The 72,089-nt window shown below is 40.7% G+C and overlaps 1 long non-coding RNA gene across 1 annotated transcript; it reads left to right on the forward strand.

Moving 5' to 3' along the window:
• The first annotated feature begins 6,135 nt into the window (after nucleotides 1-6,135).
• LOC117359638 lies at nucleotides 6,136-58,482 on the forward strand. Its single transcript, XR_004539284.1, has 3 exons — nucleotides 6,136-6,218; nucleotides 18,336-18,429; nucleotides 57,635-58,482. It is a non-coding gene; the product is annotated as an uncharacterized LOC117359638 (long non-coding RNA).
• The last annotated feature ends 13,607 nt before the right edge of the window (nucleotides 58,483-72,089 follow it).

Below are 72,089 nucleotides of genomic sequence, written 5' to 3' on the forward strand. Positions count from 1 at the left end.
AATCTGCCTTCAGCAATGAGACCCATGCCACATGATGACAGTCTTCCAGTTCCGAAACCACCAGAGGATTGGACCTTAGACGAACCAGATGAAGAAACTGCAGTGCAGGGTTCTAACAGTGACATTGACCCGGATTTTGAACCATCCTCATCAGGCGATCCACATCTGATAACACAGTCCGAATTGAACGATTTGGTCAGAGATTTGGGTCTGTCAAAAGCAAAAGCTGAGCTGCTAGGTTCGAGACTGCAGGAATGGTGTTTGCTATCACCAGGTACGAAAATTTCTGTGTTTCGAGACCGGCATCATGATATAACCAAATTTTTTGCACAAGTCGACAGTCTCTGTTTCTGTTGTGACATTGAAGGATTGTTCTCGGTCTTTGGTTGTGATCACAACCCGGAAGAGTGGCGTCTTTTCATTGATTCGTCAATGTTAAGCCTGAAAGCTGTTCTGTTGCACAATGGCAACGTTTATCCTTCAGTACCTGTTGGCTATGCAGCACATATGAAAGAAACATATGAGAATATGGAAATGTTACTAAAGTATGTCCAGTATACCAGGTATAACTGGAATATCTGTGGAGACCTCAAAGTCGTTGCTCTGTTACTAGGACTGCAGCTTGGCTATACAAAGTACTGCTGTTTCATCTGCGAATGGGACAGCCGAGACAGAGAGTCGCACTATTCTAGAAAGAACTGGCCACTCCGTAAAAAGTTAGTTCCAGGACAGAAAAATGTAGCACATGAATCGCTTGTTGACCCGACAAAGATATTTTTGCCTCCTCTTCACATTAAACTGGGACTCATGAAGAATTTTGTGAAAGCAATGAACAAGGAAGGGGAAGGTTTTCGTTATTTAAGACAGATGTTCCCAAGAATAACTGATGCCAAGATCAAAGAGGGTATTTTTGTTGGCCCCCAGATCAGACATGTTATGAGTGACAAGCGATTTGAAGATCTGTTAGTTGGGCCGGAAAAAATTGGCTGGAAAGCCTTGAAAGACGTTGTTGACAATTTTCTGGGCAATTACAGAGCCCCAAACTACATTCAGCTGGTAGACAAACTTCTCAAAGCATACAAGAGAATGAAGTGCAATATGTCACTCAAGATTCATTTCCTCCATTCACACTTGGACTTCTTCCCCGCAAATCTCGGTGCTGTGAGTGACGAGCACGGTGAAAGGTTTCATCAAGACATAGCTACGATGGAGAAACGATACCAGGGCAATTGGAATCCGTCAATGCTTGCCGACTATTGTTGGATGCTACAACGTGATGCACCAGACACTGAATATAAAAGAAACTCGGGAGCAAAACACTTTTAATTCTGTTTCATTTAGTCGCTTGTGCGAAACGTAAACTTGACTATATATTTTATTGTCAGTAAACATAAAAATGTCTATTTCTCATAGTTCTTACGTGATGCAGTAAAACCAAAACCATATTTGAGCATACCAAGTTGGTACCTGTCATAATCACCAAAAACTTTTCAGGAATCAAGACTTAACCAAAAAATTGTTGTGCAGTGATATTAGTCTATGGACACGTTAGCATTTAGCGCGTGCTAATTTGATTAAGTGATTGAACAATACAGGTCTTAATAAAGGAAATAAAACACTTTGTTCAAAGCACATTATCCTTACTGGCAGTTCTGAGCAATACGAATGATATCCATGACTATTAATTTAGCAAATATCTTGCTCATTTACCTGTGCAATCATGTAGTAACATAGTATCAGTACTTGTAGATAAGTTATTATTAGTGATAACGAGAATTTAACACAAACACCAATCAACGGTCTGATGAACAGAGAGAAAATATGGTTACAGCTGATAATTGAATTCTACAACACGGTTATAATATTATGATTGAATGAGCAGGAGTTGGAATTGCATGGATTAAATCTTTGGACCTTCTGCCCTATTTTTTTAAAAGACATATTAAATGAGTTTGCTTTAGAAGTATTGCAGAAGATTGGAACATAATTTGCATTATTATGTTGCATTGGTTCTTTCCCATGTGTTTTTTTTCCCCCTTGAAGCAATAAGAAAAAATATTCTTTAAAACTAAAGCTACATATAGAATACAGTACCCCCTCCGAATCCGCAGTTTAAGTACCTGCAGATTTGATTATTCACAATTTTTTTTAAAGAAACACTGCATCCTGGACCTTCCCCAGACTTTACCTGGTGGTCTAACGGCAAAGCGGGGCAGGATCGATCATCCTATGCTCTTGCCCCATGCAGAGCCATCATCAAAATGGCTGCCGCGAGTTCCCGTTTAGTACAGCGGGAACTCACGGCAGCCATTTTGATGACGTCTCTGCATGGGGCAGGAGTGTAGGACGATCGATCCTGCCCCACGTTGCTGCTAGACCACCAGGGAAGGTCTGGGACGCAGGAGGGAGGCGGGGGTGGGTCACAGCTGGCCTTGAAAGTTATCCGCACTATTTCAATATTTGCGGGCTGGCTCTGCCCCTAACCCCTGCGAATATTGAGGGTCTGCTGTATAGTCAGGCAAAACAATAACAGAAAGATAGCTTTGCTTATGGGGGAAAAAATGTGTTGCTTAGCATTTGAATATATTGAGGAAAACAATATGTAGAACTGCATCAGTATTAAATAGATAAAGAAACTTTGTACCTGGGAGAACAGCAACAAAATAACAATGGGATGGTGAAAAACGCTGAATCATAAAGAACAGTGGATTTATATATTAAAAGCAATGGCCCCACTCAGCCTCATTGCTGAAATTGAGTGAGTATTACTGATTTAGTCGAGGAGGTCTGTGATTGGGTGGCTTAGATCAGCTGGTTAACATGGAACATAAACTGTTGAATAAATGCTGCCACCATCTTGGTCCAGAAAAGAGCTGATGATTAATGACATGCTTGGTAAAGTAAAGTAAAGTAAAGTGAGATCGATTTTATATAGTACTAGTTGATGCCCCGGCGTTGCACGGGTATTTAATTATAGCAATAACACTGCAAATGGATTCAAATAAAGATACTTTATAGTGGTGAATGAAATTATTTTTTTACTGCTTAATAAAAAGTACAATATTCAAATTATAATGTGAAATATTTGACAAAATGAATACAATACAACTAACACAAAACTTGATTATAAACAACATTTTTAGTTTCACCTCCTGGAGCAAGAACATATAAATTCTTGGGTGAACCCACCCTTGAGCAAGCAACATAGAGTTGTGGGCCGTGAGACCCCCAGAACATATCACCCCAGGTAGTGAGGGATCTGCATACCAAGTTTCGTTCAAATCGGTCCCACAGCTTTTTACATTTTTTCCATTGACTTGAATGGGTGAAATCTGATTTTCTGTTTGTAGCTCCGCCCACGTTTGCAGGTGGGCCGCGAGACCCCCAGAACATATCACCCCAGGTAGTGAGGGATCTGCATACCAAGTTTCGTTCAAATCGGTCCCACAGCTTTTTACATTTTTTCCATTGACTTGAATGGGTGAAATCTGATTTTCTGTTTGTAGCTCCGCCCACGTGTGCTGGTGGGCAACGAGACCCCCAGAACATATCACCCCAGGTAGTGAGGGATCTGCATACCAATTTGCGTTCAAATCGGTCCCACAGCTTTTTACATTTTTTCCATTGACTTGAATGGGTGAAATCAGATTTTCTGTTTGTAGCTCCGCCCACGTATGCAGGTGGGCCGCGAGACCCACAGAACATATCACCCCAGGTAGTGAGGGATCAGCATAGCAAGTTTCGTTCAAATCGGGCAAGCCGTTTTTGCGTTGGCAGCTTTTTACATTTTTTCCATTGACATGAATGGGTGAAATCTGATTTTCTTTTTGTAGCTCCGCCCACGTGTGCAGGTGGGCCGCGAGACCCCCAGAACATATCACCCCAGGTAGTGAGGGATCTGCATACCAAGTTTCGTTCAAATCGGGCAAGCTGTTTTTGCGTGATCGTGGCACATACACACATACACACACACATACACACATACATACCTCCGATTTTATATATATATAGATTATAAATTATTTCAGAGTTTTTTTTAATCACACTATTCACCCCCCCCCCTTTTTTTTTTTTTAATAAGCCCTGGTAGATGTTTCTACCGCAGCCCGGAGCACTAAATGTTCCGATGCTCATGAGTGTCGGAGCATTTAGTGCTCTGGGGCATGGAATTAATGTGACCATATGGCTCCAGAAAAAGGGACGGATTGAGACATCCGGGTTTTACTTCCATTGAAAGCAATGGAAGTAAGGAGAACAGATTGAGACATCTTGGTTGCTTTCAACGGAAGTAAAACCCGGATGTCTCAATCCGTCCCCTTTTTTCTGGAGCCATATGGTCACACTAGGCATGGTAGACACTGCTACCATGGCTTAGTGAAAGAGAGCCTATAATATTGTGTGTTGTTGTAAGAGAATATCCTTGAAAAAGCTGTTGGGCGAAACATATTACATGTTGGATGCAGACTCCCCTGGCCGATTAGACAATTGCTATTAAGTGAAAGTGTTACTAAATACATGATAAATATAAATGGACTTGTGATAAAATTATTCCTGTTGGACTTTTATGTATTTAGAATCCTGATACAGGCATTGTAGCTGAAAGAATTTGTTTTGAGTCGAGTTATTGTACTCACAATAAAGGTTACAGAAGGATCACCACCAATTGTTCTGTGTTTCCGTCAGCCCTGCTGTTGTCTCATAGTTCATGAAATTAACTCATGCATGAAAGCTGGTTAGGTGCATCCCAAGGACTGGATTGAGAATCCTTGGGTTAAGATGATAAAGAGATGGGAACAGAAACCAAAAAGGATATGGTGTAAAGTAAGCATATGAGAATTATTGTGGTATACAAACATGATGGAAGATAAAGGCCAAATGGCCCATCCAAAGCATCCACTCTCTCCTCCTCTCCCTATTGGCTAAAGCTCTTTACACCTGCATTGTGATGTTATAGAACTTTATGGTTATAGAAACATTGTAACATGATAGCAAATAAAGGCCAAATGGCCCATCCAGTCTGTCCTTATGCAGTAATCATTATCTCTTCTTTTCTCTAAGATATCCCATGTGCCTATCCCAGGCTTTCTTGAATTCAGACACAGTCTCTGTTTCCACCACCTCTTCCAGGAGACTGTTCCACTCATCTGCAACCTTTTCTGTAAAAAAATATTTCCTTAGATTACTCCTGAGCCTATCACCTCTTAACTTCATCCTATGCCCTCTCATTCTAGAGCTTCCTTTCAAATGAAAGGGACTCGACTCATGTGTACAGTATTTACATCACATAGGTATTTAAAGGTCCCTATCATATCTCCCCTCTCCCGCCTTTCCTTCAAAGTATACAGATTGAGATCTTTAAGTCTGTCCCCATAAGCCTTATGATGAAGACCACGCACCATTTTAGTAACCTTCCTCTAGACCAACTCCATCCTGTTTATATCTTTTTGAAGGTGTGGTATCCAAAATTGTACACAATATTCTAAATGAGGTCTCACCAAAGTCTTATACAGGGGCATCAAGACCTCCTTTTTCCTACTAGCCATACCTCTCCCTATGAATTGGGAAGCTCAAAAAAACATAACCCAACAATTTTAAAAGCTAGGAAGGGTTATCTTTCCCCAATTATTGCAGAAAGTTCTGTATAGGTCATAACAAATTTTGAATATTACAATTGATTTGATTAGTCTCAAGAGGTGATTCAAAGATAATTACTCCACAGATGGATAGATGGTGATATATTAACTAGTTTTTTTATGAAAGAAAAAAGTTTGAATTTGTAGTTAATTGAAGACAGAAAAAAAAACCACTAAAGAAGTTATTTGTTGGGGAGAGAATAAGATGTAAAATTGTGATGAGGTCTACATCCTGTCACTAAGAGGTCAGCGGATAAGGTAGAAATGAGGACTAGAAATCCAGAATTAGCTGTAGCCTCCCCAGGAAGTGATGTAAATAAAAAGCCCCAGGTGAACTGCAGAATCAATCCCTGGGAGTATGTGCAGTAAAGGGAAACCACTCAAACAAAAAGCAGGCTCCCTAACTCCTCCAATCAAAGTAAGGGATCAGTATTTCTGTCCAATCCAGTAACAGGGTAAGGCCTGGAGGAGTTAACTGGACTACAAGAGACTTGAAAATGAGACAGAGATGAGTCTTTCTGGGGAGGGGGGGAGCAGTGGAAAGAACCTGGCCTAGAAGCCGAAGTCTGCACTTCAAGGAAGGAGGTACTGAACATTATTATTTTTTCTTGACGATTTATACTTGTTAAATTGTTTGATCCCTGCCAGTGTGCGGATGTAGCTTAGAGGAATAAGCTATGAATGTATTGGCAGGAGGGCAGGCTCTTGCGATAAGCCTGACCCAACATACATGTGCAAGATTATATTGGAACATTTTAAGAAGATTTTGGAATAAATGTTTTTGTTTATGCTGATCTTTTGATTTGGACTAAGGAAACAATAGAATTGGGATCGCCAGGCTTTCTGGGGAGAACCTGGCCCCACACAAGGTGTGTTAGATTAAGACTCAGGCCTAAATATGACATTTGCATGCAAAGTAACAGTATTCTTTAAATTGCACACAGAAATGTTAGCCCCATCTATGGCCTGTCAATGCTCCACTTATACAATAGCAGCACTCCTTCAATTGTGTAGAAAATGTGTTCTCTGCCAGATTTGACAGAAAGAGGAAGTTTGCCATTGGGTGAAAATTTTCAAGCTTAATAGAATCCAACAAAAGGTTCTTCAAAAGCTGTTGAACAGATACAATTTTCCAAGCCTGATGAACAATCCTTTGCCTTTAAGATTTATTTACTAAAAGCTGGAATAAACTAGGTGTAGCATCCTCCAAATCAGGCAACAAGGTAGAAAGGTGCAGATCAAAGTAAGAAAAGATGGAAACATAACTCCTCATTCCATAACATGTTAAATATATGCACCATGTGTGTTAATTTATTAGCTAAGTACTAAGCAAGTTGAAAGCATAGTTATAGAATACTGATTAGGTGTCATGCTGCTATTTATACATGTACACTTACCCAAAAGGGTATTCATAAAGCAGGGGTCTCAAAGTCCCTCCTTGAGGGTCGCAATCCAGTCGGGTTTTCAGGATTTCCCCAATGAATATGCATGAGATCTATGTGCATCCACTGCTTTCAGTGCATATTCATTGGGGAAATCCTGAAAACCCGACTGGATTGCAGCCCTTAAGAAGGGACTTTGAGATCCCTGTCATAAAGTATGCATACACTCATCTGGGGCCTACATAAGGGTATCAGGCCAGATTCCCCCCTCTACCCATGATTCCAATTCTCCATCTCCCCTATCTCCACCTCACTGGAAGAACATCTCTGCCTCCTATGCCAATCTGCCCTACCAACTCTGATCCCCCTCCCTCATTCCACCCTTAGAAAAGCATTGGACATTTCAACAACGATCACTCCCGTCCCTTCCAACTCTCTCGCTGAGCCTATCTTTACAATAACCGGTAGTCTAGTGGAGAAGTGATGCCCACTCAATCCTGCCATTATGGTTTCCATTTCAAAATGGCTACTGTGATCTCTTATCTGCAGCCTCACTGTGCTATCACAATACTATGAGACCACCACTAGAAGTCATGGTAACCATTTTAAAGCAGAAGCCATGATAGGCAGGAGCTGTCAGATATAGGACATAAACCATAGAAGTCCATCCAGTATTGGCTATACTTCCCCACTGCTGTAGTTTCAAGTTTTATTTTAATTTGATGAGTCGCTTAATTTAATTTTTACTAAGCAAGTTACAACAGTGAAAAAAAAACCATTTATTTTAACATAATGCTTAAACATTTTTAAAACAATAGTTAAGACCAACAGACATACAGACCAACCGAGACACTAGGAAAAAAGAAAAAGGGCAGAACTACAATTCAATATTTTTAGGGTACAGAACAGAACCATAAATGGAAAAAAGCATTAGAAGGGGGAAGGTGAAAACCTGGAAGGTAATGTAAAATTTTTGAACATAATTTATAGATTAAAGGCGTCTTTAAAAAGAAAGCTTTTTAAATTACTTTTAAAATGACTCAAATTATTTTTCTCTCTCAATTGCTGAGGTAAAGTGTTCCAAAGTTGTGGAGCCATCACCAAGAACATATCTTGTTGTCAAGTTCCAATAATTTTCAGGGAAGGAACCACTAAGAGTTTTTGGTTAGTTGCCATTGAATTCCACTCCAGCCCATCCTGATCTGTCTTGCCATATATGGGACACAGATCATATAAGTACATCCAACATTGGCTTTATTTCCTCACTGTTGGAGCTGCCATTTAAGTAGGGATCCTTGCTGGATAGCTCACTGTTTTTCCAGGGGTGTTGGAGGGATGGAATGGAATTAGATTTATGGGAGCCAGATGTTGTTCTGGAAAAGTGGGAGGGAGATGGATCATTTTGGGGGATGCCAGTGCTTTTCTGAGGCCAAGGAGGAAGATCAGAGTTGAAGAGCCAAATGCCCTTTTTTGTGTGGTGGGGGGGAGGGGGCAGGGGAAGAAAGGAAAAGGATCAGAGTTAGGAGGCTAGGTGTTCATCTGGGGGCAGAAGATTGGTAATATTTTTTTGAACAGGGGGATCAGGTGGCAAGAGACCAGAAAACTTCAGGCCGCTACTGGAAGTTATTTAGGCACATACTGATAAATGCTGGTACCCAGATGGCTAATCAGCCAATGGTAAGGTTGCTTTGATGCACTAGGACTAAATATCTCCGGTGCTCTGTGCAGACACCGCTCTAGACTCTGCCAAAACTGCCCTGATAGTGCAGAGAAATGTTGGTGGTGATACCCAGCGTTAAGCGTGGCTAAATATCGGAGGACAGCCAAGCAGGAGTAATTTTATCGGGCAGAAGCATCTTCTGCCCTATTAAATTGCTTTGACCACCGGGCCCTAAATAATTCTGTGTCAGTCCTAAGAATCCATTTGAGTCTGTGCAGAGATGTGTAAGGTTTCAAGACCCTTTTGTCAGAGTCACACGCACAGATTGAGATTCATCAAAATAGTGAACACACGCACCGATTCACCGCAGGGCACGAGCTGTTCACATTTACACGAAAGCCTCGCGGTGTTTATTAGTATTATTCCCCTCTTTTCAGTCTTGTCAACCTCTAATAAAAATTAAGCTGCTAATGTATAGGGAACTGATCCTGCAAAGGTCACTGCAGGTCAGGATTAGCTAGAACTAAGCTCCTAGAACAATGTTATAGTCCATATTGATAAATACTCCAGAACAAGGTATTTCGAGCCTATTTCCAGCCCCAGCTCTGAACCATGACTATCTAAACCGACAGAATGGGTATTAAAAGTTCACAGTGCTTGATATTGCCTGTCTGAAGGGAGCCCTTGCAGAATTTTATTTTATTACCAACTTTTATTGGGCTTGTAGCCAGTTGCTTTTAAAGTACTGTGGCATATCTGTCAGTATGCATGGCTGCAAGGGGATTATTAGTAACTGAATTTAAAAGTCTGCATGCCAAGAGCCAGAGTCGCAGGTCTGGAATGCTAATTCATATTTAATTCAGCATCAACAAGTCTAACTTGCATCTGGCATGGCAAAAGCGAAGGAAATAGAATCTATATGGGCAGTTTGACATACATATCTCTTTCTATAGTCACTTTATTTGTGTGCTTGCTTTTTTTACTGTCTTATAACCCCCCCCCCCCATTTACTAAACTGCGATAGCGGTTATTAGCGCAGGGAGCCGCATTGAATGCTCTGCGCTGCTCCCAATGCTCCTATGAGTTCCTATGAGCGTCGGGAGCAACGCGGAGCATTCAGCGCGGCTCCCTGCGCTAATAACCACTATCACGGTTTAGTAAAAGGGGGGTGGGGGGAAATAGGTAAGTATGAATTGCACTGACATTGTTTGTATTGTGTGTGTGAGTGTGCGTCTGTCTGTCTGCCTGCGTGACAAGAGAAGAGGGAAAGCATTGATTGTGGGAGTGTGTGGCGCGGGGGTTAGAGCTACAGCCTCAGCACCCTGAGGTTGTGGGTTCAAATCCCTTGCTGCTCCTTGTGACCTTGGACAAGTCACTTAAACCCCTCATTGCCCCAGGTACACTAGATAGAGTTTGAGCCTGCAGGGGCAGATAGGGGAATATGATAAAGGACCTGAATGTAAACCACGGATATAAGTGGTATATAAATAATTAAATAAATAACTTGATACTGTCTACCAAGTATAAGAAGTGGAGAAATTCATCTCTGATGTCTAGGGGAAATTTGTGAGTTGTAGCTGTTGCCTTCTGCTGCATTTTAGCACATGTGATTAAATAAGGAATATTTATTATGATAGTAATTAAAATGGTGATCATTGTTTCTTCACAGAATTTAATTGTTAGACCATTTTATTACTGCTTGCTCTCAAAATATGATTTTACTGATCTAAATAGCATTCTTCATCTCATTAACTGCTTTACTGAAGAAAATTAAGTTTCTTTTGCAATTAGTTACCTCTTTCTACCATAGCACAAAGATGCAATATTTTCCCGAGTGTTTCTCTAGTCCTCCTGGATCCAGAACACTTTGGAGTTTCAGAGTAACCCAAATAGCCTTCTGGGGATTCATTCAGCCAGGTCACAGGGGAAGCTCTTGAAAAAAAAAAAAATCCTAAAAAGTCTCTGGCAGACAACCTGCTCTCTTGAAACCTGTCCAGCAAAGATAATACAACAAGTGAGCATTGGCCTCTTTGAAGGGGCCATTAAAGACCCTAGGTCATCTAGACAGGTGCCTGGTTAAATTTGGTGCATAAAGTTTGGGCTGCTTTTTTTTTTTCTGTCCTAATTTTCTGTGCTTACCTAGCTGGCTGCTTTCCTAACTGTCTAGGACCAGATTTCACCCTGTGTCTGCCACTCCGCATCCCTAACCTTGTTGGTTTTGTGTTGGCTGTTCAGCAGCAATCTCCATGACATCCTGTTGTCTGTCTTGTCTTTTAGATTATATGCTCTTTCGAGCAGGGATTGTCGTCTTCTTTGTGACTCTGTACAGCGCTGTGTGCATCTGGCAGTACTATAGAAACAATTCATAGTAGTAGTGTGAAGAGTTTCAGTCTTTGGGAAGCAGAGCTGAGATTGTGATGTCATAATGCCTCATTCCACCAATGCCTAGGAGCCAACATCATCAGTGATGTCACAATGGCTTGATTGTCCTGTACTCCCCTCTGCCCTCCAACCATTCCCCTTAACTGTATCCATGACATCCTCTTTGTCTATTTTGTCTGTTGTAGATTGTAAGCTCTTTCGAGCAGGGACTGTTTTCTTCTTCTTTGTGACTCTGTACAGCGCTGCGTACATCTGGTAACATTATAGAAATAATTAATAGTAGTAAGTAGTAGTAACTCCTCTCTTGTGGAAGGAACACTAAAAAGAGTTGTGGTTCTGAAAAAGAGCTCCCTTGACCAAGACAAACTTGAAAACTAGTGACCAGTCTCTAGCATTCCTTTTCTGGAAAAACTTACAGAACAGTCTGCATTCAACTCAATAACTGGCTAAATGAAAGTAACTGGCTAGAGTCCAGGGGTAGGCAATTCCGATCCTCGAGAGCCGGAGCCAGGTCAGGTTTTCAGGATCTCCACCACAAATATGTATGAGATGGATTTGCACGCACTGCCTCCTTGAGATGCAAATCTATCTCATGCATATTTATTCTGGAGATCCTGAAAACCTGGCCTGGCTCCGGCTCTCGAGGACCGGAACTGCCTTCCCCTGGACTAGACTAATGCAACCTGCTTCTCACTGGCCTTCTACTAAACCAGGGTTAGGCAATTCCGGTCCTCAAGGGCCAGAGTCAGGTCAGGTTTTCAGGATCTCCACCATGAATATGTATGAGATGGATTGGCACGCACTGCCTCCTTGAGATGCAAATCTATCTCATGCATATTGATTGTGACTATCCTGAAAACCTGACCTGGCTCCGGCTCTCGAGGACCGGGATTGCCTACCCCTGGGCTAGACTTATGTCAATCTGGCTTCAGAACTGGGTATGGAACAGAGACAGTGCTTGTGTTCTTTTGTTCTTTTGTGATGATCTACAGAGAAACTGCAATAGGGAACTTTCTCAATACAAGTGTTGCTTGGATTTTGCAGAACTGTGGATCATAATATCATGTTTAGAAAGCAGTCAGAAACAGGTGTCAATAGCACAGTATTTGTATGATTCAAATCTTATTTGTCAGATAAATAGCAATCAGTTCTGTTCAGCAATAGCACATTGCTACCTTGGGCACTGAACTGTGGGGTGCCACAAGAATCCATATTGCCTTCCAATTTTATTTAATGTCTGCTTCAAGCCTCTGTCTGAGCTGCCTCGGTTGATGGACACAAAATTCTATATCTATGCAGATGATGTGCAACTATGCATACCCACTGAACCAAATCTACCCATAGCTTTGATTAAACTGACTGCCTTTCTAATCACAGCTCAGGAATGGGCAAAAGTAAACAAACTCTGCCGGAGCTCAAGGAAACGGGGATAAGAACATAAGAATTGCCGCTGCTGGGTCAGACCAGTGGTCCATCATGCCCAGCAGTCCGCTCCTGTGGTGGCCCTTAGATCAAAGACCAGTGCCCTAACTGAGTCTAGCCTTACCTGCGTACGTTCTGGTTTAGCAGGAACTTGTCTAACTTTGTCTTGAATCCCTGGAGGGTGTTTTCCCCTATAACAGCCTCCGGAAGAGCGTTCCAGTTTTCCACCACTTTCTGGGTGAAGAAGAACTTCCTTACGTTTGTACGGAATCTACCCCCTTTTAACTTTAGAGAGTGCCCTCTCGTTCTCTGTACCTTGGAGAGGGTGAACAACATGTCTTTATCTATTAAGTCTATTCCCTTCATTGTCTTGAACGTTTCGATCATGTCCCCTCTCAGTCTCCTCTTTTCAAGGGAGAAGAGGCCCAGTTTCTCTAATCTCTCACTGTACGACAACTCCTCTAGCCCCTTAACCATTTTAATCACTCTTCTCTGGACCCTTTCGAGTAGTACTGTGTCCTTCTTCAAGTATGGTGACCAGTGCTGGACGTAGTATTCCAGGTGGTGGCGTACCATGGCCCGGTACAGCAGCATGATAACCATCTCCGATCTGTTTGTGAGCCCCTTCTTAATCATTCCTAGCATTCTGTTCGCCATTTCGCCGTTAAAGATTCCCATATTATATATTCTAAACTTGAATTGATGGAAAATATGACCCGGTTAAGGAATCTGTGTTTTGTTAATTTTCCAATGACTTATTTGTTGCTACCAGAAATTTTATTAGGAAATATTTTTAAGAGATTTTGGGATTACAAAATGCAGACGCCTTACTTATCTCAAATTGTTACAATATCCCACAAAAAAGATCTCTTCTGAGCAAGGGCTGGGCCAGTTAGCCCCAACTGAGTTTGATTTAATATGATTTCTAGAGGACTTACAGGATGTGGTGCAAACTAGGTCCATCCTGTTGTTGATATGATCCAATGAATCTGACAAGGCAAACAAGGAAGCAAAATTTTGTGGAGATAAGAGTATTAATATTTCCAGATGTGGCAAAAACTACACAGTTAAGAAGGAAGGTATTTCTTTCATTAAAATCTAGAGTTTTAGCTTTGGAAGCCACCTTTTAAAAAAAATTTCCTTGCAAATATTTGTTAAAATTTCAAGGAAAGGAATGTGTTTTTGGGGGGGAACTCTTATAACTAGAACTGTTCCTTAATTTACACAAATTACAAAAGAAAAATATAACTGATTTATTTAGGATTTTTAATGCATCACCATCATTGATGGATGTCGTCTACTTAATTTTTTCCATTGTATTTTTAGTTTCTTTGGAAATTTTCCTTGATTAGTGGACTTATTGATCCAAATTTACTTTTTTTTTTTTTTCCTTCTCTTTGTATAATCAGGCAATATCCTCCCTTGATGTGGGCTTGATAATGTTTCTTTTTTTTTGTTTGTTGATTTTGTATTTTCTTGATGGAATCCATTCCTTACTATTCTTTGTAAAATTGTATTGAAAACTTATAAATAAATTTTTTTTAAAAAAAGAGGGAACAGTCCCAATGGAAGTCAAGCTTCTGTAAACCAAAGAAAATAATCCTTGCTTGAACTTCAACATATGCCTCGCTGAAGAAATTGGAACGGTGCTCTTAAGAAATTCAAAAACGGAGCAAGGCCCATTGCTTTTACTAAGGTGCGCTAGCGTTTTTAGCGCATGCAGGAAATAACTGCGCACTACACCGCGCGCTAAGCTTCTAGAACTAATGCCAGCTCAGTGCTAATGCTGGCATTAAGGTCTAGCGCGTGGCAATGTTGCACGCGCTATTCTGCATGTTTAAAGCCCTAGCGCACCTTCATAAAAGGAGCCCTAAAATTTAATTCTGGAAAACCAGTGCAAAATGTGGGAATGAATGCAAACAACCCCCTTGAGAAAACAAATTAGATCTAGATGAGCTGCTAAAGAGGATTTTTGTAAGTGATCTCTGGAGGCAAAGCTGCAACTTGAACTTTCAAGGATCCCAAAGTCAAACCTTTGTTTACTATACTGGGTGGTTGGCAAGTCATGGCTAAAAGCCTAATCAAGGGATATTAGCCTTGAAAAACCCCCGATGTCAGCACAATAATCCCTGGACAGTAGACCACGAAAACCATTGAAAACTATTAAAACTACTGAAAATTATTAAGTTAAGTACTCTAATTCAGTATATATATTATAGTTATGATAAAAAAAATTTAAAACTAAAATAATTAAAAAACTAAAATAATTAAACATTTAAGAAGGAGGACCCGGTAAGGAATTGGTACGTTAAGCCAGATACAATGAAATTGGCTTGAGTATCTGGTGGTACCTCTGAGGGTCAGTATATAACGATTAAAAGTGATTCTTCTTTACAAGTGTGAGAACATTGGAGGAGATTGAGAGTGAGTCTCTTTTTACCATTTGCAAACCTTTAGAAAGGCCATCTTAAAAAAAAGAGCTATGAAGGTGTGATCAAAATATAAGGTGAATGATGCTGCCGAGCACCATCCAACAGAAAGTCAGGGATCATCAATATGGGAAGTGGTGCATCAAACCTTAGTAACAATATGTGACAAGTATCAACTTGTTCGGTGTAGGCAATCAGTTGTAAATTACAGTTGAGAGGAGGTGTGCCATAAATCATGGATCACGAACAATGCATTAACATGAAATTTTGTTTCAAACTGCAAAAAAAATTGCTAAAGAAATACATGAAATGTTAAAATCAGTTTATGGTGATGCTGCAGTGACCATGAAGATGGTTTACAAGTGGTTTGAGTGATTTCATAATGGTTGTGAATCGGTTGAAGATGAGGAGAGATCAGGACGGCCTTCAACATCAAAAACTCAAGAGAATGTTGATAGATTAAGCAAAATGATTCAATCAAACAGGCGATTGACTATTAGGATTCTTTGGGTGCCTAGTATAAGTGGACAAATACCTGACTTCAGGATACTTTTGGGGAAGTTTGAACTCCCCCTAAAATCAGAGGTCAGGAATCATGGGTTACTGCTAGATTCATTGCTAACTTTGATATTACAAATTCAAACAACCTTTAAAAATTGCCTCCATCACCTCCGGCAGTTAAGAAATCTCTCACCATATATTGAAAAGATGAGTCTAACTACAGAGGTCCATGCAATGATAGCATCTCAACTAGACTACTGTAATGCTCTGTATACTGGTCAAACAAAAAGAGTTTGCATCAGCTCTAACTAATTCAGAATGCTGAAGCATACTGATAGAAGGTTGCAAGTGGTGTGACAACAAGTAAAGAAGTCCAGATGTTTTTTTTTTTTTTTAATGGAGTAGTAATTGGCATCTTTGAGCCTATCATTCATATGTTTCATGCCACATGCTATGCTATAACCTTTCAAGTCAGTGAGTCCCTCCTCCCCCTAAAAAAATTACTGTATGTGCTAAGATTTTAACAAGATTTATTATCTGCTTCCCTTGTACCAATAATCTTTTACAAGCTTAATCTTCTTGAATCTTCAATACTTAAGAATCATTATCGTCTGGTACTTCCAAATATATCCCATCAAGGAAAGGGGAAGCAAGGTCAATGTCTGCAACATACCCTGGGACTATCTCAGTAGGCTTTCTAAATTCAAATGGAATTACTCTTCCTGATTGGATAATAATGTACTGCAGGGCTGCCCAGTTCCGGTCCTCGAGATCTACTGGCAGGCCAGGTTTTCAGGATATCCACAATTAATATGCATGAGAGAGATTTGCCTGCACTGCCTTCTTGGTATGTAAATCTCTTTCATGCATGTTCATTGTGGATATCCTGAAAACCTGGCCTGCCAGTAGATCTTGAGGACCGGAATTAGACAGCCCTGATTTACTGTAAGTCTTAGGTATTCAATATGTTTATGTTTATTTAAGATTTGACATACCACTCCTGCATTTTACTGACCTAAGCAGTTTGCAATTTATCAAACTAAAATGAAATTAGATACTTCAGAAAAACTACCCTATCTGTCCAGAAGGCTCACAATCTAGCTAAAGTATCTGATTAAAATAAAAATATGTAATACATTTCTAAGATCAAAAATCAAAAAAATAGAAAATAGAAAGAATGAAAGAAGATAAAAAATTAAAAATAAAATAAAACATATTTAAGAGGTAGAAAAGTCTCTGAGGCAGCTTGATAGTAAGTTCAGTCTACAGAATCAGGTTAACCAGCTGCCATTAAAGAAACAGGACCAGAAACCACGCCAATGACGACCACCATGACACCAGTCACCGGACAGGCAAGGCCAGGCACCGCCGACAGCAGATCTTTGAAGTGAAGTTCAGTTTCCCTTCGATGTGTCCAACACAGCTGCAGGAGTGCAAGTCCACCGAGGAGAGGGGGAGAGAGGGCAGGCCACAGGAGATCCTCCAATGCCGGCATCAATCCACCACCGGTGACCACGTCGGGGCCATGCTGCATGTTAGGGCACCTGCATCAATAGTAAATTGCGTCCTCAATGCTTTCTGAGATCCCAATTTATCAATAGGGTTTCTGATTTAGCAAGATGTTGAGTGAGTCCTGATATCTAACCAGATTTCCTAAATTCCTCTAGCACTCTTCGGTGGAATTAATGTCACTGGAACATTATGCATGAAAGCTAGGAATATTTTTTCTGAATCTCCATCTGTCTCTCCTACAATTCCCCCTGTGGTTTTAAACATTCTCTATAAAGGTTCTAGATCAGGGGTGTCCAACCTGTGGCCAGAGGGCCGAATGCGGCCCCATGAAGTATTTTGTGCGGCCCGTGTCGAGGACGATGCAGTGTTTTCCTCTGCTGCCCCCGGGAGTTTACCGTCTTGCCGGCTCCCTCCTCTGTCTTGCTGCAGCGTTTGCGCGGCCTCAGAAACATTTTTTTCGGCCAATGCGGCCCAGGGAGGCCAAAAGGTCGGACACCCCTGTTCTAGATACAATAGATATAGCGCCAGTGAGAGCAGATACCCCTAATGAGCGTCACATGGTCAGTGAAAGGTTTCTGCACTTACCCCACTCAAACCAGCTATTGCCACTGGATTTGCATAAAGCAACTTCATAAACATACACAAAAAAGGCCCAAGATACCAAAGCTATTGAATGCACAGAAAAATAAGGTCAGTTCACTCTATTAAATGTCTTCTCTGAATCAAAGTTTAAAATCAACATTTCATCCCCACTAACAATCCCCATTACTAGCATTTGATGGTGTATATTCCATACCATGTCCCGTCCCTTAACAAATGCTAGAAATGCTAAGATGCCCATAGGAATATAATGGATGTCTTAGCATTTAGCGGGCATTAATCTTTAGTGCTCACTAAATCAGTTAACGCTCCTTGATAAAAGGACCCCAAGGTTTAAAAATAGTTTGGATCATTTCCTAAAAGAAAAATCAATAGCCCTTTATTAAGATGGACTTGAGAAAATCCATTCCTAATTTCTAGGATAAGCAGCATAAAATATGTTTTACTTTTGGGACCTGGGTTGGCCACTGTTGGAAACAGGATTCTAGGCTTGATGGACCTTTGGTCTGTCCCAGTATGGAAACTCTTATGTTCTTATTAAGGTTAGTCCTAATTAGACCTATTTTCTGAATCCTTAAACCAATTTTCAGCTTCTGCTAAGGCCTCCTGGAGTTTTTATAATTGTTCCCATTACACTCATGCCCTATCTATAAGATCAGAGACTGGTTTCTCAAGGTCAGTGCTTGGTTAGAAAAGTTCCCCCAGGGCTTGTGACAGGTTAATAATTTGGCCTGAGATTTTAACTTCCTGTTAACAGGTTTTAGCACTGCTGCCATAATTTGCACCAACTCACTTGCTTCAATTCCCTTTGCAGAAGTCCCCACTAATTTGGATTCTCCCAGCTTTTGTGGTCATCATTATTATATTTGTCAGATACCTATCAAAGACATTCACAGATCACATAATATGTAAGTATAACTCGATTTTACTATGATGAAGCTGGATTTAGCTGGGGTGGGGGTGGGGCTCTGAGCTAAACATAAACACAGCTTTTTTTTTTCACTAAACACATCACATGACCCCCCTCTAAAATATATGTAACATGCGATGATGATGTCTTTCTAAATTTTGCACCAGTGGCCCTACTAGAATTTCAAGTATTCAGTGATAGTTCATTTTAAACCTATTGTCTTTTTAATTAAGATTTTCAATAAGTGGAATTTTATTTTATTGTAAAATGCTCTCATGAACAACATTTTGACTGGATAAACACAGCTACAAAAGTGTGAGGTAAATACTGCTCAATTTAAATCTCATTTTCTTGTTAGAGAAAGAGTACACTGGGGACAGGGTTGTTTGTTTCACCGCAAGATATTCTATGGAGATGTAATGTGTAGTGATAGCTAAATATAATGCATCTTGAACATTGGAAAACAACCTATGTACCCTACTGCATATATCGCCTGAAAATGTCATCACAAACTATATCTACTTTTTCATTCATCCAGTAGGTCAGATTAAACTGATCAATGTCTCATCCCAGAGACAGGGCCGGATTTTCCTATAGGCTAACTAGGCTTCAGCCTAGGGCCTCAAGATCAAGAGGGGCCTACATTCAAATTGTTAGCAAAATTAAAATTACACTATTCTACAAACAGTGAACACTAAAACACTGAACTAAAAATAAGGAGAAATTCTACGCTTCGGGATCGGAACCGGCTCCGGCCGCAATGGGGCGCCGACTCGGCGTCTCCCTTTCTTTTTCTCGCCCTGGGAGGAGGATCTGGGAGGGAAAGACGTCAGTCCGGAAACAGCTGGGCAAAGCCCAGACCCGCGGGGAGAGAGGCAAAACGTGGATCCGTCAGGACAGAGCGGTCCAGACTAGCATCTGGGGGGGGGTTCAGTGGAAGGGGGATGGGAGGCAGGCAGGCTGGCATCGGTGGGGGAGTGGAGGGGTTTAATGGAAGGCAGGCAGGCAGGATGGCATGGAGGGTGTTCAATGGAAGGGGGATGGGAGGCAGGCGGGCATCGGAGGGGGGTAAGGTGAGGAAGGACGCACTGGGGGCACTATGGACATAGGAAGGGGCAATGTTGTGTGTTATGTTTGATTAGTTATTGTTATAAGTACTATATATGGTGCTGAGAATAAGGCCCTGATTCTCCAAAAGTGTGTCCCGATTTTAGGCAGCTGTAGACGTCCTACAGCTGTCTAATCAGCCAATCGGGATGCACGTTTTTTTTAAAAAAATGCTCCCCAGGCAGGCCACCCGGGAGAGGCGTCCTATACTAAACGCCGATTCTGTAACCGGCGTCTTTAGAGAATCGGGTTAAATTAGACGCGGCCGCTATACTTATGGCAGCAAGGGATCTCCCTGCTGCAATATGTATAGCGGCCGCGGTTGTTGCGGCCGCCTGTCCCATCACCAACAGGAGAATGCCTAACTCCTCCTGTCGGAACCCCGAGCCCCCTCCCCCCCAAAATCGTAATCGCCGACAGGAGGATGCCCAACTCCTCCTGTCGGAACCCCGGAACCCCTCCCCCCCCAAACTCGTAATCGCTGACAGGAGGATGCCCAACTCCTCCTGCCGGAAAGCCCAACGACCCCCCGCCCCAACTAATCTCCCTCCCCCAACTAACCTTTCAATGTTGGTCAGCTGGACGGGTCTTGCTGCCGTCCAGCCGACGGGTCTGCCTCGTGGAAATGAGCCGGCACACCCCTTCCCGGCCCATCCCCGCTAAATCTAAGGCCTGATTGGCCCAGGCTAGGCACCTTGGCCAATCAGGCCTTAGGATTAGTGGGGATGGGCGGACCCGCTATGCCTAAGGCCTGATTGGTCCAGGCTTCTACAGCCTGGGCCAATCAGGCCTTAGATTTAGCGGGGATGGGCCGGGAAGGGGCGTGCCGTCTCATTTCCACGAGGCAGACCCGTCGGCTGGACGGCAGCAAGACCCGTCCAGCTGACCAACATTGAAAGGTTAGTTGGGGGAGGGAGATTAGTTGGGGCGGGGGGTCGTTGGGCTTTCCGGCAGGAGGAGTTGGGCATCCTCCTGTCGGCGATTATGAGTTTGGGGGGGAGGGGGTTCCGGGGTTCCGACAGGAGGAGTTGGGCATCCTCCTGTCGGCGATTACGAGTTTGGGGGGGAGGTGGTTCTGGGGTTCCGACAGGAGGAGTTGGGCATCCTCCTGTCGGCGATTACGAGTTTGGGGGGGAGGGGGTTCCGGGGTTCCGACAGGAGGAGTTGGGCATCCTCCTGTCGGCGATTACGAGTTTGGGGGGGGAGGGGGTTCCGGGGTTCCGACAGGAGGAGTTGGGCATCCTCCTGTCGGCGATTACGAGTTTGGGGGGGGAGGGGGTTCCGGGGTTCGGGGTTCCGACAGGAGGAGTTAGGCATCCTCCTGTCGGTGATGGGACAGGCGGCCGCGACCGCTATACTTTATTGCAGCAGGGAGATCCCTTGCCGCGATCAGTATAGCGGCTGCATCTACTTACAATGTAGACCAGCATTTTGCTGGCCTACATTTTAAGCGTCTCTTCCTCTACTAGGGAGACGCGTAGGGCCGCCTAAGTTCGCCTAAGGCCTGTAGGCGAGCTTAGGCATCTTGCGGGTTTCCCTAGGCTCCCGGAGGCGCCTTCAGGCCTGCCTGGGGAGCATTTAAAAAAAAAAAACGTGCATCCCGATTGGCTGATTAGACAGCTGTAGGACGTCTACAGTTGCCTAAAATCGGGACGCACTTTTGGAGAATCAGGGCCTAAATGTCCAAATAAGTGTTCTCGACTTTTTTTTATTTATTATCCGTGTCACATTTTTAATAAAGGTTAGTACCAATAACAACATGTTTCATTTAACATATTGATATATATCACAGTAATGATGTATTTTATTATCTCTCATGTAATTTACAAACTTAAAAATGGGAGGTGAAAGGGCCTCATAAGTGGAATAGCCTAGGGCCTCTTTTCATCTAAATCTGGCCCTGCCCAGAGACTGTGCAGATGGCTAAAAACTTATGCAAATTTGCAATAGGCAAGGAGTGTACAAGGATCAGTTTGGCATAGTCGATTGCAGTGAATCAAACATGGATATGTTTTATTGGGCGTTTCAGCTGATCTTCCAATATATACCGTGTGTAAATATCTCTATATCCAGGCCAACTACGAGAGATCTTTAAAATGTTTCTGCACTTTTAAATTTTTATATACTGTCCCCCTCTTTTATTAAGCTGCGTTAACCAAAATCGAATTAGCATGCACTAAACGCTAACGCGTCCATAGACTAATATGCATGCATTAGCGTTTAACGTGCGCTAATCAGTTAGAGCATCTTAATAAAAGAGGGGGGTATGTTTTAACCCCCAGATTCTCTAACCAGTGCCCATGTCATTGGCCGCTTTAAAAGTGGCCACTGATCATGTGCCAATCACACGACATCATCGGTTAGAGAATTGTGCCTCTAGCACCTACGTAGATACGATTCTCGCAAAGAAAGGTGCCAGAAATGTAGGGCCGGAAAACCCTAGCCTACATTTCTGGTGCCTATCTTTGTTGGGGGATCCCCTCCATAGCCTGCCATCGGCTGATTGCGGCAGAGGAATCCCCTATCAGCTGAGCCAGCAGGACTCCCTGAAACTGCAGCTTCAGCGAGTCCTGCCAGCTCAGTTGATCGGGAATTCCCCTGCTACAAATAACTGAACTGGCAGGGAGATCCCCCATTCTTCTTTTTGTCCCTCTTTCTCACCCACCCACCCATGGATCGATCCCTTCCAGTATCCTTCTAAGGAGAGATCCTTCTACTGTGCCCGAAATCCCCAAACACCCCTTGTACCTTTGATTGACAATTGGCAGGAGGTATGACCACTCCCTCCTGCCGGCCGGCAGACCCACCTAATCAAAATGGTGGGCATTCTCCTTCCTGGTGTACCCTGGGATGCATTGGGAGAGGTTTAAGGCCCTGATTGGACCAGGTGTCTAAGGCCCCTCCTATGGGTCAATCAGAGCCTTAGGCCCCTCCCAGTGCATCCAAGGGTACACCAGGATGGGTCCTAAGGCCCAAATTGACTCAGGCACCTAAGACCCCTCCCATATGAGAGGCCTTAGGCACCTAGGCCAATCAGGGTGTTAGGCCCCTCCCAGTGCATCCCCGAGTGCACCAGGAAGGGGTGAAGAATAGGCATGATTGATTTAGAAAAACATAGAAAAAAAAGCGGCAGAAAAGGGCTATAGCCCACCAAGTCTGCCCATTCCAAGTATCCCTCCTCCCTGAGTTTACTCCCTTAAAGATCCCACGTGAGTATCCCATTTTCTCTTAAAATCCGTCATGCTGCTGGCCTTTATCACCTGGAGTGGGAGTCTGTTCCAATGATCCACCACTCTCTCGGTGAAGAAGTACTTCCTGAAGTCGCCATGAAACTTCCCTCCCCTGACTTTCAGCGGATGCCCTCTGGTGGTCGAGGGTCCCATGAGCCAGAAGATATCATCTTCTGACTCGATGCGTCCCGTGATGTACTTATATGTTTCAATCATATCTCCCCGTTCTCTTCTTTCCTCAAGTGAGTACAGCCGTAATTTCTTTAGTCTTTCTTCATACGTGAGATCCTTGAGCCCTAAGACCATCCTGGTGGCCGTTCGCTGAACCGACTCGATTCTCAGCACGTCCTTTCGGTAGTGTGGTCTCCAAAACTGAACACAGTACTCCAAGTGAGGTCTCACCATGGCTCTGTACAACGGCATCATAACTTCAGGTCTCCTGCTGACGAAACCTCTGCGGATACATCCCATCATTTGTCTTGCCCTGGAGGTGGCCTTCTCCACTTGATTGGCAATCTTCATGTCCTCGCTAATGATCACTCCTAGATCGCGTTCCGCCGTGGTCCTAACCAAGGTCTCACCATTTAGTACATAAGTTCTACGCGGGTTTCTCTTACCCAGGTGCATTATCTTGCATTTTTTAGCATTGAAGCCTAGCTGCCAAGTAGTCGACCATTGTTCCAGCAACAGTAGGTCATGTGTCATATTATCAGGTAATAAGCTTTTGCCTACTATGTTGCAAAGTTTGGCATCGTCGGCGAACAGTGATACCCTTCCTCTAAGTCCCTGCGTCATATCTCTTATGAATAAGTTGAATAGAATTGGGCCCAGGACCGAGCCCTGCGGCACTCCACTGATCACGTCTGATGCTTCGGATAGGGCACCGTTCACCACCACCTTCTGAAGTCTACCGCTCAACCAATCCCCAACCCATGTAGTTAGAGTGGCTCCTAATCCTATCGATTTCAGCTTGTTCAGTAATCTTCGATGAGGGACGCTATCAAATGCTTTACTGAAGTCCAAATATACCACGTCCAGTGACTCTCCGGCGTCCAGTTGTCTAGTAACCCAGTCAAAAAAGCTAATCAAATTAGATTGGCAGGATCTACCCTGGGTGAACCCGTGTTGGTGTGGATCACGCAGTTTTTCTTCGTCTAGGATTGTGTCAAGATTCTGTTTGATCAGTGTTTCCATTAGTTTACACACTATAGACATGAGACTCACTGGTCTGTAGATTTAAGCATCACTAGATGTCTGAGTTAGGTGCCAATAAATTAGGACAAATAAAACCTGGCCTAATATACTCATGCCTATCTCCATGATGCCTTGGTGTCACTAGGCAGGATTCTATAATTGGCACCTAGTGGTTGATTGGCAACTGAAACAAGCAGAGCTTACTATATAGAAATGCTTAGGTGCTGTTTAAAGAATCTGGCCTTTAGAGTCTGTTTCTATAAGTTAGACAATGCAAGATGCCTAGATTGCTGGCGCCTAGGGGCGTTTAGCTGAATTGCATGCAGATTCCAAAATTTTTTAATTGCCCTGAATCGATCACATCAGTTTTCGGCCATTTAAAAAAAAAAAGTTTAAATGACCAATTAAGAATTTCATGTGGAACTCATTGCAATGCCAGCCGGCGCCTACCCACAACTACCTGAAAAGCAGGCGTGGTTAGGGGGCAGAAAATTGTTGTGGTATAACTTAGGTGCCAGTAATATAGGCCAAGGTTTTCCTAGCCTACTTTACTGGTGCCTAACACTAGTATTCCTGCTGGCATCTAAGTAGTTAGCCACCAGTAGGCACAATTCTATAACCCGCGCCTAGCGGTTGATTGACAACAGCACCTAGTGGTACCTACGATGCAGTTAGGCACCGTTTATAGAATCAGACCCTTAACACTTGGTCAATATGTGAAAACAGGCTCGGCACAAACATTTTGAAGAATTTAATATTTTCCCCTTTTATGTGCACTAAACCATGTGGTACTGAATTTTTGAGAATTTTCAATCTAAGGGTATAGTGTGGGTGGAGGGTTGGCTTGGAAGCATTAGCTGGCTAGCATAATTATTGCATGCTAACTGGCTAACACAGGATTGACGCAGTAACATTCGGCAGGTAATACGTGCTAATGGGAATGTTACCACATGACCTGGCCTGAAAAAGTGCTGAGTGACATTTGCAGTTATTGTGTGATAAAATTCCAATAATCGCTAATTTTAGCACACTTTAACAAAAGATCCCCTCTATCTTTCTATTTATCTAGAGTGTATATATAGAGACAGCAAATATAAGAATAGCCTTACTGGGTCAGACCGATGGTCCAGCAAGCCCAGTAGCCCATTCTCACGGTGGCCAATCCAGGTCCCTAGTACCTGGCCAAAACCCAAAGAGTAGCAACAGTCCAGCATCTCAAAGAATAGCAAGATTCCGGAACCCCAATGAGAGCAACATTCCAGAGCTGAAATTGTGATGTCATAATGCCTCATTCCACAGTGCCTCAGAGCCAATTTCATCAGTGATGTTACAGTGGCTTAATTGGCCTATACTTGGGTAACATAAGAGCATAAGAACAGCCTTACTGGGTCAGACCAATGGTCCACCAAGCCCAGTAGCCCATTCTTAAGGTGGCCAATCCAGGTCACTAGTACCTGGCCAAAAGCCAAGGAGTAGCAATATTCCATGCTACTGATACAGGGCAAGCAGTGGCTTCCCCCATGTCTTCAAATTGATGGAACATTTATTTTGTTCACTTTTGAAAAAAAATAAACAACCAAATGAATATACTTTCCATTCGATTTTGATGCAATAAAGTGAATCTTTATCCAGTTTTGGAGGCATTTTTTCACCTTCTGATGTAACAAAGACACCAGCTAAGCTGAACTGAGAATTTATTTTTTCACCCTTTGTTGCTACTTATACCTTCCTTTTTACCAAACCACAAAAGCTGTTTTTAGTGCCAGCCAGCGCACTGATTGCTCGGCGCTGCTCCTGACACACGTAGAGTTCCTATGAATGTCGGGAGCAGTGCAGAGCATTCAGTGCATGGACCAGCGCTACAAAACGCTTTTGTAGTTTTGTAAAAGGTGTGTGTGGGGGATTATTATTATTATTATTTTCAGTAAAACTGAGGCCCCCTTTTATCTAGCCACATTAGGGTATTTTATCTCTGGCTGCTGCAGTAAAATCTCCAATGCTCATAGGAATTCTATGAGCATCGGAGCTTTTACAGCAGTAGCTGGTGATAAAAAACCTTAATGCAGCTTTAAAAAAGGGGGCCTTAACTTACCGATTTTGCAAATGAATGTGTGAGCTTTTTCTTTTTTAGTCTTTACAGTATGTACGGATTTCTGATTACCAGTAATGTATAAATGTTAAAGCAACAAATTAATAAATACATTTTTGTCAGTGTATTTCAAAGGAAATAGCACCACCATTTCTTTAAATAGCAAAAACAAAATAATTGCAAATCTTTAAAGAAAACAAGATTGCTCCATGACTCTAATGTAAGCATGATATTAGGATATATTTCTTTCAATTAAGGCCAAGCAACTCAACTGTTTTCAGGCTTGGTATATGATCCAGTTGGCTGGATGATGATAATTAAATAGCATTTTCAAATAAGTCTTTGCTGAAAAGGTCTCTTTTTATCTGAATTTGCGCCAAGAAATCTCTTAGAATTTTTATGAATCTGGTTCCTTTCGACAATGGATATCAAGTGGCTTTCTTCTAGTAGATAGTAAATGGAACCTACAAAATGGAAGGGGTTCTGCTAGAAATAATTCATATGAAAGAAGAAAGAACTCTTAGGTCCTGACTCTACTCAATAAATGGTGCCTAGATCTGTACACCTACCGAGTTATGCACTTAACTTACGCTGGGTTTTACTAAACAGTGCTAGAGGTTTTTAGAGTAGGCCGGTGCTCTGACACACATAGGAGTAAGCTGAAATATTGAGGGCAAAGAGACTAAAATTCACAACGTACAAAATTTCTCAAAGGAGAAAGAGGTACATTAAATAATAAGGAAGACATGATTGGAAAAAAAAAGAAAATGTACAATAGGGTTAAAAAGAAACTATTCCAGTTATATAATTGAAAAGAGGAAGGATGGAAGAATAGCCTAATTGGAAGAGTAGAGGGCTATGTACCAAGGATGTTAGAGTTCAAGTTGTTTACTCCGGATACTCTTTGCGATATTGGGTAAATTATTTCACCTTTCATTGTCTCGGGAACCATCTTAAATTAAAATGTTTCTGAGGTACAGACCTACCAACTGTATTTGTATCTGTAGCTCAGCTTGATATTAGATTGGAAAGCTGAATAATTAAAAATCTACCCCCCTCCTTTACAAAGCCACACTAACATTTTTAATGTTGACGGGGGCTGGGGCTGGTGAATTCTATGAGCGTCGGAGCTGTTACCGCCCCAGCCAGCACTAAAAATGCTAGCACAGCTTTGAAAAGGAGGGGGTCAAGTACCAAGGAGAAAAGTCTGGGGGAGGGAGAGGAGAAAACATGAATACTTAACAATAGAAATTAATTTATTCAGTTCATTATATTTCTGTAGATATCACTCCCAGATTCATAAATTATACAACCCACATCAAACGCATAATATTTCATCACAGAGAGAATTCATACTATGAAGGCTAGATCTTTAGATGTGCACCCGTTTGGCTTGTACTGTGGTCATCATCGATCAGCTACTTTAACGATATTGATTTCATATTAACTTTGCAATTTTTCAATCTTCTCTATTTATTGTTATATATGTTTTTTGCTTTTCTTAAAAATTGCTAATGAAAAACATACCTGGTTATTGTAGAAACTGTCAGCTAAGGATCTTTTCCAACATATGTTATCCTACAGTTGTTTCAAGGATTTCCCCTGCAGAGTGAACAAACCATTAATAGCCTTCTTCAAATTGGGATAGCAACAAAATCCTTGATCTTGATATATATATGTTAAATCCCTCTTCCAACAATACTCCATTACTTAAATATGCCCCATCATTCCTTCTTGACTCAATCTATCTTTGCCAAGAAGCCGCAGCACTCTTTGTGATACCTTATTTTTCCTGTATGACTTCACTGAACCCAGAACTCTCCTCCAACGCTACTCTTAAAAGAGTGTCATCCACTCAATTTACAAATTCAAACCTAATGGAGATGCTGTATTTAAGACAAAGATTCATTCTTGCTCTTTATAATTTAGGATGTTTTCATAGTAGCCATCCTCCTACCTCTCAACTATTTGATCTATAATTCTACATTTTAAATCATTAACTTAGGCCCTCATTTACAAAGGTGCGCTAAGTGTTTTAGCGTGCATTTAACGCATGCTAAATCAACGCATGTGTTAACTGCTAATGCGTCCATAGGATAACACGCACGCGTTAGCGTTTATTGCATGATTAGCAAGCGCCAATATTTACCGCGTGCTAAAAAGCATAGCGCACCTTAGTAAAAGAGGGGGGGGGGTTAATGATGATGCTCTTGCCAATGCTGAACCAATGGTGCTTGTAAGGTACTTGATTTATGTTCATTTAAGCAAATGTGGATAGCTCTACTATTTCTTTTTGCATAAATTAGATTGCAGGGGCATATAATTTATACCACCCCTTTGCTCTTACATGACATTGTAGAACTTGATTTAATTGTAATATCTTTTCCAAGCACAGTGGTTATCACACCATTGACAGGTTCAATAACATTCATGCAACTGTACACTTATGGAGTTTTGTGAGACATTATACCTGTATTTTGCCAATATTTCACCTATATTTCATCCTTTTTGATATGCTATTGTAGGAAGTTGTTCAAAACTCAATGACAGTAATCATAACATATAGCAGTGTTTAAAGATAGATTTCTTCAATTGACATGTCCCATAGGCATATTGCATTACGTAAACCAATCTATCTTCTGTTGTTCTTTTTGTATCGAGGCAAAAGATGTATCTGGCCATATTTAGCTCTCAAAAAAGGCTTTCTGTACTGCTGCTCTAGGATATCCTCTCGTTAAGAAACATTGAAGTATTTTAGATTCTCTTAAAATATCATAAAGAACATACTAGCTTTAGCCTCAAAAACTGACTGACTGGCAAGTTGTACTTTAATATGTAAGGATAAAAACTATGAAACTATGAGCATGTTATGTTCTACTGTTTTCTAAACAACGTAGTGTTCAATTTCAAATTATATTTCAGAATGCTTAAATCCGAAAAATCAACTCTATGAAAATCATACAGCATCACAAATTGTAAGTGGGGGATCCCCAGAATTTAACTGTTGTCCGAATTCAATCAATGCTTGTTCTGTGCCTCTCCATAACATTATAATGTCATCCATGAACTTCTTCCAAAAAACAACTGATGACAACTTTTGCTAGTGGTATAAATATGAAGCTTCAAAATGATCCACATACAAAGTTAGTATAGATGGAGCCAAAGTAGTAGCCATTGCTGGTAAAAATCTCCCATGAGCCAAAAATAATTTTCTATGATGATCAATTGAGCTAATTCACACAGAAACTGTCAAAATCCTTTATTTCCAGAGTTCTGGCTATGACATCCATGGTACTTCCTTGTGGTATCTTAATATATGGACAAATGCAAAGTGATGCATATTGGGAAGAATAACCTGAATCACAGTTACCAGATGCTAGGGTCCACCTTGGGGATTAGCGCCCAAGAAAAGGATCTGGGTGTCATTGTAAACAATACAATGAAATCTTCCGCCCAATGTGCGGTGGTGGCCAAAAAAGCAAATTGGATACTAGGGATTATTAAGAAATGGATGGTAAACAAGACTAATAATGTTATAATGCCTCTGGATTGCTCAATTGTGCAACCTCACCTTGAGTATTGCTTTCAGTTCTGCTCTCTTCATCTAAACAAAAAAGATATAATGGCACTAGAAAAGGTTCAAAGAGCGTCCAAGATGATAAATGAGATGGAACTCTTCTTGTATAAGGAAAGACTAAAGTGGTTAGGGCTCTTCAGCTTGGAAAATAGATGGCTGAGGGGAGATTTGATCGAAGTCTACAAAATCTTGTGTGATGTAGAATGGGTATAAGTGGATCAATTTTTTACTGCATTAAGATTTAGAAAGACTAGGGGTCACTCGATGAAGTTACAGAGTAATACTTTTAAAACCAAGAGGAGGAAATATTTTTCACTGAGAGAATAGTTAAGCTCCAGAGGATGTGGTAAGAGCGGTTACACCTTTTTAATGTAGCTGGTTTAAAAAAAAAAAAAAAAGTTTGAACAAAAAAGATTTGGACAAGTTCCTGGAGGAAAAGTCCATAAACTGCTGTTAAGACAGACATGGGAGAAGCCACAGCTTGCCCTGGATCGGTGGCATGGAATGCTGCTACTATTTGGGGTTTTTTCCAGGTACTTGTGACTTGGATTGGCCTCCATGAAGACAGGATACTGGGCTAGATGAGCCAATGAGGCTGTTCTTAACTTCTTTTAAAAATATGGCCACTTTGTTCACACACGTTTGTTTATATGCATTAACCTGTGGGACTTTATAAAAACCATTTTCTGCACGTAATGCATGTATAATATTACCCCCTCGTTGCCTATTTCATATTGTATGAGTTAGTTCTTTTCTTTGCATCTAAAATCAGTTTGTAGGATGTTCTCCTTGTTATAATTATATTAGGATTTTTTGTCAGCACCACCTGCCACAGTGTTCCATTGGGAATGAGATCTGCACCAGTGCCTCTGATTCAGCACACATTGTTAAAAGTCTAATCTATCTTGACTGGGCTGTATCACCTATAAATGGAATTTTTCTTGATTAGTAGCTGTCACAGAAAAAAAAGCACTAACTCGTTTTAACAACATAGTTCTGAAAAAAAAAAAAAAAAAAAAAAAAAAGCTATAGTCATATGCTCTTTTTTCAGTCCTAAATTATAACATTTAGCATACTTGATATTGTTTTTTGGAAGCTCCTTTACTGCTACTAATGACTGGGGAGTCAATTCTGAGTGGTTTGCATTGTAAAGGTGTTACAATACATGAGCTTCAGTAAAGGTGTTACAATACGTGGGCTTCAATAGAGGTGTTATAATATTTGAGCTTCAGTAATGGTGTTGCAATACGTGAGCAAGCCCCCTCCTTTACTAAGGTGTGCTAAATGATCTAGCACACGCTAATCGAATTAGCACATGCTAAACACTAACGCATCCACAGACTAACATGCACACGTTAGAGTTTAGCGTGCACTAATTTGATTAACGTGCGCTAAATTGGTTAGCGCACCTTAGTAAAAGGACCTTTGGAGAAACATACAGTAGCGCAGTGCTTGTAGGCATTCCGTTACTGCATATGTTTGGATTTTGTGCAAGAGTAAAATACCTCCCGATGATTACAATTTAATACATGGGACTCGTTTATGAGTGGTACAGTATAGTAATTTTATTCTGACAATGAATAAATCAGATTTTGCACAGATCCAGTGTTCTCTACCTTAAGATTTTCTCAGCTCAGGTCAGCAGCAGTGAGTCACACAGGCCATCTGCCTGAGCCCAGAGTAATACTTTTAAAACCAATAGGAGGAAATATTTTTTCACTCAGAAAATAGTTAAGCTCTGGGATGGAAGAAGAGAGCATTGGTTTCAAAGTTGGTGAGTGAAATATAAACAACCTGCATTATGCTCATCACCAGCAGCAAAGGAGACATGCTGTATCTACTGAGAAAGTCAAAGTTGAAAGTGATAACATGGAATTAGAACTGAGCATAAACAAGATGAAGATCATGAACGTGGAAAATGTTGAAGATTTTGAACTTGAACGTGATAGAAGTTGTAAAGGATTTCATTCTCCTGGGCTCTTTCGTAAACAAAAAAGCAACTAGCAGGGAAGAAATACTCTGCAGAATAGCACTTAGGCCTCCATTTACGAAACTGTGATAGCAGTTTCGAGCGTGTGGAGCTGCACTGAATGGCCTGCGCTGCTCCGGATGCTTATAGAGTTCCTATGAGCATTGGGAGCAGCGTGGGCCATTCAGCACAGCTCCTCACGCTAGAAACTGCTATCACAGTTTCGTAAAAGATGGGGGTTAGTCATTCTTCCATGAAGGCTCTCAACAAAATATTCAAAGGCAAGGAAATAATACTCCAAAGATAGACTTGTCCATGCACTCATTTTCTCAGTAGTCAATTATGGATGCGAAAGTTGGACACTACAGAAACAAGACAGAAAGAAGATTGACTGATTTGAGCTTTCGTACTCGAGAAGGATTTTATGTGTGATGTAGACCAACAGAAGAACTAAGAAATCAATTCTGGAAGAGAACAAACCAGTTGTCACTCGAAGCAAAATGATGAAGTTATGATTGTCATATTTTGGTCACACTAATAGAGAGATCACTGGAGAAGGACACCATGTTTGGGAAGATGAAGGAATCAGTCAAAGATGGTGACCTGCAATCAGATGGATTGACACGTTGAAAACAACCATGGGGATGATTCTGGAGGACCTTTCCGGACTAGCACAAAACTGATTTCTTTTTAGATCTATAATTCATCGAATCACTAGGACTCAAACATGATTTGATGGCACCTAACAAAACTGAGATACCTGAACTAAAGACCGTGATTTCCAAATAACATTTAGGTACTTCTGTCAGGTGCTGAGTATTGGAAGTCAATATTGAGCACTTAGCTTAACTCCATGACCTGCCCCTATACTTTTTTTTTTTTAATCCTAAATTCAGTAACTCTATAATTAAAGCACCTACAATATACTGTATTTAGGCTTTTCAGCACTGAAACATCTTAAGAGTTAGATTTAGGCTCAACACCTCTAGCAATGGAAAGAACAATTAACTGAGAATAATTAGCTTTGTTTCAAAATACTTGCAATTGCTCTTGCTCTCAAGGTTTTGTGCATGAGGGTCCCGTCCTAACTTTCCTTATATTCCTTCCCATCCATTATGTTCCTCATCTGTTCGTTGACTTATGTCTCTTTCTATTTATTGTTCAAGATTAGAATCAATTAGTGACTTTTTTTTTTCTATTGTCCCATCCACTTGGAACTCTTTACCTTCATATATTCATTCTAAACAATACTGTTCTAAATTTAGAACCTTACACCAGCTACGATGGTAACAGCTCTGACACTCATAGGAATTTTATAAGAATTGGAGCTGTTGGCACTACGACCGGTGCTAAAAACCATGCTGCGGTTTTTAAAAGGGGGGGGGGGGGAAGGGAGGTTATTAAAACCCATCTTTTCACCCATTTGTTCCCTGAGGGGGCTGGGACTCAGCTTAACTAGCAGGTCATTATACTGCATTTCTGTTTTAATGCTCCAATCTGGGATTCCCCCCCCCCACTCTTATGATTCTGTTTGGCTTCCTACCTTTTCTATACCTGCAGTTCTTTTCAAACTGTTCCCAAAGTTATTTTGTGAACTGCTTTGATTTTATTTGAAAGGGGATAGATCAAATTATAAACATAAAAATAAATATACTTCCTGATTCGAGCTATAGGTGAACATGGGGGACACGTCATTGAAAGGGAGGACAAGTTAATTGATTTATTTTATGTTCTGTTTTTACTACAGGGCAGAGGCACTGAAACAGATTCTCAGTGCAGTAGTAGTAGTGGCAGAACTCTCTTCTGTCTTCATGGTGTTTCGCAGTTCTGAGGCTTATATGGATGCTGCGGGGACGGGGCGGTGAATGGGATGGCAGTGGCGGTGACGGGGCGGTGAAAGGGATGGCTGTGACGGTGACGGGGCGGTGAAGGGAACGGCGGTGACGGGGCGGTGCAGAGGATGGTGGGCCGGGGACGGTGCAGTGACGGGGACAGATTTTTTCCCCATGTCATTCTCTACTTCCTACCTCCTGAAGACTTCTTGCATGAGAATTCTTTCTTTACACAAATACCTTCTTTGTGGTTGCATTAAATGCACAGTAAAAGCACAGTCCCGGGTAGAGCTTTGGATTCTTGCTCAGGAATAGTTAAGAAGAAAAAATTTAAAAAAATTTAAATTGAAACAGGTTGGGCAGACTGAATGGACCATTTGGGTCTTTATCTGCCGTCATCTACTATGTTACTATGTAAATTGATTCACGTGATCTGAAAGTTTACAGACTAGATCTTTCTTGCTGGTCCATCCTACAAAGATTTCACATAAATCACTGAGAAAAAAATGACTATTGCAATTACATTGATGGCGTAGCAGACAAAACTTGAGGTCTATCCCTAACACTACAAATTACTTATCGCTGTAAATGATTAATGAATCTGAAAACACAGTCACAACATTTTAAAATTTTCATCCTAAAATGTGTTTGCAAAATGCCAGTGGATGCTGTAACAGAGGTCAAGTTTAGGAGCTGATTCAGATATTGATTCGTTATTTCTGGGCAGTCTGCCGTTTCATCAATAGTTATAAAAGAAGAATGAAGATTGATCAAATGCTCTACGACAGGGGAATATCTTGGGAAATATGTGTACAGATCTATTTTTAATCTCAGACATACAATAATCCATTTTTATGTCAACTCACAATATGTTGATAGTGGTTACAGGAATATTCTATTAAGATTACTTGCTTATACAAGTTTCTGTGTTATTTGAATTGATCTTACTACTTATTCAATTTGTGGCTATGGACTTCTCTTGGTTTGCTGAGGAGTGTAATCCAAGTTTTAAATGCAATTTGGCAAAAGGTATGACAGGAAAAGTAATGAAAAGCTAACAGAAGCTTCTATTTGATGCATCTCCTGGAAAGTAACATAATATTTCTAATCACTGATATACTTTTCTAAAGTTGTTTTCTTTATAAGCTTCTTTATACGGTACTGAGTGACAGAACAGCAAATTGGCTGAATATTTCAGTTAGACTGCATAATGTTTCTATATTAATCCAAAATTAATGGCTTTAATGGTATTTGCAATTCAGTTACCTTAGAATTGTTTTCTTTCTTTGCAGACCATAGAAACCTGAAAATTAATAACAAAATATACAGACCAATAATATATCTGTTAATGTTTTTATTTAAGAATTATTCACACAGAACAATAACTAAATATATCCTATTTGCACAGAAGGTGACAATTCCAATATTGATATGATAAAATATGATATTAGAATTAACATATCATTCACCTATTCTTCAAAATGGGAAAGGGATAGGGTGGGATTGTGGGTTGGGAGAAGCTATTAAAGATCTTGAGCATGATGAGTACCTTAAAAAGGTTAATTAAGGAAATGGTGACAAAACATTCAGCATTAGATTCTAGCTTAAATTAAATGAATGGTTATCAATCCCTTTGTTCACCAGATATTCAGCTTCAGTACCTGGATATTGGCCAGTGCCGAATATCCTGTTCCAGTTCTTAACTGAAAGTGTTGTCTGGTTAGAAACCATATTTAAACAGCTAACTGGCTATCAAATTGGGAAAAGTTAGGGCATCGTCTTTGTTGTCCTAACTTTATTCAATCACGAGCGGAGTTCCGCAGGGGTCGGTGCTGGGACCGCTCTTGTTCAATATCTACATAAATGACCTAGAGGCGGGAACTAAGTGTGAAGTCATTAAATTTGCAGATGACACTAAACTATACAGCAGGGCTCAAACCAAGGCAGACTGCGAGGATCTCCAAAAGGATCTAACGCAGCTGGAAAAGTGGGCCGAAAAGTGGCAGATGAGCTTCAACGTGGGGAAATGCAAGGTCATGCACGTGGGGAAAAAGAACCCGATGTTCACATACAAAATGGGGGGAACACCACTAGGGGTTAGTAACCTGGAGAGAGACCTGGGAGTGATGGTAGACGCAACACTGAAGGCATCGGCGCAATGCGCCACAGCCTCCAGGAAAGCAAACAGAATGCTGGGTATCATTAAGAAGGGTATTACGACCAGGACAAAGGAAGTCATCATGCCGCTGTATCGTGCAATGGTACGGCCGCATCTGGAGTACTGTGTCCAGTACTGGTCGCCGTACCTCAAGAAAGACATGGCGGTACTTGAGGGAGTACAAAGAAGAGCAACCAAACTGATAAAGGGAATGGAAAATCTCCCATATACTGACAGATTGAAGCAGTTGGGACTTTTCTCCCTGGAAAAGCGGAGACTTAGAGGAGACATGATAGAAACCTTCAAGATCCTGAAGGGCATAGAAAAAGTAGACAGGGGCAGATTTTTCAAATTAAGGGGCACCACAAGCACAAGGGGGCATTGGGAGAAATTGAAAGGGGACAGGTTTAGAACAAACGCTAGGAAGTTCTTTTTCACTCAGAGGGTAGTGGACACATGGAACGCGCTTCCAGAGGCTGTTGTAGGCAAGAAAACATTAAATGGTTTCAAAGAAGGTTTGGATAGATTCCTAGAAGAAAAAGGGATTGGGGGGTATAGATAGGTATAGACCATTGCTCAGGCAATGGGCCTGATGGGCCGCCGCGGGAGCGGACCGCTGAGCAGGATGGACCTATGGTCTGCCTCAGCGGAGGCAACTTCTTATGTTCTTATGTTCTTAGGGGTCCTTCTACTAAGCTACATTGGGGGCTAATGTGTGCCTAATGCAACTTAAAATGGTGTACTACAAGAGGGGAACACCACAAACCAAGAAAAGAGAAAGACTTGCCTTACTATAGTGAACAAGCGGCAAAGAAGGCAAGAGAGATGTCCTAAAAACCAAGTATAATTTTATTGTTTAAGAGCATTATATCCCAACAAGGATCCAAGTTTCGGCATAAGGATATGCCTTCATCAGGAGACACTAAAAACATAGAGTGGCATAATCAAAAGAAATGTCTAAGTCCGATTGGCACATAGGGCGCTAGTTAATCAAAGTCGGCAGCAGAAAAATGTCCATTTTCGAAAAGTGCATCCAAAATGTGATATTTTTTCAAAAATTGTCTACCTGTACGTCCAGGCGTTTAATCGCCCAGACTGCCACTATGTCTTTGTACTGCATTCTCAACCAAAAATGTGTCCCAAATGCCCAGAATAAGACCTTTTAGATGTGGGATACCCAGTCCCTCTTGCTGCCACCCCCAAGATATCCCCCAGCTGGAGGGATGTCCAGTCCCTACAGCTGGAACCCCTGAAGCCACCCCCCTCAAATATCCATGGCAAGAGTGCCCAATTCCTCCTACTATTACCTTACCAAGATATCTACCAGCAAGAGGGATTGCCAGTCCCTCCAGCTAGTACCCGCACACTGAAGAGCATGCTCCTAGACCCCACCCCAAGCCCATCAGGATCCCACAGTACCTTTTTTAAGTTGGTCGGTCAGAGAGATACTCTCTCCTCCAGTCGGCAGGCCCGCCTCCACTGAATGGCAGGCCTGCCCCTTCACGATACATCATGGAATGCATCAGGGAGGGGCCAAATGCCCTGATTGGCCCAGGTGCATAATACCACTCCCATAGGAGGGACCTTAGGCACATGGGCCAATCAGAATCTCAGGCTTCTCTCCCAGTGCATTCTGGGATGCACTGGGAGTGACCTAAGACTCCAATTGGCCAGATCCCTTAGGCCACCCCCATGTAGAAACAAAGAAAATGAAGGCATATAGGGATCATATGGTCCATCTAGTCTGCTATCTATGCCGTTTACAACCCCTTCCTCTACCTTAGAGATCCAATATACTTATCCCAAGCTTTCTTGATTTCAGATACATTTTTCATCCCTATGACATCCACCAGGAGACCATTCCACAAATTCACTACTCTTCCCATGAAAAAGTATTTTCTGAGGTTACTTCTGAGTCTATCCATTTTCACCTTAATCCTATACCCCCTCATTCCAGAACTTCTTTCCAGTTGAAAGATAATCTCCTCCTATGCATATATGCCATGTAAGTGCTTAATGCTGTGGTAAAAATGGCCTTTAGCATGCAGAAAAGACCCATGTAAAGACATGCTAAAAGCCATATTTTGTGTTAAACTGTAATTGAGAGACTGACTCAGTAAATAACACAACCAATGAGAAGGGCCCGCTGTGCAAAAACTCAGCTCAGAGACATAAAACTCTGAAGAGGGGGGGGGGGGTTACCCCCTCTTAGGGAAAGAGTTTATCATCCAATCATCGCTTAATCAATGTTAAAAGTGGGTCCAGCTCAAAGGTGTAAAAATTTTTAACTGTATATATATCTTAATTGAAGTACTGTATACAATAAGTTCAAAAAACTCTTGCACTCAGGTTAACACTGGAAACTAAAAAACCTCACTTAGCTTAGTTTAAAGGAAAGCTCATCAGGGTCCCAACGCGGCCCCGTTTCGGTGTCTGCTTCAGGAGACCCCGCCAACTGAAATTTTATAAGCCAATACAACCAGTGCCTCATGTCAAACAAATCCAGCAGGGCCAGCTGAAAGTATAAATGCGAAACCTGGAAGAGAGTTCTCAATGAGCATTACAAATGACTTAATTAAATGATAAGAAGTGACTCAATATATGTTTTTTATGGATATTACATTGAAATAATTTATGTCAACGGTCTAAATCACAATAAAGTTGAACAGGTCTCCATACTCTAAGGAATGAGCTAATAGAATGATGTTTTTCAGCTATTACACTTTCAAATTTTTTGGTTATATATACCGTGTTCCAAAATACAATGTATTCTACCATAGATAAGTCCTTCCAACAGTGCAAGATATTTTTAAAAGCTAAAAATAATAAGATGTTAAGTAAACTGGCAATGGACTTGGACATAGAATATGTGAGACCATATTGTCCAAGAATAATAATTTTAATATGTAAAGGTTCATTACTATTTAGAATGTTGGATATGGTGTTCCAGACTTTATTCCAATACAATTTAAGCTTAACAATTTTCTGAGTGAAAAAAAATATATATTTCCACCTATTGGTTTTAAAACTAATTTCCCTTTAATTTCATCAAGTGTACCCCGTGTCTTGACGGAGTAAAAATTCAATCCACTTGTACCAAATCTAAACAACTCATGATTTTGTAGCCTTCAATCCTATCTCCCCTCAGCCATCTGTTTTCCAAGCTGAAGAGTCCTAACCTGTTTAGTCTTTCCTCATTCAAAAAGAATTCCATCACCTTTATCATCTTGATTGCTCGTCTTTGAACCTTTTCTAGTTCCACTATGTCTTTTTTTGAGATAAGGTGATCGGAATTGAGCGCGATACTCAAGGTGTATAAATTGTGGTCCTGGTTCTATAAAAGACAATTAAAGCTAGGTACCCAGATTGGCTTGCTTAGCTGATCCAGGTGCTTAACTTAGGCCCCCTTTTATGAAGCTACATCAGTCTTTTTTTTTTTTTATTTCTGGCTGTGGCTGTAATAGATCAGACACTACTAGGAATTCTATGATATTCAATGCTTTTACTGCTGCTGCTGGTGGTAAAAAAGCTTAATGCGGAGGAGGAGGGGTTAAATCAATTTTTTAAAAAAATTTTTAAAAAATCAATTTTTTAAAAAATTTTTTTAAAAAATCAATTTTTAAAAAAATTTTTTTAAAAAATAAATTTTTTAAAAAAATATGTATTTGTTGGGAGAAAGCTATCCACAAATATTTGTGTGAGGCGTACCTCGTTTTCCAAAGCACTGATGTTGAGATTCACCAATAAGCTTATAAAATAGTTCATAACATTACATTATATTACATTACTGACTTCTATTCCGCCTGTACCTTGCAGTTCTAACCATTGTATTGCCCTAATCTTCCTATTAAAACATTATCATTTCTGTTCATTTACATTAATACCCAATCCATTAAAATTATAGGCCTTCTTTTACTAAGCCGCAATAGAGGTTTCTATCGTGGCTTAGAGCGCTAATGTTCCGATGCTGCTCTGATACTCTTAGGAGTTCAGCGCATCAGAGGGGAGTGTGTGGCGCAGTGGTCAAAGCTACGGCCTCAACACCCTGGGGTTGTAGGTTCAATCCCACACTGCTCCTTGTGACCCTGGACAAGTCACTCAATTCCCCCATTGCTCCAGGTACATTAGATAGATTGTGAGTCCACTGGGGCAGACAGGGAAAATGCTTAAGTACCTGCATAAATTAATGTAAACCGTTCTGAGCTCCCTTGGGAGAACAGTATAGAAAATTGAATAAATAAATAAATAATTAAATTTCATTTTCCCATGATAAGAAAATAGTTAAAGAAGAAAGGGAGGGAGGGGATATGGGAGGGGGATTTATACTCTTTATTATAAATTAATAAATGATATTCATACATGAAAACAATGTAATAAAGAGAGGGGAAAAAGGTTAATAATTTAAAAAATAATTGATAAAATCATTACAATATATATGTTGTATAACTTTATAAGAAAAATAATTACAGTTATATGATATATAAAATCATAAGAAATATAAGATAAGAAATGTTATGTACAAAATATATTATAGAAATATCAAGTGTATTATTAAGATAATTGTATGAAAATTTATGACACTTGTTAAATGAAAAAATCAATAAAAAACTTAAATCATTGAATAAATAAATGAAATAAGAGCAGCATTTAGCACTCTGGGCTGAGGTAGAAACTTCTACCACAGTTTAGTAAAAGGGGGAATATATTTTCATCCTGAGTCTTTTAATGTTCAATATTCCAAAGCACTTATATCATCAATAATAATAATGTAACTCTACTATAATATCTGAATGTTAAGTTTTCCTGTTCACTTTACTCAGAGAAAATGCAGTTCAATTATCTTAGAATCCTTTTCTTGGTTTGTTTTTTGTTTTTAGTATCAACATTTTGGCCTCCTTTTATCAAGGTGCGCTAGCGGGGTTAGCGTGTTGGACATGTAATCACGCGCTAACCCCCCGCGGCAAGCCAAAAAACTAATGCCTCATCGATGGAGGGGTTAGCGACTAGCGCGGCAGGTGGTTTAACGTGTGGTATTCCGCGCATTAAACCCCCTACCCCTTGATAAAAGGACCCCTTTATTGAGAATTTTTACGAAAGATGTATAACAAATAAAACAATACACGATCAAGCTGCAAATTCACAAGTCAGAGATAGAAAGAAGTCGTAATATACTAACATTCAATTCCTTACAGAATGTATCGAGAGGAGCCCAAGTCCCAGTAAAACTGGCAAGATTATTTTGCTTGAACGCTATTATTTCTTCGTGTTTCCTGATGATACAAAGATGATTCCACCATTCGTGAAAGTTAAGTTTAGAATTATCCTTCCAATTACAGATAATATGATGAATAGTTAATGCAATTATAATATCAAAAATTTTCATGACTGGTGATGGTATGGAGATATCTGGGTTTGAAGAGCGCAGTATGATGGATTTATATGAGAAAGGTAACTTACCATTCATATGGATTATAGAGAGAATTCTGGACCAAATGCCCGACCAATAAATTTGTAGGTTAGAACATGCATAAAGGAGATGCATGAGAGTCCCAGGTTGCTGATGGCAAGACCAACAAAGCTCCGACGAAGAGGGATGTAACAATTTAGCAATTTTAGTAGGGTCCCAATAGGCTCTTTGGATGGTAAAATATGTACAATCCTTTTCTAAACTGAATTCTAGTGTCCTGATCTGGTTGTTATTATTGTTGCATTCTTTTTTTTGTTGTTTTTACCAGTATGACCAGTTACAAAATTGAAAACAAACAGAAGATCCTTTGTTTATTTTATTTTTAATATTTTGGCCTTAAAACTTTCTGACATTTTGACTGGATTTTCCGTCAGGTACTTTTGATCTGGATTAGTCTCCATGAAGATGGGATTCTGGGTTAGATGGTCAATTTGTCTGACACAGTAACGGCTATTCTTATGGTTTTTTTTTTTAATTCCTAATAGTGGCTAAAGTTATTTATGCACTTAACTGCTAATTGGTGCCAATTAAGTCCAATTATAGTAAATAATTAGCTAACTCTAAAAAAACAGACAATTATCAAATTATGTTATGTATGCAGCTGACATTATTCTACATGCAAATGTGTGCTCTAGTTGGAAATTTGAGTATGTAAGTTTATAGAATTATGCATGAATAAGCAGAACTGCTGTGACTGAACCAATAACATGAGAGGAAGCAGAAGACCTGGCATAGATTGTCCCAGTAAAATATAATCATTATTGAATTTTTATTAAATAGGACTCAAACTCTTGAATATATATATTTTAAGTAGCTGAAAAGTAAAAAGGACAAGGGTGAAAGTTGAGTGGTTGGAGAGGCAGAAAACTGTCAGGAAGAGCTAAACAGGAAAGATTGGTATATCAAAGACAGGAATAGTGACAGAATGAAACAATTAGCATATGCTAAGTCCTACAAAAAAAGAAAGAATAACACCCCAAAAGTGGTATAAAGGGGAAGATGGATGTGTTTTTTTTTCTCTCACCAAACCCTTCCAATTCACTATTTTTGAAGCTCATTCTGTAGTTGGATTTCTATGGTGGTTATCTTCAATGTGTCTAAGGCAGAGGTCCCCCCAAAGTCCCTCTTTGAGGGCCGCAATCCAGTCGGGTTTTCAGGATTTCCCCAATGAATATGCATTGAAAGCAGCGCATGCACATAGATCTCATGCATATTCATTGGGGAAATCCTGAAAACCCAACTGGATTGCGGCCCTCAAGGACCGGAGTTGCCCATGTCTGGTCTAGGCCAGGGATCTCAAAGTCCCTCCTTGAGGGCCGCAATCCAGTCGGGTTTTCAGGATTTCCCCAATGAACATGCATTGAAAGCAGAGCATGCACGTAGATCTCATGCCTATTCATTGGGGAAATCCTGAAAACCCGACTGGATTGCGGCCCTCAAGGAGGGACTTTGGGGACCCCTGGTCTAAGGGCTCCTTTTACTAAGCTACGTTAGGGCTTTAATGTGCAGAATAGTGTGCACTTCATTGCCGCGCCTGCTACGCCTTAACGCCAGCATTGAGCTGGCGTTAGTTCTAGCTGTGTAGCGTGCGGTAATATCCTGCATGCATGCTAAAAACGCTAGCACACCTTAGTAAAAGGAGCCCTAAATCTCAAGGGGGGCGTGTTAGAAGTATGACTTGGGCGGCACTAGGATGAGCTTTTGATTTTCTGCGATAATTGAACATTTTAGAAAATATCCAGGTCACAGTTTAGATGTTTGGGGCTAGACTTGTTTTGATGACATACTTCATAAGTGCCAAAAGATGTTTAAACTGACCCCTGAGGGGCTGCTGATCCCACCACCCCCCACCCCCAAAGATATGAATGAAACAGTACTAACCTGCCTGTATAATATATTTATTTATTCAATTTTCTATACTGTTCTACAAGGAGAGCTCAGAACAGCTTACATGAATTTATTCAGGTACTCAAGCATTTTTCCCTATCTGCCCCAGTGGGCTCACAATCTATCTAATGGACCTGGGGCAATGGGGGGATTGAGTGACATGTCCAGGGTCACAAGGAGCAGTGTGGATTTGAACCTACATCCTCAGAGTGCTGAGGCTGTAGCTTTAACCACTGTGCCACTCTAGAAATTAAAATGTAGTAAAAGTAAGCCAAGTAAAGGACAATCAAGCCATTGTGACATCACTGATGAGGTTGGCTCTTAGGCATTGGTGGAATGAGGCATTATGATGTCACAATACCAGCTCTAGTTATCAGAGGCTGAAAATGTTCACACAGTCAGTTTATTCAATTTTCTATGCCGTTCTCCCAGGGGAACTCAGAACGGTTTACATGCATTTATTCAGGTCCTCAAGCATTTTTCCCTGTTTGTCCCAGTGGGTTCACAATCTATCTAATGTACCTGGGGCAATGGGGGGATTAAGTGACTTGCCCAGGGTCACAAGGAGCAGCGTGGATTTGAACCTACATCCTCAGAGTGCTGAGGCTGTAGCTTTAACCACTGTGCCACTCTAGAAATTAAAATGTAGTAAAAGTAAGCCAAGTAAAGGACTGGCAAGCCATTGTGACATCACTGATGAGTTTGGCTCTTAGGCATTGGTGGAATGAGGCATTATGACATCACAATACCAGCTCTGGTTATCAGATGAAGCTTTTCACACTATTCAATTTTCGATACTATTCTCCCAGGGGAGCTCAGAATAGTTTACATGAATTTATTCAGGTGCTTACAATCTATCTAATGTACCTGGGGCAATCAAGTGACTTGCCCAGGGTCACAAAGAGCAGTGCGGGTTTGAACCCACCACCCCAGGGTGCTGAGGCTGTAGCTTTAACTACTGCGCCATACTCTCACTAAACTAAACTAAACCTTAAGCTTATATAACGCATCTTCTCTATAACAGTAGAGCTCGGCACAGTTTACAAGAAAATTTGAAAGGAGAACGGATACGGTATGGATTTGGAATAGTATGGAGAGGAGCGAAATTTACAACTTTGAAAATAGCCAAGTTTTCAGATGTTTTCAAAATGGTTGGAAAGAACCCAGATCGCGCAGATGAATAGGAAAATCATTCCACAGCTCAGTAATTTTGAAAAGTAGAGACTTCCCTAATTTACCAATGTAGGTAACGCCTTTCATCGTAGGAAAGGACAATTTAAATTTTTGAGTAGATCTGGTAATGTCAGATCTTACAAAATTCCAAGACAGGGGAATTAAAGGAGGAAGTTTGCCATGCAAGATCTTAAAAATTAAGTAGGCACATTTAAAATAAACCCTGGAAATTATAGGAAGCCAATGAAGTTTTAGCAAGCAGATTCCTGGGGTAGCCTATGTGCGGTGTAGTGGGCTGCAGAGATGGGGATCCTTATCCCGCTCTGACTACTACACCTATAATGTGTAACCATGGGTTACAAAAATAAGTTTGAAATAGAAGTTTTTATTTTGAAGTAAAAAGTTTTGTTTGCTAGCTGGGTAATTTAATGCTGTATTTGCCTGCCTGAGAGTGAGAATTCTGGAATGTTTATGTCTACATCAGGTCTGATGAGATCACGTAGCAGTGAGAAGTGCAGGTCAGGATTTTAAAACTGCCAGAGAGAGAAAAAAAAGAGTTGGGAAGAGTTCAATTTGAAAGACAGGTTGGTCTGGGGTTGGTTTGAGAATAGTTTAAAATACATCAGGGCTGGCAAAGTTAGGGAATTTCAATTATTTTTCTTTTCTATGGGTAGTTAGAGAAATTAAAGCAACAAACATATTTTTCAGGGTGTTAGGGTTTTGCTCCCTTTGATTTCTTTAAGTTAGGAAGTAGGTTTGCTGTTGATGAAAACTGAATCTCAAAAGAAGAAAGAAGAAGCGCTGGTACCCAACGGCGGTGTAAAATAAACAACGGAGTCCTGTGAAAAAATTTACATTTGAAATCTGTGAGAAAAATCTTTTGAAAGGACTAAATTCTATGAGGAAAAGTTTATTTGAGATTTTATGTTAAAGTTATTTGGATATATATCTTTTAGAAATTGTAATAATAAAATAACAAAAACTCATTTCTTGTAAATTTTTTTTAAAGGTAATTTTAGATTTTATGTTTAACTTTTCCCTCTCAAGAGACTGAAAATAGTGAGTTTCAAAGAGGGAGGGGTTACATTTTGAATATGTGAGCCATCCAAAATCCACCTGCAAATTTGGAATCGTCTTCCGTCTTTTTTTAAGAGACGAAAAACAGTTATATAAATTTAAAATTGTTCTTAAAATTTTTCTATTTAATGATGCTTTTCAGAATTAGGTTCTGAAATGGTTGATATTATCCATTAACAGTGATAGATAGACTCTCTAAAATACCAGAAACTAGCCTTATAAGGCTAAAACCCTTCCCTCCCTTAATGTGTTTACCTTGAATGTCTCTTTGCTTTTAAAAATTGTACTTCTCCCCCTTTCTTTCCTTCTGTTTCTTGTTAGTATTAACATACGTATTGTTTATATGTCTTCTTTGTATGTATCATTTATTTTAATGTAAATCGCTTAGAAATTATATAAGCATTTTATCAAATTTTTACTAAAACTTGGAAACTTGGAGGTGACACCTTCAGGCATAAGAGGGATTGGAAAGGAATTGGGACTTGTATAGTGTCTTTTTGTACTTATATAACCACAGTCAAAGTGGTTTACATATAGGTTCTTCAAGCATTCTCCCCATCTGTCCTGATGGGCTCACAATCTGTATCTATTTGTGTTGTGTATAGTTGGGTCCGGTGGGTTCTAGAGGCTGTTTTAAACATGGTTATGTTCTATACTGGATTTTTGTGTGTCTTTCACAAAACGACTAAACTCAGATTTGGATGTCATGTTGAAAATACTGCTCCACATGTAATATAATGTAATGTATATAACATCCCATTTTCTAAACAGATATGCTATACAAGATGGGCTTCTTATGGATTACATTTGATATGCGTATGAGTTTCTAAAGTATATCTATAAAATAACAAATAATTATTTCAATGCTTATAGTATATTGAACAATCAAATAGCACATCTCATTTTATCTTCATACAATGTACATATATATATATATATATATATATATATATATACCGTATGTTCTCATCCGCCTCTGTCTCATACCACTCACGCAAAGGTATCTGTTTTTCAAACTCTCTCTAATAAATATGAACTACTTACATTTTTCATTCATCAATCTTATTTTCAAATGAGTATAAAATAAGCATTCAAAAGGACCAATTTGAGCATGACCAATATATGCTTCATTGTACAAAGTCTATTTTAGGCGGTGACATGAACATTTGCATTGACATTATAAATTCAGCTAACATTAGGACCTACCTACTAAACTGTACCAGCTGCTTTTGTGGCAATTAATGCACAGTAACAGTTAATGTGGCTCCTTATAAGTTAATGTGTGGTGATTTTCTCATTAACTGCTAACATGGAATGAAGTGGAAAATAAGCTGAGAATTGTCAGAGATTATTCCTTACAGTTATCACAGAGTAAGCGGCTGCAAGTTAACTATTAGTGTGGCAGATGATGCAGCATTTGTATATCCACATATGCAATAAAGAGCCTGAGAGCTGATCCCGATGGGTGACTGTTACAATGGGCTGGATGGCCTGAGTTGGCCGTCCATGGGGAGACAGCTCACAGGCAATTGAGGAGAGGTAATTCAGGAAGGGGGACGGCGGGAAGTGTGAGGTGAAATTTGGCTTCCCGCCGAGCAGCCGAAAAGCGATTGGCTGCGGGAAAGGAACAGGGCATGATGGGTAGGGGGTATAAGGACCCATGCCTCCGAGGCACAGGGTTCTTCCCTGTTCCTCAGAGGCAGCTTTCACTCCCACCCTCACTTTTTTTATAGGGGGTTAGCTTGGGAGGTGGGGCTTGGGGCTGTCGCAGCTACGGTAATCCCAAGATACAAGGTTATAGCTCATCAGACGATGAATGGTTATTTGGTAGTGAGCTCTGTTGAGTGGTGATGCCGTGTGTCAGGTGTTGAGTGGTGATGCCATGTGTGAAAGGGGCATGGAGGTTCATGCCTACCCCCCACCCATCTCATCGGGGGATGAGCGGTTAGGGGGAAGTGAGCTCAAGTGAGCAAATATTCCTTGAGGCAGGTGGCACGGAATGGGGGCATGGAGGTCCATGCCCACCCCTTAGTCTCTTGCTAACATGTGGGGGCCAGGGGAATACAATTTTGAGTTTTTGTCAAATTGCCATGTTTTGTAGCTCGTGAGGTGAAGCAAGTTTTGATTGCTTATTTATTTGTTGTCCCAATTAACAGAGCTGCGGCCTGGTTATTACCATCAATAAAGTGTCTGCGGCCTATTTATTGTTAAAGTTATTGCTGAGGTTATATAAGAGTTTATAATCAAGTAAAGTGAGGGCCTTGGTAATTAAGGGGGTTAGGGAGAGGATGGAGGAGGGGGAGGGTTAATGGGATGACAACTTGGCCATTCCAGATCCATATGTTACTAACTGCATCATGATATTTACCATTCAGTTAATTAAGATGCTGTAAAGAACTTTTGTAATTGAATGTCAAAATGTTAGGAATGTTCCAACAGTTAATACGGAAGTTTTGTATTTACCATTTGCTAATTTTGACCAAGGTCAAATCTTGGTAAAGGTCAAATCTTTCCACATTTTAGCAAATATGCCCTATTGTATGATTTAATCCCAAAGGTTAGTACTTTCTCAATTTAAATATAGCATACTTAGGGCTCCTTTAACGAAGGCGCGGTAGCGGTTTAATGCGCATAATAGCGTGCGCTAAACCGCCGGCCGTGCTAGCTGCTACCGCCTCCTCATGAGCAGGCGGTAGTTTTCTGGCTAGCGTGGGAGTAAGCGCGTGATTAATAGTCGCGCGCGTTAAAGTCGCTACCGTGGCTTCGTAAAAGGAGCCCTTAGAGTTATGTTTACTTAAAGTTCTAATAGAAGGGCTTAGTGCGTACTTCTGATAAGATTTTTTTGGGGACAAGTGGACTGCCATTCTGAACTGATGCAGCCACAATTTGATGTTCTTAATAACTGAGACTATAGGTCAAGTAGAAGTGGATTTAAAATTGAAAACAACTGCACGAGAAACAGAATTAACGTAGAAATGCAATTTAGATGAATATGATAAACAAATGAAAGAACTGCAACAATCCTTGACAGCGTTTCGGAAGTTGATAAAACAGATGAAGATTAAGAAATTTAGAAGAGACGAGAGGGATTATCAGAATGACAAGGTGTATTATTGGGATGGGAAAATCAAAGATGGCAGGGCCGTGGAAGGTTGTGTTTGAGGACACCTCTGCCGAATTGGAATACAGTAGTAAAGAGAATGGAGATAATAATAAAAATAATAATAACTTTATTTTTTCTATACCGCCATAATCTTGTGACTTCTAGACGGTTTACAGTGAAAGAGAGCTGTACAATCAGTGAATTACAAGTTGAGAACAGGTAGGAAGTCACTGAGTCATCAGTGTTTATAGGTTACAAATAGGTTACAGTATAATCTTAAGCATTTTACATCAAAGGAGCTGGATGGTCAGCGAGTTAGAGAATACAGCTGATGAGGAAGACACTGAATAGTCTAGAGAAGAATAGAATACGTTTGTGAAGAAGTGTAGTATCAGATGGGAGGAACACAGAAAAAGAGGTTTTTGTATCAAGTCAACAAGATACAGGTAGAGAGCAACTGAGAGAGTGTCAAAGAGGCAAGAATTGGCAAACCAATACAGGAGGGACGAAGACACGAAAGAATCAGCAATAATACATTTCTCCAGCCATGAACTTACTGTACAACAGAGGCAGGTGTTAGAACTTGGACTTGGGGCTCCTTTTACTTAGCTGCGTTAAGGCATTAACGCGCGGAATAGTGCGTGCTGAATTGCCGCGCGTGCTAGACTTTAACGCCAGCATTGAGCTGGTGTTAGTTCTAGCCACGTAGCGCGCGGTAATATCCTGCATGCGCTAAAAGCGCTATTGCACCTTAGTAAAAGGAGCCCTGAGTTTTGTACCAGTTAGTCCATACGATATCTGTAGAACAATAATAGCTTTTTTGAGATTCGTAAGAAAACTGCAATTAATGAAAATCCTCCCAGCATGGATATTTCTATCTGTAGACCTAAATCTACATGAATTCCTCTGGGACAGCTGAATCTTTTGATAAAGATATATTATTAAACTTAACTAAACTAAACTAAACCTTGGGTTTATATACCGCACCATCTCCACAAATGCGGAGCTCGGCACGGTTTACAGGAAGAAGGATGAGAGAGGAACTACAGTGGAGAGATTAAAGAGTTAGTTGTAAAGGGGAAGGTGAGAGGCCTAAGAGGGGGGAAGTGTTACAGTTTTGAGAATAGCCAGGTTTTTAGGTGTTTGCGGAAGAGTTGGAGGGAGCTTGAGGTTCGGAGTGGGGAGGTGAGGTTATTCCAGATCTCAGTGATTCTAAAGGGGAGGGATGACCCAAGTTTGCCTACATGGGAAATACCTTTTATGGAAGGGAAGGATAGTTTAAAAATTTGGGAGGATCTGGAGGAAGTAGGGGTTGGGGAGTTCCAGGATAGAGGGATAACGGCAGGAAGGATGCCATGTAGGATCTTGTAGGCCAGACACGCACATTTGAAGTGGATCCTGGGGATTACTGGGAGCTAATGGAGCTTAGACAGGAGTGGTGAGACACGATCAAATTTGCTTTTCGCGAAAACAAGCTTAGCTGCGGTGTTCTGAATCCGCTGAAGTCTGTGGAGGCTTTTCTTGGTTAGGCTGAGGTAGATAGAATTGCAGTAATCCAATCTGGAGAGGATGATGGATTGTACTAGGACTGCGAAGTGTTTTTGGTGAAAATAGGGTCTGACTTTCCTTAGCATGTGAAGGCTGAAGAAGCATTTCTTCACCAGGGATTGGAGATGTTCGTTGAAGGATAGAGAAGAGTCTAAGGTGACACCCAGAACTTTGCTTGAGAACTCGAGCTGTAATGGGGGGCCGGAGGACAATGGGATGGAGGAAGGTAGATGGTCTAATATTGGGCCGAGCCAAAGGAGTTTTGTTTTGGACTCGTTTAGTTTCATATGCATTGTGAATGCCCATTATTATTATTATTATTAGGGGGTTTTTTTATATACCGCCTATCAAGGTTATCTAAGCGGTTTTACAATCAGGTACTCAAGCATTTTCCCTATCTGTCCCGGTGGGCTCACAATCTAGCTAACATACCTGGGGCTATGGAGGACTGAGTGACTTGCCCAGGGTCACAAGGAGCAGCGCGGGGTTTGAACCCACAACCCCAGGGTGCTGAGGCTGTAGCTTCAACCATTGCGCCACAGTAGAGGCATCAGCGATACAACCGAGAGGTTAGGACAACATGAGCAGAGAAGATCATTTAGCCCTGACTCAGTTAATAACGGCAGGTCATTTAGGGGTCCTTTTACTAAGGCGTGCTAGCCGTTTTAGCGCGTGCTAAACGCTAACATATCCATAGACTCTAATGGACAAGTTAGCGTTTAGCGCTCGCTAAAACAGCTAGCGTGCCTTAATAAAAGGACCCCTTAGTTATTTTAAAAGCAGATAAAGGTGGAGCTATTGTGGTGCAATCCCAGATTCATAGACAATTGAATGATAGAACATCTTATGTGAAGCTGGCAAGAGATAATTTGAGGTAGATTAAAGAAGAAGCAAAATCATTAGTTACTCCAGCTTTGCAATCAGGCATGCTGACAGTTAAGTTAGAAAGGTTTTTGATCCAAAAACTCCTAATGTTTATTTCATGCCTGAAGTACACACGAGTATTGAAAATCCACTGTGACATCTGATAGTATCCACCAGGAGTTCTATTATTGGTTTGCTTTTTTTTTTTTTTTGCAACTAGAAACACAAAAAAATCAATCATTTATGTATGATTCTTTGCATCTATTACAAATTTTGGAGGATATGACAGATATAACAGAGTCAGTTTGGTTGGCCACACTAGATGTGGTTTCTCTGCTTGCAAGAATCCCCTAAGAAGGTACTTTGGACGTTATTATTAACTCTCTGAATAAAAGGGAACCTAGAAGTAGGATATCCATCCCATTTTTGAGTGAACTGTCAAAACTCGTGATTAAATTATTTTTGGTTTGCAGGAGAATTTTACCAACAGATGCAAGGTGTAGCAATGTAGATCGCCTTAGCCCCATCTGTTGCAACATTTTTATGGATAGACTTGGGTTTTGTGTATCCTTCTGTGAAATTGTATTCAGTAATCCTATGGAAAGGTTCAGAACAATCTCTTGTAGAATTTGGTGAATGGTTGAATATGGGGGATCCTCAGATACCTTTTGTAATTACAATGCTGGGAAATTTGAGTTTTTGGATTTAACAATAATGAAATATGTATCCAGGATGTTGACAATGCTTTTTTTTTTTTTTTTCCATAAACATTAGAAAACACCCTGTTGAAATGTCATGGTTTTCATAAGTTCTCTTTGAAGTATAATTTACCAGCTGGTCAATTTTTGCAATTGAGGAGGATATGGTCAAATTTGGAATTGTTTGAAATTGAAGCGATAGCTCTACAACATTGCCTCATAGAAAGATGATATCCTGATAAAGCTGTATGGAAGGCCTACTTGAGAGTGAAGTTTGCCCAGAGCCAGCTCCTACTTCAAGAAAGAACAAAATATATGTATGAAAAATTGATATGTGCTTTGCCTTATACAGAAAAGGATTCACAATGAAAACATTGACATTTGTTACAACTTTTTCCTTTGGACTTTGCAGTTCTGCTGATACAAGCATATCAAAGGAGTAAAAATATAGGAGAATTAGTGGCAAAATGTAGATATGCATACATACACACGGCAATGTGATACATGCCAATAGAGAAACAGCACGATTATGGGCACAGAATTGAGAGTAATTAAGAGTACCGGGAAAAGATTAAGTGATCAAAGCAAAGACAACCAAAAATTGTAAGAACAAAAATGTTGTGTACATGATTGAATGCCCTTGTAGGTTGATATACAAAGGACGGAGCAGCAGAGATATACGTATCCGCCTCAATGAGCACAAGTTTAGAATTAACATCCAGACTTTACAAGCTCCGTTAGTTCAACATTGGCAACAGCTAAATCATCAAATTAATGACATCAAATGGAGAGTGATAGATCAGGTAATTGAAGGGTGGTTGGGTGGTAATTATGAAAGCATTTTAATTTTAAAGAACAGCAGTGGATATTTATGTTAAACACAGTAACTCCGGCAGGCTTGAATCTCAAAATAGACTGGATAACATTATTGTAGACTAGTGTTTAAGCCCGTTATATTAATGGGTGTTAGAGTAGATGTATTTCTGTCTTTCTTTTTTTCTGTCTTTCTCCCTGCCCCATCTATCTTTTTTTTCTTTCTTTCTCTCTCGATCCCTGACCCGTCTTTCTTTCTTTTTCTCTCTCTCCCAGTGTCTTTCTTTCTTTCTTTCTCTCTCTCTCCCTGCCCAGACCCTCACTGAAGCCGCCTTCCAGCTGTGCCAGCTAAGAGATCCCTTGACCTTTCCTCAATCCAGCTGTGGCTTTCACTTTCCAGTGGCTATCCCATGTCTCTCTTCTCCTCACCAACCCAGGCCCCAACTCCCAATCAGGCATTTTTTTCCTTCCCCACCCAAATATCAGTAGCAGAGGCAGCAATCCTGACTTGCCAACCCTCCATTCCTTACCCAAAGCAGCAGTGGCAGCGCTGTAAACAGGCTGTACGCGGCCAGCCCCGACAGGGCCTTTCTTCTACTGCATCTGAAGTGATGCGGCAGAGGAAAGGCCCTGAATGGCTTGCCGCGAACAGCCTGTTTACAGCGCTGCCACTGCTGCTTTGGGTAAGGAATGGGGGGTTGGCGGGTCAGGACTGCTGCCACTGTGCTGATGCTTATCTAGTCGGCGGTTCCTCCCTGCTCGGCAGCTTCCCTGCTCAGCGGCTTCCTCTACGGTTTTCCCCCCGTGGTGTTTGCCACTTCAAACTCCATGCCTCCGCATGCGTATTAGATGGAGCCAGAAAACCGCCGCACACAAAACGCCACAGGCTCATTCTACTTCGCATGCGGGGCCATGGAGCTATGGATCATGGAGGCAGGGATTACGGAGGTAGGAGAGCGTATGCGCACTTAGGGTTTTATTATTATTGATTACAGCGAGTTGTTTTTTGAATGAGATTTTTCTGAATGAGAACAGTTAAAGATTTGATGATGGAACTCCTGTGACTTCACGAAGAAAAAAAATGCCACTGCCATCTTGATAAGGAAAGGAGGGATTCAAGATGGAAGGGCATGAAATGAAGAGGTAAATGTGAGCTGAGAATTGTTGAGATTGCATATTAATATTATCAATGGATATTTTAAAACTGAATTTTGTATGCTGGATTTTGATGAAGATGAGGTTTTGTTTTATTTTTCCTTGCATCTGTTTTGCAATAGGGCAGGGGTGTCCAATGTCGGTCCTCGAGGGCCGCAGTCCAGTCGGGTTTTCAGGATTTCCCCAATGAATATGCATGGGATCTATGTGCATGCACTGCTTTCAATGCATATTCATTGGGGAAATCCTGAAAATCCGACTGGACTGCGGCCCTCGAGGACCGACATTGGACACCCCTGCAATAGGGGATATCCTTCATACAGCCATAAGGCGAAACATATTGGACAGAGTCCCCGACCAACAAGTTGCAGCAGTAAGCACTTAAGTGTTGAGTTTGAACACTATTATGAAAGTTATCGAAAAGAAAAAAAAAAGAGGATTAAATAAAATTTGAAATAATTATTAGTTAAATTTCTATGGCATGATAAAACTCTGAGAATAAGTTTGAAGAAGCTGTAGTAAGGATAAAGGAATAGGTTTCCAGGTTTCTAGCATTCATACTCAGATAAAGTTCTAGGTGGATAACTACAGACCAATCATTGTTATCGCCTGCATGGTTTAAATATACCATTGTGGTCTGTGCCCTTCACTACATCAAAGACCATTCAAAGGAAAATAATATATTTTAGGCTACTAAGATTGCTTTTCAAGAGCTGGAAAAAGGAGTTGTTATAAAATGGAATAACGCAACTTAGCCTCTCTTTTACTAAGGTGTGTATACCGATTAACGCGTGCTAATCGATTTAGTGCGTGCTAAATACTAACGTGTGCATGATAGTCTATGGACGCGTTAACGTTTAACGCACCGTAGTAAAAGAGGAGGTTGGTCTCCCATATGGGAGAACCCTGCCTATAAAATTCAGGGGGAAACTGTTAATTGGCATATATGGAAAAATACTGGAATATATAAACATGATTGGATGCCTTTTCATTCCTTAATGGAGAAATATGGGTTACCAAAAAATCAACATTATAGATGTAAATACATACAATTAATCTATTGTATTAAATCGACACATCAACAAGATAAATTAAAATACATGCAACCTGTTTGTATGGCTTAAGGTTTTAAAGTGCAACAAGGAAAAGGAATGGTGTCTCAATCGTATAAACGTTTAAAATGGATTAATTATAGTTTCCAAAGAGGTTTACAAAGTACATGAGAGTATGACTTAGACATAAAAATAGATGATACACAGTGGAATTGGATTTGGTTGGCAACATTCAAGTCTCCATGCGGCATCTGTGATGCAATCTCATTTTTTTCTTAATGCATAAAGCATTAAGGACGCCTTTAAAAAATGTCAAAAATAAATGATAATCTGAGAGCTATTGTTGGACTTGTAAGTCTGAGATTGGAACTTTAGAACATATGATATGCAAATGCCCATTTATGCAATCTGTTTGGGGTAAGATTTGGATAACTATATCTGACCTTCTTGATATAACGGAACCCTTATCTTATCAAGCCCCCTTCCTCCTCTCCCCCACCCACCCCCGTTTTACAAAACTGTGGAGCTAAGCTAATGTCACCGGCTGGTATTATTTATTGAATGATGGTGTGGGTAAAATGGGAGGGGGAACAGAGGTTGAGGGGAATATATGAGGTGTTATCAAGGGTCTGTAGAATAAGGATTGACAATTTTATAAGAGGAGGTAAGAAAGGGTTAATAGACAGAGCTTGTAAGAAAGAAAAATGATTAGGGAGGTTGCTAAGGTGATGGGGTGGAGCAGTCACGTGATTGGTTGGATGTTGTGGCACTCTGGAGGAAAAGGGAACAGTAGAGTAGTCTCTTCAGGAAAAGATTATCCCTCCCTCCCTCCCATTTGTGCTGGTGTTATGTTTTGTGTCAGTGTTGTGGGGTGGGGTGGGGGGTGTACATGTTATATGTCGACTTGGGTGGGTTTGGTGGAGCTTATGGGCTTGGGGGGAGGTGGTCGCAGCTTTGGGTGGGGCGGAAAATGGGGTTTGGCCCAGTTGGATCTGGGAGATGAGCAGTAAATAAATTAATAAATGTAACACTCGTATGCGATACCGCTGCGAGGGGAAGCATGGCCTTGCGTCACCGTGTGTCATGTTTGGGGGGAGGGGAGGGGAAGCATGGCCTTGCGTCATCGTGGACCATGTTTGGGGGAATATTATAAATTTAAAGACTTAACGGGAGCTAGTTTCGACACCGAATAGCTCCCTGGGGGTGTGTGAAATATGCATTGGGGGTTTGTTGTTTTTTGGACACAGATTGTATTGTAAATGAAGATAATATTCAGATAGATAATAAAGCTGCAGCCAAATATTTATTCCAATAAAACTGAGTTGTGTGATTATTGATTGATGGTGATTAGCTTTCAGTTGCAGGTGACGGGAATGCGAATGCTAATGTTATGATTACTATTAAAATAATACTTTCTAACTGAAAATAGTTTTCAAAATTAGATTATAATAATTGGTGGAATATGTTATGCTTATATGTAAAGTATTAAAAAATTTTAGCTGTAAAATCTGGCAGTGTGGGCAAGTTAGAAGAAATTTGGAAACCTTTATGTCATTTTGTGAACTTAGACTAACCCCCTGTTTTACTAAGGTACGATATGCATTTTAGTGCACGTTTAGCATGCACTAAATATATGTGTGTGCCAGCCGCTAACACGTCCTTAGACTAACATGCATGCATTAGCGTTTAGCGCGCACTGGGAGAGAAGCCTAAGATTCTGGTTGGTCCATCTGTGGAACATGCCTTAGGCACCTAGTCCAATTAGGGCCTTAGACCCCTCCCCGGTGCATCCTAGGATGCACTGAGAAGGAGAAGGCCTGCCATTTTGTGAAGTCAGGCCTGCTGGCAGAAGGGAGTGGGCATCCCTCTTGTCAGTCATCAAAGGTATGAGGATATTTAGTGGGTAGTAATAGGGGGATCTTGGGAGGGTGGGGATGATGGGCCAGCGGCAGGAGGGAGTAGGCATCCCTCTTGCTGAGGGGTATCTTGGTGGTGGCAAGAGGAATTGGGCTCTCCTCAAGCCACGGACATTTCGGGCGGTCTTCAGGGGTTTTGGCAGGAGAGAACGGGTATCTCTCCTGCCGGCCAACCTTGTCGGGGGAGATGGGTTTCCTGCCACATCCGCGGCTGCTAAACTGATCGCCACAGGGAGATTCCCTTGCAGCGATCATCTCAGCGGCAACGCGATTCTCTAAACAGCGCCTTTGACATGGACGCCGGTTAGAGAATTGGGGTGGTTAGGTGTGGTTGTGATTCTATATAGAACGCCCATGTGCGATTCTCATAAGCTGCTTAGATGGCTGCTGTGACTGGGCATTCTATACAGAATTCAATCCTAAATGCTAAGATGCCCATCTGATGGTTCTCAAGTAGCACCTTTTAATTGATCAAGAAGCAACAGTTTGAACAGGACAAGGGGGGAAAAATGGTTTGAATTAATCAAAGGTATATAACAAGGCTGAATACTCCTACACACCTATTTAAGTATAGTCTTCCAGTGTGAAGAATGCAGACTGAGAGTCAATACTTCTTCAAAGCATTTTGCTTTGTTACCGATGGTCCTTTGCAGTGATGACAGTATTGTATCCCAATATGCATCCTTCACATATGCAGACTATTTGAATAAAATGTGACACCTAATTGGCTAGATCTCAACACTCCTGAGGAAGTTTTTAATAGCTGAAACACAGATCTGTGTAGTGTCGGGATCTACAGACTTACCCCCTCTTTTACAAAGTTGCGCTCACCGATTAGCGCACACTAATGGATTTAACGTGCGCTAAAAGCTAACGTGTGCATGTTAGTCTATGGACGTATTAGCGTTTAGCGTACGCTAATCGGTAAGTGCACCTTAGGCCCTCTTTTACAAAGGTATGCTAAGCATTTTAGCCCGTGTTTAGCGCATGCTAAATCAATGCGTGCGCTAACCGCTAACGCATTCATAGGATAACATGTATGCATTACCGTTTGTCACGTGATTAGCGCGTGATAATATTTACCACACGCTATAAAGCATAGCACACCTTAGTAAAAGAGGGGGTTAGATTTTGGTTGGATATAATTATTTATTTGGCATACCACATAAGTCTGGGCCTATTAATCTACTAGTTTATTGTTGTCAATGATTTTAAGCTGTATTAAATTTTTAAATTTGAATAAAATTGGTCTTTCCCTACTATCTTTTGCTTGACACTTTTTTTTAACTTGTAGAGGAGTGTTTGCTCCCTTTTCCTATATCAAGATCAATGGATATGGTCTCAAAATGGCTTAAGAAGACAAAGATCCTGACAACAGGTAAAATCAATTATGTCATACTTGATGGAGAAGCAATAGAAACTTCAACTTACTTAGGTGAATCAATAATGAAAGGACACAAAGTAAAAAATAATAATAATAAAAAATCAACAATATGTCATTCTTGGCATAATAGCTATGAAGAAAGTTGGGTAATGAAGAATTAAGATGAGAAGAAAATTGATGCCTTTGAATTATGGTGCTTGTAAAGAATACTGAATATACCATGGATTGCTCAAAAAAGAAATCAGTCTGTACTGGAGGAGATCAAACCTAAGCTTTCCTTGAAAGCTCAAATGACAAGACCTTTCTCCTTCGTGCTTTGGATATATCACGTGAAGAGAAACATTTTTAGAGAAAGACTTCATGCTTTGCAAGGTTGAAGGTCAATGCAAAAGACAAAGACTGGTAATGTGATAGACCGATACAGAAACAGCAGTCCCCTATCACTGATTAACTTCCTGACTGAAGAACAAATTCAGCCCAGGAGAGCTATCCACAGGGCCACCACGAACTGGTATCAACTCGACTGCATGCTCTGTCAAGTGGTACAAAATGTAAAATACTAGCCTCTTTGCTGCCTATGGGGTCCGTTTATTAAGGAGCGCTAAAGATTAGCCTGTGCTAAATGCTAAGGCACCCAGAATGAATGTCTTAGCACAGGGGTGGCCACACTTTTTTGGCTTGTGAGCTATTTTTAAAATGACCAAGTCAAAATGATCTACCAACAATAAAATTTAAAGAAACCACAAAGCACACTGTACGCAGAGAAAATGTTAATTATCATTTATATTTGGGTTTTTTTTCAGAGGCCAAGGCAGATGATTTTATGCAATGTCACCTCAGTAACAACTATACGAAAATAGACAAATATACCCCTCCCTTTTTACTAAACCGTGATAGCGGTTTTTAGCGCAGGGAGCTGCGCTGAATGCCCCACGCTGCTCTCAGTGCTCATAGGCTCCTTGCGCTAAAATCTGCTACTGCAGTTTAGTAAAAGGGGGCCATAGTGCAAAATATAGACAGCAGAAATAAATTCTCAAAACAGACACATTTTGATCACTAAATTGAAAATAAAATAACTTTTCCTACCTTTGTTGTCTGGTGATTTCATGAGTCTCTGGTTGCACTTTCTTCTTCTGACTGTGTATCCAATATTTCTTCCCTTCTTTCTGCCTCCTGCATGCTTCATCTCCTCCAGACCTCATTCCATTCCCCAAACAACATCTCTGTCCTTCCATGAGTCCAACTTTTTCTTCCTCTCTCCCTGCCTGCCCCCTGCCACCCGACACACTCCATTCCCTCCCCCAACTTTTTCTTCCTCTCTCCCTGCCCCCTCTCCTTTTTTTCTCCCTGCCACCTTTCTTTCTTTGTTCTTTCTCTCTGTCTGTCTGCCTTTCTTTCTTTTACTCTGTCTTTCTTTCTGTCTCCCTGCCCCCTTTCTTTCTTTCTCTCTGTCTTTCTTTCTGTCTCCCTGCCCCCTTTCTTTCTTTCTGTCTCCATGTCTGTCTTAATGTCTCCCTGTTCTGCCTCTCTGTCTTTCTGTCTCCCTGTCTCCCTTTTCTTTCTCTCTGTCTGTCCTTTCTTTATCCCCAAGCCACCGTCGGGGTTATCATCTGGGAACAGGCCCGCAAGCCACTGCCGCCATCTGGAAACAGGTCCCCAAGCCACCATTTTCACCGAGTTCTCCCTGTTCCCCGATGCCACAATAGGCCAGTAGCGACTGCAGAAGCGCCGGGCCCACCAGCCTTCCCCCCGACGTCAGTTCTGACTTCGGAAAGGAGGTTCCAGGCTAGCCAGGCAGCGATTGGCTTGCCCGGAACTTCCTCTACGATGTCAGAATTGACATGGGGGGTGGAGGGAAGGCTGGTGTGCTATACGCTAACGTGTGCATGTTAGTCTATGGACGCATTAGCGGTTAGCGCACACATATATTTAGTGTATGCTAAACGAGTGCTAAAACGCATAGCGCACCTTAGTAAAACAGGGGGTTAGTAAAGGGTAAGACTTACTAGTGTCTACCAAATTAGCATGTGCTAATGTCATTAAAGTGGGTCATTAGAAAATAGGATCATGTGACAAGTAAATGCAAGCTACATCTTAAGGTGTAAATACATAATTAGTATATAGGAAAAAGGTACTTCATAGCAAATGGCTTTCACCATGCAATAACGTTAGCATCATATTTTAGTATATTAGCTCCACAGTGTCTTATATCAAACATTAATATCAATTCAGTTGGGTACTTAAAAGGAAGGAAACATAGATTATGCAAATGATTTATGTATGCCTTTGAAATAACATGGAGCACTTATAGAAATAAACTAACCACATGGCTTTAGAGGTTTATGTTGCTTCATGTTTGTTGTTCATTAATGTCTGGCTGCATTATTTATTAAGTAATGTGAAAAAATCAAATAAAACAAATTGCTGTCTTTTATGGATAACGGTTAATTATTCATAAGCAGAACAAAATCTTGCAGCAATATGGCAAATCTTGCACGCCACTTGCATGCAAGCTTGCTAGTGGTACCTACAAATACATTGAGTGGTTTCATAACATTCTGTTAGTGTTAGTGTTCCCACCCCCACCCACCCCCATATAGATGAAGAAAAGTATCAGCAAGTAGGCCACATGGAGCAATGGAACACTAAAAGGAATGTGGTTGACTACTACAAATTATACTGTAGATTGGAAGGCAAAAACTGCAAAAGTTGTTGAACCTTTTTGTATAAAACAGGCTTGTCCAACCTTTTTCGATCACAGGGGTCACCTTTTATATTTTGTAACATTCAGAGGGTCAAAACATGCGCCATTGTATTTTACCAAATGCTTTGTCAAATAGTAGCAAAATACAGCAGTGTGTTGTCCCCTCCCAGCAAGTCACTGGGCGCCATCTTGGTGGGGGCACTGGTACCTCTCTGCCCCTCCACCACCACCCTTGTGCCCTCCCTTCCTCCCATACTTCTTTGAATCTTCACCAGTGTAAGCAACTTCTCTGGCCTGCTGCTCACACTGGCCTGGCTCCCCTGTGAAATAACTTCCTGGTCACGAGGTCAGGGAGTGACATCAGAGGGAAAGCCAATGCTAGTGTGGTGGCCTTTTGCCTTTATCTTGATCTACAGGGTAGTATCAGGAGGCTCCTACTTGGGATCAATGGTGTCATTTTGAAACTAGCACCAGAAATAGGTAGGAGCAGCTATAGATTTTTTTCTGCCCTACTTAGGTAGGCTGAGAGAGGGCTACTAGGATATGGGAGAGAACCTCTCTTTTGGGGGGATCCCAGTAGGGTCTTAATATATAGTAGGGCAGAGGGTTCAGTAGGGGTCCAGTGTTATTAGAGGGAGATCAGAATTGGGGAAAAGCTAAGTAAAATGCCAAATCCTTTTATGTGGTTCCAAGCAGAATATTTGCCAGAACTCATATAAGTGCTGCTGGCCAGCACACGTACAATCAGTTCTGAATAATCAATGCCAGTACCAGATATGGCCCAGTACTGAATATCTGGGTCTAATTTAACCAGAGACGGTCTGCTTAAAAAAAAAAAAAAAAAAAAGACAACTACTGATCGGTGGTAGCTGATTGACTGAAATAAGAACATAAAAACATAAGAATTACCCTACTGGGTCAGACTAAAGGTTCATCTGGCCCAGTATCTTTTTTCAAACACTGACCAATCCAATTTACAAGTGCCTAATAGATTCTCACAAAGTAGCAATAATCTGCTCTTTTACCCTCAGGGATAGGCAGTGGCTTTTATAGGTGTACCTTAATAATGGCTTATGGACTTTTCCTCCAGAAATTTGTCCAAACCTTTTTTAAAAAAAAAAAACTCAGTTACATTACCAACTATTTAGTGCACACACTTTTGAAATTGATCAATTTAACACATTTGACCATTTTTCTTGTTTCGCTTTTCTTCCAGTAGCTTTACAGCTTCTTGACTCGGTTGCCTATTGGAAGAAATAGATCCCTGTAGCCCAGGGCTGCCCAATTCTGGTCCTCGAGATCTACTGGCAGGCCATGTTTTCAGGATAGTCACAATAAATATGCATGAAAGTGATTTGCCTGCACTGCCTGCATTTTCATTGTGGATATCCTGAAAACCTGGCCTGCCAGTAGATCTCAAGGACCGGAATTATGCAGCCCTGCTGTAGCCCATTTGTCATCTGATGCCTAGGAGCCATAGGATCTGACGTGGGCCCTACTAACATGGCTGATGGTTGATTCAGTATGAATTAGAAATTGACACAGGGACAAATTTGTCTCCGTCCCCACAGGAACTCAATTTCCCCTCCCCATCCCCATGAATTTTGTTGTTGTCCCTGCCCCATTCCTGTAAGCTCTTCCTTAAATGTACAAGTGTCAAACACTTATGATTTTAAAGTGTTTGATTCTTGTGCAGATGAGGACGGAGCTTGCAGGAAGGGGGCAGGGACAGGAAAATAACTCGTCGGGTTGGGAGTTGGGACAGTAAAATGAGTTCCTGCAAAGATGGGGAAAAATTTGTCCCTATGTCATTCTCTAGTATGAATGAATTTATTGTTTTTACTATTGGTAATGTCTTATTGGACACTTTGAGACTCACATTTTAGCTAAGACTTGCCTTACATCGGTGGCCCTGTTGGTAATTAAGAAACCACCAGCATTTTTCCTAGTGTGCTCAATACACACAAGACCTCTACCCTGTCAAGATAATACTCCATAGAGAGTACGAAACATACTTTTTGTATTACTGTTCTCTGTTGACTCCTTAATAAAGATGATTTAAAAAAAAAAAAAAAACATTTTCCATGAATGAAATTCCAGTTATGCAAAGTCAAAGATGAAAATGTAGAGTATCTAATCAATGTCTGTAGCAAAATAGCCCAAACTGACTATGAACAATACCACGATTGAGTCGCTCAATGAATCTATTGGAAATGCCTGAAAAAAGTATGTTTTTATTGTAGCAAATAACTGTTGGATTGTAAAAAAAAAAAAGAGTTATAGAAAATGAGCTGGTCAACATCTTTGCGGGATTTTAACATAGGGGCAGAACACAAATCCATTGTTTATAGATGTAGCAATACTGGAGAATACTAGAATTGATAAAAAGCTGCTGGGGAAAATAAATACCTGAGGTTTACAAATTGAAGTGGAAAACTGGAGGAAAAAATGATGGTAATAACTGTGATTGGAGCTCTTAGAGTACCAATTGGATTCCTAAAGTACTTGGACATTTTTAAATTTTAAAGACAAAACCCATCAATTTTGCAAAAATTAATAAAACACATTAGAAACAATCAATTGTATTCCATAATTAGGGCTGGTGTCCGTCCGTTCCCCCCCCCCCCCCGTCCCCGTCCCCCCGAGGTTAACTAAAGAGGCAAATCTGACCCCAATTTTTGACTCACTGCATAGATTTATAGCTCTGGCTTTTTAATGAAAATCAAATAAATGTTATTCTTATCTGACTACTACGTTTCACATCGTTTTATTTCCTAGGACACGTGAAGTTTACCTCGGCTATGGAATTTTCTCCTTACATATGTTATATCATTTTAACTATGCCATCCTTTTTACTGACGTTTGGAAGCTCCCTTATCTGTTTTTTTCCCTTTTTCCTTAGGGCTCCTTTTACTAAGGTGCGTTAGCGGTTTTAGCACATGTGCTTAGCACATGTTACAATGTCACACGTGCTAAATGCTAACTTCTCCATAGAGCTTGCATTAGTATTTTTTGTTTAGCGCATGGTTAGCGCTCGCTAAAAACGCTAACGCACCTTAGTTAAAGGAGCCCTTAGTGTTCCAGCATTCTGCATATAAGACCCATTTTGGTGTCCTTAGTCCGATTATCACCATTTATTATGTATTGTTTTTCCCCTAATGTCCCATATATACTTATACCTCATAGATAGCAACATAGATTTGGATTAATTTCTTACACATAAGAGACCCATCCATACCTCTGAGATTCTCTGGCTCATATAGTGACCATTTCTTTGAACTCAAATGTCATTATGAGTTTTATTCTGTCTTTTAACTTTTGTTATATTAAACATTAGACGTTCATTTTAAATCTTTAACCATGCTAAATATATTATTTTGGGATTTTTCATACATAGGTATGTTTATCTTTCCAGTTTATTTTTGTTGTGGTTCAATCTGATACCTTTCAAATTAGGGTATGTAAGAAGCTTTCTTTCTTTTCACTACTGCATGGATTAGGGACTGGCTTACAGGAAGACTTCAGAGGGTGGTGGTGAATGGTACCCCCTCTGATATGACGGAGGTGATCAGCGGAGTATTGCAGGGCTCGGTCTTGGGCCCGATCCTCTTTAACATCTTCGTAAGAGACTTGGCTGAGAGACTTCGAGGTAAAATTACATTATTCGCTGATGACGCATAACTATGCAACATAGTAGGCAAAAGCACAACAGACAAAAGCACAGTGCCCGTCAATAGCTCAGTGCCCAACAGAATGACGCAGGACCTACTCCTGCTGGAACATTGGTCAGAGACTTGGCAACTAAGTTTCAATGCCAAAAAATGCAAGGTCATGCACCTTGGCGGGAAAAATCCATGCAGGACCTACACCTTGAATGGTGAGATTCTAGCAAGGACAATGGCAGAACGCGACTTGGGGGTGATCATTAGCGAAGACATGACGTCTGCCAATCAAGTGGAGAAAGCTTCATCCAGGGCCAGACAAATCATGGGCTGTATCCGTAGAAGTTTCGTCAGCCGTAAGCCCGAGGTGATAATGCCGCCGTACAGATCCATGGTAAGACCCCATCTGGAATACTGAGTACAATTCTGGAGACCACATTACCAAAAGGATGTGCTGTGAGTTGAGTCGGTTCAGCGTATGGCCACCAGGGTGGTCGCAGGACTCAAGGACCTTACGTATGAGGAACGGCTGGGCAAGTTACAGCTATACTCACTTGAGGAACGCAGAGAGAGAGGAGACATGATCGAGACGTTCAAATATGTCACGGGCCGTATCAAAGCAGAAGAAGATCTCTTTTTTCTTAAAGGACCCAAGGCAACCAGAGGGCAACCGTTGAGAATCAGGGGAGGGAAATTCCGTGGTGACACCAGAAAATATTTCTTCACCGAAAGGGTGGTTGATCGCTGGAATAATCTTTCGCAACAGGTAATTGAGGCCAGCAGCGTGCCAGACTTTAAGAAAAGATGGGATTAGCATGTGAGATCACTTCATGAACGTGGTTAGGGGGTGGGTTATTAGTGTGGGCAGACTGGATGGGCCGTGGCCCTTTTTTGTCGTCATTTTTCTGTTTCTATGTTTCTACTATTTTCACTTTCACATGTCCCTTGGTCTTTTCTCACTGCTCCCAATTGGAGATAGCACACAATTATTAATGTTTCAACTTGCACATTCCATTCTACCTCCGCTTACATTTTTACCCATGTTGGCACATTAGATCACAGATACACACCACTTTAGGAGCACGTTCTTTTGATTTTGCGGCTAATCACCCATGGTTTTTGTCCACCATCCCACAGTTTTTGGTTTGATCTACCTATTACGCTTATCTTTATATCCATTTCGGGCTGCTTTTACAAAAGTGCACTAGCGTTTTTAGCATACGCACAGAATTAGCGCGCGCTATAGCGCACACTAGCCGAAAAAATACCGCCTGCTTAAAAGGAGGCAGTAGCGGCTAGTGCGTGCGGCATTTTAGTGTGCGCTAAAACCGCTAGCGCACCTTTGTAAAAGGATCCCTTCGTCTTTATATTTTGGTTTAATTTCATCTTTGTTTGTTAGGACCCCTGATGAAGGCGTGTTAACCGAAACGTGGACCATGTCAGGTCCCCTGGTTTGTAAAAAGGTGGTGACACTAACCGCAACTAATAATTGTTTTAATAAACCTAGCCTGCATCTTGTACTTTTGGTCTTCAGTTTTTCTTTGTTTGTTTCGATTGTTGTTTACTGCAGATTGGTTGGATTTTGTTTTTGTCCCCAATAAATTCATGCTTGCAAAGGGAGCAAAACCAGGACTGACCTGCCCTGGTCAGCTACTTTGGGGTGAAATGGCAGACCTCCCCATAAGGCACTGATCAAAAACCTCTTAACTTTTTTGTGACCCACATATAACACATTTTTTGATTACCACCAGAAAAAGAACCAAAAGTAGAAATCATAGAACTGCCTCCTGTATTCCTGACACTGCAGCTTGGACAGCTCTCAGAAGATAATTTCTCTTAGGTCATATTAAGATCAAAGATTACCTGTTAAGTTTAACTAGTTTGCAAATGTTTCCATGCACAAGAACTCCTGGGACTCTTTACAGCCAAAATGCTAGATTGAGGATGGAAGGTTTTGCTGATATACCTGGCATAGTGTGTGCACAGCAAATTTTTAAAGAGCCAGCCTACTTCTAGCTACAGTGCTTTGGGCATATTATCAAGATGGTATTGCAAACCGCACTGCTTTCACAGTTATTGATTGTAACATGCTTACAGTAAGGATAAGAACATTAGCAAGTAATTATGCTTTGTCTGTGTCAGTTCAAAATTGATGTTCAAATTGCAAGGATATTCAGAAAGCATTACAAGCTAATTCCAGTGGTTTCATGGTTTTTCATGTACTTACCATGATATGATTGCATTTGTATCTATGATATGTACTTTTTAGTGACTATATATAAGGCTATAACACAGAGTTTACTTTTATAGTGAAAGAAGTGGGCTTATTTTTAGATATAGGAGCTGGACCTCACAAAACTCTTAAGGTGGTTCAAGGTTTTAACTGGCCTGAAAGAGGCAACTGATTCCATCATGAGCCAAGAATGACCATGCAAAGGCTTCCAAGTGCTGAATTCCCCAGTCTTTCCCCTAGGTGGATAGAATAGGGAGAGGAGGGCAACACTAGGTGAGTCCCAAGATGGCTGTCATTCTCAGCAATAGGTACTTTCTTCTGTAAAGCAAAGTAAATGAGTTTGGGGTAAGGCAGATGGAAAAGATCTAACATGATTATGAAGTTTGCCATCTTGCATGCAACCACACTTCCTTAAGAAGGTATGAACAGAAGTGGTCTCTACTTCCCAATATTCATGCTCATCGGTTTCTTTTCTGGATTCAGTTTGGTTGCACTCCTATAATACTTGATGTTCTTATCATAAGTAAAAACTTCCAATGTACCGTATATACCAGTGTCTCAAACTTTTATAGCTCTGACACATTAAACGGAGCAAATGTTTCTCACGGCACATTATAAATGAAATTATAAAATTGCGAAACCAATAAAAAATTAAATTTAAGAGTTATTTATTTAAAGTTCTTTAAACTATGTAGGAGTAATTGTAACAATGGTGAAACTAAAGTAGATAGAATAGAATTGCTAATCAATGCGACGGATGCGCTTGTTTTTGAGTGCAAATTAACTAAAAACACGGCTCGCTAGTGGACATGCAAACATGCATTTCATCATCCACCATCTGCAGTTCTCTTTTTATTTTTTTTATTTAATTTCTATCAGAGCTGAAAATCCAAGTTTGCAAAAATAAGAAGATCCAAATGGTAACAAAGCCTTGATTGCTTTGTTGCTCAAGTTAGGAAAACTACTGCATAAAAAAATAAAAATAAAATTATTTACTCTTAGTTCTCAAGGACCAATCACGTCAAAGAATGATGCTTGTCTAGGCAGTTATATTCTTTACACACAAAGTCATAACATTAACAGACTCTTGTGTACGCAACGTACTGTACATGTAATCTATTCTACACTTATGAAAGGAATTTTTACAATAAAGTAAAATTCTGAAATTTCTCACAGCCACATCTGAAATATCTTCGGGGCACACAGATTGAGAGACACTGGTATATAGACATCTAAGGGAGAGGGTTTTTCCAGTTCCAGAGGTACAATGGCAAAAAAAGGTCCTGGTTGAAGCCAAACATAGTTTCTTCTGGAGATGGAACTTCATGTACTCCTAGCTCAGTTCATCAAGGGTTGTAGTATCAGGTGCAAAGTTCTGGAGAAATATGGTCTGCTCCAGTGGTATGCAAAGAACGTTTGGTAATAAAATGTAATGAGCAAAATAATTTGACAAGTATGGCATGAGACCTACCAGTCAGATGATCGAGGACATTTCTACAAACAGGAAATATCCAACATAGTATCATTTATAAAAACAAACAAACAAAAATTCTGAGAAGTTCTTTTAGACCACAATTACAAAAGAGATAAGAAGATAATGAAATAAATCTAGAACACTCACATTCCAAAGTAAGCAGCCTTACAGAGAAGTGTTAAACACACTTTTACAGCAAATTTAAATAAGAACATGACACTGGACACTCACATAGCAATGCCACTTTATCAGACAAAAACTTAAATAGGAAGCCCTAAAATAAAACTGTTTTTATTAAACTTCAAAATACATTTACAAGGGAAACAAAGAAAAAGTTGAGTTCCAATGTGTTACGTGAGGGATAAAAGGGCAAGATAAGCTTTTCATTTCATCTAGTTGGACTTAAGAATGTAATGAAAAGCAGAGAGCTTATATCCCAACGAAACAACATCACGTTTGCAGAGAAAGGTTTCTAAAATATATGGCTCCTTTTACTAAGCCGCATTAGGGTTTTAACGTGTGGAATAGCACGCGCTAAATTGCCACGTGCGCTAAACCTTAACATATGCTGAGAGATTGGAGAAACTGGGTCTCTTTTCCCTGGAGAAGAGGAGACTTAGAGGGGATATGATAGAGACTTACAAGATCATGAAGGGCACAGAGAGAGTAGAGAGGGACAGAAAGAGAGAGAGAAAGGGAGACAGAGAGAAATAGAGAGAGAGAGAGAGATGGAAAGAAAGAAAGAGAGAGAGAACGGGAGAGACACAGAAATAGAGAGAGAGAAAGGGAGAGAGAGAGAGATAGATAGAGAAAGATTGGAGAAACTGGGTCTCTTTTCCCTGGAGAAGAGGAGACTTAGAGGGGATATGATAGAGACTTACAAGATCATGAAGGGCATAGAGAGAGTAGAGAGGGACAGAAAGAGAGAGAGAAAGGGAGTCAAAGAAAAATATATAGAGAGAGATGGAAAGAAAGAGAGCGAGAAAGGGAGAGAGAGAGAGATAGATAGAGAAAGATTGGAGAAACTGGGTCTCTTTTCCCTGGAGAAGAGGAGACTTAGAGGGGATATGATAGAGACTTACAAGATCATGAGGGGCATAGAGAGAGACAGAAAGAGAGAGAGAAAGGGAGTCAAAGAAAAATATATAGAGAGAGATGGAAAGAAAGAGAGCGAGAAAGGGAGAGAGAGAGATAGAGAAATAGAGAGAGAGAGAAAGGGAGAGAGAGAGATAGATAGAGAAAGATTGGAGAAACTGGGTCTCTTTTCCCTGGAGAAGAGGAGACTTAGAGGGGATATGATAGAGACTTACAAGATCATGAGGGGCATAGAGAGAGTAGAGAGAGACAGAAAGAGAGAGAGAAAGGGAGAGCCACAGAAATAGAGAGAGAGAGAGAGAAAGGGAGAGAGAGAAAGAGAGATAGATAGATAGAGAAAGATTGGAGAAACTGGGTCTCTTTTCCCTGGAGAAGAGGAGACTTAGAGGGGATATGATAGAGACTTACAAGATCATGAAGGGCACAGAGAGGGTAGAGAGGGACAGATTCTTCAAACTTTTGAAAAATAAAAGAACAAGAGGGCATTCAGAAAAGTTGAAAGGGGACAGATTCAAAACGAATGCTAGGAAGTTTTTCTTCACTCAACGTGTGATAGACACCTGGAATGCGTTTCCAGAGGGCGTAATAGGGCAGAGTACGGTACTGGGGTTCAAGAAAGGATTGGACAATTTCTTGTTGGAAAAGGGGATAGAGGGGTATCGATAGAGGATTACTGCACAGGTCCTGGACCTGTTGGGCCGCCACGTGAGCGGACTGCTGAGCAAGATGAACCTCAGGTCTGACCCAGTGGAGGCATTGCTTATGTTCTTATGTTCTTTATCAGCATTGAGCTGGCATTAGATCTAGCTGCATAGCGCGGGTTTAACGCACGCTAAAATGCAGTGTGCGCTAAAATCGCTAACGCAGCTTAGTAAAAGGAGCCCATAATCTATAGCCAACTTACGAGCTGGGAAAAGTTCTCAGCCCAATCAAGAAGAGAATGGCATGAATATGGTTCAATTAATGATCTGAAACAATATCAAAACAGAATTTAGTTTCTTAACAGAATAAAATAACACTCTTCAGCTAAAGTGATAAAATTAACACTCAGAATTTAGGAAGTTGGTTGGTTGGGCTGAGAACTTTTCAGCAACCGCTTATATTTACTGGGCTCAATATCATCTTCTAAAGAAATGTGCAATTATCTGGGAGATATCCAAAGTATCATCCATAACTTGAGGAGCAATTTAAGTTCCTTCTGTACGTGCCACAATCTTATTAGCTGGAATGTAAAATACTTTCTCAATGGGAGATAACTTCACAAGAGAAAAGTCCAATTACTTCCAAAAGATATTTCTTGAATATTTCATGAGCAGAAACCGTAAAACCCCAAGGAAAATTATTCATAGATTCAGTCTTCTCTGGAAATTTTCTAGATTTTTCTATTTTAGCATTCAATCACAATTGAACAGAATAGAGCAGGGGTGTTAAACTCAATTACATAAGGAGCCAAAATCTAAAACATAGGCTAAGTTGCGGGGCACATTTTTTATTAGGATACTTAGGGGTCCTATTATTAAGGTACTCTAACCGATTTAGTGTGAGCGAAATGCGCACAAGATAGCCGGTATTAACAAATATATTAAAAAAAGATATGCATTAATATGCACAAAGTTGTTCATGGTTGCAAAGTGAAAAAACGGATGAGACAACCCCTTGCAGAAGCTTGATATATTTTGTGTAGTACCATGAGCGGCAGCAAGAGGTCACTGCTGTCATTTTACTTAGCAGCCGCAAGGGGCAGGAGTGAAGGGGCTTCGCTCCTGCTCTAATGGTCTCCATTGACTACAGAAAGAAAAAGTAGGTCTATACATTAGGGAAGAACGTGTCATGAAGAGGAAGGTCTTGACTTAGTGGGCTTGGGAAAGAAATGAAAAGCGAGGGGATGTTTCAAGGGGCCTGGGAACTTCAAAATCCAACACAAAAAAAAGAGTTATGTGGTTCTAGGCTGATTCAGCCAGGGCCCACATATCTGGCTTTTTTGACCCCCAGAGATATTCAGAGCCAGTGTCCACACAAGGTTTGGCATTGAATATCTGGGGCTAATCTAGCAGGCCACAGTAAGCATGAAAAAAAATGCCCCCCCCCCCCTCCCCAATATACACACATACAGATAGAGACAAGTACACCACCTATATTCCAGTACTCCTGCTTCCAAAACCTTGCCAGATTAACTGTTTTGCCAAACCAACGGTGGTCACATTTATGACAAACTCTAACCCACTAATTATATACTTCCTGTATGTCTCAGTCATTTGTGTCTTTAATAGATGAAAACACTCAACGAAATGCAATGGCACGCAGTCTCACAGATCTGATAACAGACAAGAAAATAGACTGGTATATGAAATGTCTATGTAAGTGGAGCTCTCAGATACCTACACCGTCAAATCATTTACGATTGTTCAGACGGCTCTTGTAGGTATAGATATCAATCATCGAGCTCTACTTATTAAAGTGCTACTGAAAAGTGCAACAAGCTTAAAACAATAAAGTGCTCATATGATTAGAATTCAAAAAGGCACTTATCTCACAAAGTGGCTCTCGTGTCATGCCAAGTTCAAAATATTCTGTGCCCAACGGGACCCGTTTCGCCTTAATAATGGCTTCTTCAGGGGTCTAAGGCATTGTGCTGTTCCTACAGCGCCATTTTGTCAAAGAGAATTTGAGGTTCCGACTCATACTTTGAAATTGTTTAAAAATAAACATTTTGGGGCAGTCAGCAGGGAGAAAATGTCCCATTTTCAAAAAATATATCTAGAATTTTTTATTTTTTTGAAAATCGTCTATCAGGACATCCAGACTATTGTTCATCCAGACCACCAGGATGTCTTATCTTTATACCACATTTTCGACCAAAAATTTTGTCCAAGTCCCAAACGCCCAGAACAAGACCTTTTGGATGTGGGAGGGGCCAATCTTATAATAGACTGGCCACCCAAACATGGCAGCACAGCAGTGGGGGGCACCTTAGAGGACACTGCTGTGAACTTCACAAAAAGGGTGCCAGATAAACATCTCACAAGAACGCCCTTATAGATTATGGTGAGACCCCCAAAACCCAATATACCTACCTGCCTGTAACCCTAAATGCCCTTATGGCTGCAGGTGGTACCTATGTGGCAGTATTTATTTATCTATTTTTATTTAAAAAAAATTACTTACTGCCTATTAACAAAGTGGGTTTCATAACAATA

Source organism: Geotrypetes seraphini, chromosome 4 (assembly GCF_902459505.1).
Source record: "Geotrypetes seraphini chromosome 4, aGeoSer1.1, whole genome shotgun sequence".
In the NCBI taxonomy this organism is placed as follows: Eukaryota; Metazoa; Chordata; class Amphibia; order Gymnophiona; family Dermophiidae; genus Geotrypetes; species Geotrypetes seraphini.